We start from the raw sequence: 72089 nt of genomic DNA, 5'->3' as shown, positions 1-72089 counted from the left end.
TGATTTGGTAGTGATAGTAATAGTATAGTATTATTTGGTATTTTGTATTATTTTGTGTTCCTGACTGTGTTCTGAGGAGTTGGTGGGAGGTGGAGCCTGGAGACTGATTACCAAATTGACTGACAGCTGCCTGTGGCGTGTCAGACTGTTGATCACTGGAGACTGCTGTGGGGAATTGGTTATCTCCACAGATTGGTCGGCTCCGAGGAGCCTCATGACGCCTATGCAGTGGATTGGCTGGGGGCCACTCACCATCTACTATAAAGCTCACTCACAAACTTTACTATCTAAAGGACTGTCAGCATTCAAACACACATACGCTTTCCATGAAGACCAAGGAGCAGAATCTTATGCTCCATCTGTCTTTTCAACTTACATTAATAGCTAGCTTGTCAGTAGCTATTAATAACTCAGCATTTTATTTCAGTGTTTTCAGTGTCAATAGTTATCTGTAAACGCTTAGAGCTGAACCTTTTCTTTCACATGTATTGTTACTTCAAATGTAGGTTCAGGAGCTAGCTACGGCTTAGTTTTAACATGTACACGTCAGTATCATGTCATTATCATGGTCAGTATCATGTCAGTATCATGGTCAGTATCATGTTAGTATCATGGTCAGTATTATGTCAATATCATGGTCAGTATCATGTCAGTATCATGGTTAGTATCATGGTTAGTATCATGACATTGGTACATTATTGATTGATTGATTGATTGATTGATTGATTGATTGATTGATTGATTGATTGATTGATTGATTGATTGATTGATTGATTGATTGATTGATTGATTGAATACTTTATTAGCAGTTTGAAAAAAGCACAGGAAGTACATTTCAATACAAGGTCTGCTAAGAGGATTTTAAACCAAAGGAAGCCTATGGCTTGTTGGGGTCCTCAATTCATGAAAACATTTAATGACAGACCAATATACACTACTATGCAAAACATCATATGAACAGATTGAAAACAAAAACAAAATATGTACAGTAAATAGTTCGAGGGGGGGGGGGGCTATGCTTTGACTTTTACAGGGGCCAGTTACGAATTGCAGCCACCTGTAAGTGCTCTTTTAGAGAGGTTTTGAAGGTGAGTAGGGATTTACACTCCTACGACTGTTGGTAGAGCGTTCCACATTTTTGTGGCATAGCAGGAGAACGAATTTAACCCCTTGTTAGAGCCAAATCTGGGTTGGACGTGATTAGTGGAGCTTCCTCTGGTGTTGTGATTGTGGACTTCATTGATGTTTGTGAAGTATTTTGACAGGTACATGGGTGTCTTTGTGGTGTAGTGTATCTTGTAGACCAGGCCCATTGCAAGTTGCTGCTGTATTCTGTCCTCTACCCTGAGCCATCCGTCCCTAGCAAAGTGAGCAGGGGTTAAAGGAGTTGTAGATGTAAGGCCAAGACGTAGCCTTACCAGTTTGTTTTGGGATGTCTTGAGCCTTGTTTTTAAGGCCTTTGTGGTGTTATGGTACCATGAGGTGCATGCATAGCCGAAGTAACCTTGGATGAGTGCTCCTGTTAGAGTCCTCAAAGTATTCTTACTGACCAGAGAGGAGATCCCGTACAAAAATCTTGTTCTTTGGTTGACTTTTTTGATTAATCTATTGCCATTTTATCACAGTAAAGATTTACCTCTAAAATGGAACCTAGGTAGGTAATTTCCTCTTTTCTTGTGATAACATTGCCACTCAATTTTATTGTGAAGCCGTCAGCCTTGCTGAGGTTAATTTTAGACCCAAAGAGAATGGATTCAGTTTTTCCCAGGTGTAATGATAGTTTGTTATCAGCGAGCCAGGTGCAGATTCTACCAAGTTCAGAGCTAAGGGCTTTTTCAAACTGCAACTTATTACATAATGAGCTTATTATTACATTATGAGCTTTTATTACATTTAGGCTATTACATTATGAACCATTATTACATTATGAGACATTATTATATTGTGAGTTGCTATACAAAGTGGCTAATGCATGTTCGTCAACATTATCATTTTATTTCAATGTTTCAGGTTCAATAGTTATCTGTAAAAGCTCAGAACTGAACTTTTTCTACAGTGCATCCTGGGAAATGTAGTGATCACAGTTAAATGGAAACAGATCCAGTGGGCACCTAAACCTCGTGTGTAGATATAAACATGCATGGTACATCATTATCACTCCTAAAGTTACCCTTCAATTTCTTGTTTATCCCCGAAATGACTGGATATCCCATGGTTTTGTGGCAGTTTGTAGCATTTAGAAATATCGGGCCTTAAATGCAATAGGAAGGTGCCCAGAAATACCAGGTACCCACTGTTCCGGCCCAGTTACCAATTAAACTGCTTTTACATCCTGAACTTATCAGACTGCAGTCACATCAAACGAATCAAGGCTACAAACTTGCTTTGACTAAAAAGCGTTTGTTAATACAAAAGCAACTCACACAGTGCCTTAAAACAATGACAATGATTTTATTTCCTTTTAGTTGCTCCAAGCTAAAGTAACACATCAACAAAACAAAGAGAAAGAAAAGACCTTGAGGGCTAATCATACTGCAAAATATACACATCAAAAACATGAAATTAATGGTGACATACATACAATGGAGAATGGCAAAGCTCCATAGTAACATTCAGTAGTACGTTGCGTGTGCAAGCAGCATCAGAAATAGATGGATGGAACACAGATCTAACATTAGCAATGACATTGATCTAACACCACCACCTACACAGCACAGCAACATTTACAGTAAAGGGGCATTTCTCCCATGATGCATATACTCCAGTAAAGTATATTCTGTCTAAGAGAATATTATACTTAATTTAATTATACATAAAAACAAATCATAAAATAAATAATGAATAAAAAATGTATTTGAATTCAAATTAAATTCATGAGATTGTTGGTATCCCTATTTTGGGATATTATCAAAATCGTTCAAACATTAAAAACAAAATAAAAACAAAACAAGTTCAGAACGTGAGCTCACATTGTAAGGCTGTAGATAGATTATTTTATTTTTTTATTTTTTTTGGGGTGTGTGTTTAGTTTTTTAAGCCATTTCGCAAAAGGGGGGGGGGGGGAGGTGGCGCAGCCAGAGGATATGGCTATGTGGGGGGTCCTTGGCAAGAAAAATCACTACAGTAGACAATGCTATTTATTTCAGATTCATGATTTCTCAGAGATTACTTAACACTACATAGACTTCATAACTCAGCACAAATGAGATAATACAATAAATGAATAGAGTGGGGATAATAATATTAAATGCGTGTCATCAACATAACCTGGTCTCATTTGAGTAATTTTGCATAATCTATTACTGAATTGTAAGCATTTATCTATGTACACAGTACCTCAGATCTTGTTTGCCCCATATATATTTATTCTGTGTACTGTACTTAATTCGTTTTTTTATTGATGTTCTGATGTTTTGAGCCACTGTCTTTATAGGCACTTTATAACTTTGCTTTTGAAAAGTGCTACATGGGTGAAATGCCCCTTTACCACACACACACACACACACACGCGCGCGCACGCGCACACACGCACACATGCGCGCACGCACGCACGCACGCACGCACGCACGCACGCACGCACGCACGCACGCACGCACGCACGCACGCACGCACACACACACACACACACACACACGCGCGCGCGCACACTCAACATTCACAGGCATCAAAGTGTAGCCAGATTGCCAAGGTGCAATTGTTAAGTGAATTGCTGCCACAAAGTTAAATGCAGAAAAGTGCCTGGTTATCAGTGTGCATACATGTAGAGGAAGATAGTAGACAGATATGTAGTACTGGCCGAGCATTAATTACACATACTGTACAAACAGTGACACAACATTTGTAACCACAGTGCAATGTGTGCCTCGTACTAGTCATGGTAGTACAATGTGTGTTGAAAAATCACAGCATCAGTGGTCAATCAATGGCTATGGTAACGTTAAGTCTACACGCAAGATTTCACTATACACACACATACAGTACACATAAAGTACATTGACACAGATTCGATATTTATATAGGATAATACCAATGTAATAAATACAATTAATTTAGTGTTTCTACAGAATCTGCAGTGTCAATGTTATTATCTGTCCCCCGTTGTCTGTCAAACGATACAATACTGGTTAAACTCAACACGCTTGTGAGACTTGTTAGACATTTTATTTCCTGCTCTGTTTCAGTAATCGTTCTGTAGCAGTGACATAATGATGTCAAGGGAGTTTTCAAGTACAATTATGGATAATGAATGCATCTATCCCATAATATTTAGATTATGTTGATCCTGAGCCCTACAGTAACTGTATGTAACATGATTCAGTGTAGATGTGAGCTACGGCGTGTCAATGAAGCACACATACTTTTGTTGTGATGAACCTTGTGAAATACTGCACAACATACAGTAACACCCTAACGAACAATTTACTTTATATTAGTCTTATTCAAGTGTAGTATGTACCTACAGTACAGACTGACCAAAATAGGTTATTATGTACAGTATATATGCTGCTAATAGGTTATTTATAATCAATAAGCTCAATAAAAGTATTGTAAGTAAATAATAATACTGTGATAGTACTTCACAGAAATCATCCCAACAGATTAACTATTATTATTGCATTAATGACTACACAATGTCACAATGTCAGCACAAGGTGAACAAATTGTCATATGTTTGTGTTGTTACATTTGTAAGTATATGATTTACTTGAGAAAAGGTTTGCAGCATTTTTATGAACTCAGAGTATTATCGTGTCCTTACAATACTTTTCTATACTGTAGGTTGATACAGAGTTATGCATTGGAAGAAGAAGAAGCTAGCTACGGCTTGGCCTTAACCACTTAAGCCCTATGCTTTGTCATACGACAAATAGCCAATCTGCAAGCTCTCAACACGTTGCATTGCAACATGTTGTGAGCTTGTATATGTGCTATTTTCACAAAAACACTTGACAGGCCCAAAATAGGCATGCCATGTTAAAAGTGGTTAATGCACGTTGGTCCTCACTATCCTCATCCAAGTTATTAGGCAGCAAGGTAAAAGCTAAAATACTTGGTAAACTAGTACGTGTAACAAACTGTTTGTTTCGTTTTGACTAACAAAGCTACAGAGCAGCGACTCGCGGTGTTGAGACTAAAAACAACAGACTTCAAAGTGGTCCGTGTCCTTACAGAATTGAAGTTTCTCACAAATGTGTTAATGTGATTTCTATACCATAGACAAGACCTTCATACTTTTACAGTCTTTTACAAACCAACACAACACACACACACGCAACACTGCTCTTTGCCTTCGTCGGGCAGTGTAAGTTCAGTGTAAGTTCAGGGCAGTGGTTTAAGGTTAAGCAGCCATGTAGAGGACCCCTGTCAGAAACGCAAGGTTATACCCTCATCTCTGAGAAAGCCGCAGCGCTGCAGTCACACGCAGGATTCCATACATCAACCTTTTATGTTTTTTAGGTCAAACTATTGGAGTCCAAAGCCCAGCGTTCCAAGGTTGACCTCATTGCACCACAGGCCCAAACGCTGTAGCTCTTTAAACTCACACACAGGGTGCTTTAGGGACCTTGGGGATTAACATTGAGCATAATTATTATTCTGATCCTCTTATGTATCAATACTTGGAAGACTGGCACTTGGAATGTCAACAAAGATTAAGTATTGTAATGGAATAACCTTTGTCCCCACATGTAGCGTAGGCTTATGTTGAATCTCGTTAATAATTTTGGCAACTGTAACAGCAAAAAAAAAGTTACAATGATTAATACTAAACTTTTGAAGGGAAACGTTTGACTGATTCTCTTCAATTGGCACACACAAATCAAATAAGATCTGCTGTTTGTATATCCCCATAGCAATACAATTGACCTTTTTAATGAACACACTCATCATCAACAAAGTAGCATTTTCATCTGCTCTCCTTAATGCTGTCTATTGTTAATCCTGTCTTTGAAGAGGCCATTCTACTGTGTGTGCTGTTCTTTTTTTTAAACAAAACTCGTTGCTGTACCTTATGTGTGTAAATCTCGTGGTCTACATTTGTGCCGTTGATCCTTCCTGTCCTTATTTTCCTCTAAGACTTCTCTGGTGGGAGATCCACCATGGGGACCTTATCAGGCCCCTTGCTGTCCGACCCGGTCAGGCCCGAAGCCTCCGCGGACTGAGCGGCGTTCCGGGCGAAGCTCTGGGCGATGTCGTCAAAGGTCCGTCCCTTGGTCTCCGGCACGCGCAGGTAGGTGAAGATGAAGAAGATGATAAGGAAGATGATGAAGATGACGAAAACGTAAGGGCCGCACAGTTCCTGGCAGGTGGTGAGAGAGATTGTTGTTAGGGGTTGCAGGACAAATCAGAACTCTACAACAGGGAATATTTACTGGTCCCTGGGGGAAGGGAAATTACTTTTTTGCATTTACTCAGTAAATGTGCACTGGGGGAGCTGTTAGGGGTTAAGTGCCTTGCTCAGGGACACTTCGACGTGTCGACCAAGCGAGCCGAGGGTCAGACCAGCAAACTTCCGATTCCCAGACTACCCACTCTATGGCGCTATGACCCCTCCCCCCAACAGAGCTGTGCACAGGTTTTTTGTTTTGTTTGTTTCAAATAGCAAGTAGACTTTTCAGTGGCATTTCTTTGTATTCGTTCTACAATGTTTATGTACGGTAACAGTACAACTAAAGTCATTTCCACAAATACAGTGTGATGCCTGTTCAGTATGCGGAAGCTGTACGCTCAAAACTGTTGCTTTTCAGGAAACAGAAAAAAGTTGGATCATCATTAATGGATCCATTGTAGTTACTTAGTCAAAGGCTCTTATTAATATTTTTTATTGTTTCAATGATTATAAAACCCACAGACAGACATAGCCACCTTCAACCTGGCGTCCCTATTTTGAGCATGTGATTATAGGTGAAAGGTTTCAAAACTTTTCAAAATCTTAAAAAATATCATGATCTGCAAGCACTTTTCGCACAACACTGCGAGAAGTGTAAAATGGGGCATTCATTTCTGATAAGGGTTTCTGCCCAACAGCGACTATTTGTAGAGATGTACATTCCATCATGCTAATCACCCTGGACGTGGACGCGTGGCAGTTTCTAAGACACAAATCTAATCTTTATGTATGTATTAAATATCCGAAACACTTCTAGCGGTGGAATACTTTATGGAAAGATAAATTGTGAGTCTTGTGATGCTGGAATGTTAGCTCCTGTCTAATAATTGCATTCATACCTCCAGTTTGGGGAAGCCCAAGCCAACAACGAAGTTGGCGGTCCAGTTGGAGAAGCCAGAGATGGCCATGGCAGCTGGCCGCGGACCCTGAGAGAATAGCTCTGCAACAATGAACCATGGGATAGGACCCGGACCCATCTCAAAACTGGCCACGAAGCCAAACACCCCCACTATCGCCATGTAGCTGACAGATGGGTACTGCTCCTGCTCAGAGAGAGAGAGAGAGAGAGAGAGAATTTAAACTCGAGTTTGAAAAGTGATTTTATCAAGAGCTTTGAAAATGGGCAAGACAGACAGACAGACAGACAGACAGACAGACAGACAGACAGACAGACAGATGTCTAAAGCAGCGCTGTTCCTCACCACCAATGCCAGGGAGATAGTCATGATCAGGGCACTGACAGCCATTCCAGCCAATCCAATCAGGTGCAAGGTCCTTCGTCCCGCCCTTTCAACCAGGAAGAGCTGGTGAACGCACAAGGGAAGCAATTAACTCGGACATCCATAAGACATGAAACATGCACTGTAAGAATGAACTGTCGATGCACACCGAGCAATAACAGTAAGACACTTACAGAGACCACGGTGAAGACAGTATTAACCACTCCAGCTCCAATGGTAGCGTAGATAGGCTGGGAGACACCTGCGGTGTCAAATATACCTGTAGAATAATAAAAGACCTAAGAAAGAGGGGAGAATGGCACCAATGTATTATTATATTCACCATAATTGCATAACATCAGTAGGTTTATATAGTAATACATCATAGAAGGACATTTTGAATAAAGAAAGAGAATCTGAGTGTAAAGGCTGTGCATGTTTCCCCCAAATGGATACCTAGCTTTTAGACAGGATAGACAAGATCTTTTCATCTGTTCTCCTCTCCATACAGAAAGTACAGCTCTGCTGCTGTTACGGTACAGGGGAGTGATGGCTAAGTACTAAATAAATGATGCTGCAGTGCTGACCTTCACCCCCAGGGGCTGTCACAATTCAATTGTGATTGTCAGGCCAGACACAGCTAGCATTGATGCAGTTAGTCAGCCCGGCTAAGGCTAAGTGACCTTATTAACAGACAATATATACAATAAATAGCACAGGGATCATCCATTCCTTTGACCTTATTATGCTTAATTTATTCCACTCAATCTAACCCACAATGTTTTGGGTTGTAGATCACAAGAACCAACACAACATTATTGTAGCATTGTTTTGTCATCATTTGTTGCCTGGTTAGCGCAGCAGAATCGGGCCTAACATTATATTCCTGATTATTTGTGTAAGATGTTGTAATTATGACAATTAATAGTAGTTTTCTTGATGATTTCAGAAAGTTGTATTTTTGCAATTTATGTTCTGCTACAACTAAATTATATTTAATGTATTATTGCTTACATGACATGACATGGTATATAGATAGCTGCAGACTACAGGCACATTCGTGAGGGCCCAACCTGCTGCATGATAAGAGACGAGGATACTCACAGCATTGATGCCAGACAGCTGTTGGGAGAGCTGGAGGACGATGGCGATGATGATTGGCTGACGGTAGAGTGGCGAGCGGAACAGTTCGGGAATGGTCACCTTCTTCTCCAAGGCCATCTTCATGCCTTCTTCCTTCATCTCCTGGATGTCATCGGCCACATCCTCAGTGCCACGCAGTCGCACCAGGGCTACAAATGGTAGACAGGAAATATGAACTTTTTAAAACTTTCATTCATTTTACAATGGAATCGATAGAGTGGCAAATAACTCCATATTTGTATGTCAATACGATGTCACAACGATATCACGGCGTCAATATGATGTCTGGCATCCATGTGGAAGATGAGTCATTGCTAGACCCAGCCTAGCTTGTTATGTTATTTCTGAGTCATCATTACAGTGCAGATGGGCATGTGGGAGCATGAAACACAGAAACAAGACTTGGGGGGGGCAGGGGGGATGGGGGGTAGGTTGCTTATCTCTGAATCAGAAGGTTACTGGGTTTATCCTTACTCCTCCTAGCATTATGTCGAAAGTGTCCTTGAGCAACGTCTGCTTCCAATTGTGCAACGCATACTGTACATTTTAAAGCGCTTTGAAAAAAATGCACTATACTGTATGCTTTGGTAAAATGGGAGGATGGGGAAGTTGACAATCTCGCATCCTGGTGCAGCCTGAACCACTTTAAGAGACTGCAGAGACGGCAGTGGATTTCAGGGAGAGCTGACCCCTTTCACCCTGGACACGATCTTGCTGCACTTGGATTGACTTAAAGCCCCTTCCCCCTCCCCTGCCATGATTTTGTGGTCAGTACACTAACTAGCATAGAAACCAGGGTACTGCATTATTATGTACGGTCACTGTCCCTATGAAGAAGCACCAAATATCGCACAGTGTGTCACACGGACACCATTTTCTCCCAAAGCCTTTGAGTCTGTATAACACTTATCGGTGTCTTAGTGTTTGCCATGAGTTGTTTTTATTTGAGATATTTCTATTCTATTCTATTGTAGTCCAGTTTAAAGTAACCAAGCTGACCTGTCCGTGCTTCCTCCTCTTTATTGAGGTTGATGAGCAGGTAGCGGGGGCTCTCAGGGCAGAAGAAGAGCATGAAGCTCTGCAGGAAGGCAGGCAGGGCAGTCAGGGCCAACAGCAAGGGCCACAGCGTCTCTGAGCCCAGAATAAACTCCAGACCAAAGATCTACAAACGGACAAATACAACCCAGACGGAGAGAAATTAGCCAACAGACAGACAGACAGACAGACAGACAGACAGACAGACAGACAGACAGACAGACAGACAGACAGTGGTGGAAAAAGTACTCAAATGTTTTACTTAAGTAAAAGTATCAGTACAGCAATGTAAAAAAATGCTCTTTTACAGGTAAAAGTACGGAATTCAAACGTATTGGTATCAAAATGTACTTAAAGTACCAAAAGTAGATCATTATGCAGAATTGATTGTGCAGTTTTCAAACGTATAAAATGTATAAAAATCATTTGAAAACAAACTCACAATGCGTTGCATCGCGACGCATTGTGAGCTTGTAGATCGGTTATTTTCAAATTGCCAAAATGTATATAGGGCTGAAGTGAGTAATGCATGTTTTGTAATAATAATCAAAATATACAAAGTAACTAGTAACTAAAGTTTTCAAATAATTACAGTGGAAAAAAAGTACAATATTTGCCTCTGAGATGTAGTGGAGTAGAAGTACAAAAAGTACTTAAAATTGGAAATGCTCCAGTAAAGTAAAAATACCTCAAAATTGTATATAATACTTACTTAGTACTTAGTTACAGACAGACAGACAGACAGACAGACAGACAGACAGACAGACAGACAGACAGACAGACAGACAAAAAAAAAAGAAAGACAGAAACAAACAAACAAATAGAAACAACCATATGGGTGTGTACAGGACCTCATACCTGTGCCACCAGAATACCAATCACCACGCCCAGCTGGTGCAGGGTACCGAAGGCACCTCTCAGGTGGGTGGGAGCAATCTCCCCGATATACATGGGCGTCAGGCCCGTACACAGGCCACAGAACATGCCAATGACCAGCCGGCCAAAGATCACCATCTCAAAGGAATTGCTTATAATGGACAGCCCCATCAGAGATCCACCCACCAGGGCTAGTATGTTGGCCAGCAACATCGACTTACGCCTGGAGAGAGACAAAGAGAAGGAGGAAAGCTGTTAGCAGAAGGAAATACAAGATAACATGACAAGGATTTGATTGAATAAATGTATTATTATTATACTATAGGAGAGGAGAAAGAGAGAAAGAAAGAAAGAGAGAGAGAGAGAGAGAGAGAGAGAGAGAGATGAGAAGAACGCGAGCAGTTGATCGCCGTATGTCAACAGGAAAATATCAAACGATAATCTCACCACAGGACGTTTTAAGTTGATTAAAAGTCTGATAACTGCCCTTCCGTCGGTGTAATGGGTTAATGGACCATCTGTTGCTTTAAAACAGTGGTTCTCATCTCTGGCCCTGAGGTACTCAAACTACAGCTGTCCAATCTAGTACTAATTTAGACCTGAGACCCCAAGTGAATGCAATTAATTACCCAGTAGAAGAGAAGACCTGCAGTAGTGTGGTCTGCATCACTCTCCCAAATAAAGGAGCTTAAAATGTTGAACTTCGTACTCAAAATGTACTTATTTTTCAAAAATAGTCACTACAGGTTGGCACTGGTAAATAGTATACAGCTAAAAAGAATGATGAAAAATAATGGAAGGGGGCTTTATCCCCCAGGGCTCTATACCACTCTTTTTTCCCTCTACCAAATCTCCTCACCGAAAATAGCATATCAACAAGCTTACAACACGTTGCATTGCAACTTAAGCTTGTAGATATTTTAAGCTTGTAGATATTTTTCGCCAAATGTTCTACACAGAATAGGCACGCTAGGGTTCATGTGGTTACACCCTTTACTTTAGTACAGTACAATCCTTCACCTGCCAAACTTATTGACCACGGCTCCCACAGAGAAGGATCCCACCATGCCTCCCACACTGAAGATGGCCACGGAGAAGCTCCACACCAAGGTGTTGATCCCTGGGCTGAAAGGCTCTCCATAACGGTCCATAGACACATTCTGGAAGAACCTACGCAGTTTCTGGATAAAGATACAGAGGAGAGAGAGGTGGTGGTGTGAGTGCTGGCAGTAGACAGAGGACCTATCTAAAGAAAGCAAAAGACTATTGTTTGTTCAGTAATTGCAGTGACAGATTGTATTGAATTATCACAGAATACTGGAACATTAGGTATATTAGGTATAACAATGTTTCAGTTGTGACTAATGACACCCATATCACATGATATAGGTCTATTGACAGCAATAAGGATAGAAAAGCGCTTGTTGACCACAGTGGGGTTTGACAATAATCAACAGTCTATGTTTCTGTGTGTCACAGGAGATGATCAGCTGTCATCTGACAAATCTTTGGTTGTAGTGTTTGTGTGACATCCACAGGAGGGCAGTAGAGTTCTCCATAGGACAGTGATCGTGTCATGGGAGCATGTCCACATAGATACAGACTTCCAAACAAAACAAAGCAACAGAAAAGGATGTGGTTTTGTGTCCATTAGTGATGAATTAATTGCACCCACTCCCTTGCTGATTATCTACTCTTCTGTAAAACATGAGCCACCATGCATCCATTAGAGGAATGGAATTCCCCGAGAAGCTAGCACTTGGCAAAGAACACATTCAAAGTCAAATCGAATCAAGTCGAGTCGAGCCGAGTCAAGTCGAGTCGAGTTGAGGACGAGTCGAGTTGAATTAAGTTATATTTTATTGATCCCCGGGGGGATATTTGTCCTCTGCATTTAACCCATCCTAACTATTAGGAACAGTGGGCAGAAAATGAGCAGTGCATTGGAGAACAAGGAGTACAAGGAAACCAGTCACCCATAGGAAATCCACATGAACACGGAGAGGCCCCGGTTCGTTTCAAACCGAGGACCTTCTTACAGTGAGGCAATATTGGTCACTGAATGTTGATCATGTTTGGTTTAATGTGCTTATGTTGTTGCATACATTTTTTTGACATTTGAGGTGTGTAGAAGACACAATTATCCATTCTTGCTCGAGGGCACTTTGACAAGGTGTATGGCTGCCGTTGGGCTCAAACCTGAAACCATTGAGTTACCGGACACAACACACAGTGATACACATGTGAATCTGTACACACCTGTTCAGGTGCATTGATGACACCTGTGTTGTATCCAAACTGTAGTGAGCCAATGACCGCTGTGGACACACAGAAGAGCAGGTAACCAGTTATCTTCTTCTTTGGCTGTAGACAGGGAGTAGAGAGAGATGGAGAGATTAATTATGGGGCAAGGATGATGAAAGAAACAAGATCAAGAATCAAGAAAGGTTTATTTGTCACTGTACAGGTCCAAGCAGCTAAAGAGAATAGAGACGAATGACAGAGGAAGTGAGATATACACTTTGTTGATACATATGGATGGAGCTGGTGTACAATAACTCCCTCAGTGCGTGAACAGCAAGACGTGGCCTGGCCAGTTCCTGGCTCTACAAAGCTCTTGTTGTTACGGTGACATTGGTAATAACAATGGGCCTTTCTACATCCACTGACCCTCCGCCCCTCCCTTCTTGTTCGGAGAATAACGGCACTGATTTCACAGCAAAGGTGTTACAACATTAGAGGGGCAACATCGATTTCGCAACTCTGTGGTATTTGTCAGCTAAGAAGCTGCAGAAGGCCAAGTGAGAAGAGAATCAAGGCTGGAACCTATTAGAAATATTTTGTCCCCGCTGGTTTTGGAATTAAAGAGGGCTTAGCTCATAATAACAAGCTAATGCACCTGACATTAATTCCCCAACACGAAGGGCTTTCCCGTAAACCAGTGTCCAGCTAAGCCGAACTAACTAGTATTGTTATTTATTGAAAGTATACACTGTGCAGAAGCTGCAGGATGTAGCCTGCCCTGCATGGAAGAGAACCCCCTCCAAAAGTCTCAGACTCAGTCTGAATCTCTTTTGCTCTTACTGTAATGTCATCCTTACACTTTGCTATTGGGAACAAGGCCACAACACTCCAACTCAGACATAACCATTAACAAACACAATACCCTCATATCCTGTATAGGCAGGACCACGTCATTCTGACGCAGACATAACCATAAACAAACCTGATACGCCCATATATAGGCATGTCACTATGACTCAGACATAACCATAAACAAACCTGATATGCCCAAATACAAGCATGTCACTATGACTCAGACATAACCATAAACAAACCTGATATGCCCATATAGGCATATATGGAGATCTGGTTGTCCATAGCCATAGATCCAACCGCTATGCCCAAATAATATGATCATGTGCATATATGAGACCGATCGACTTCATACTCGGCGAGCGCATCGGCATGGACTCGAGGGAGTGCGGTGCCTGCCGCAGAGTCGTTCGGATATGCAGTTGTCCAGAACCGCCGATCCGGCCGATATGTCTATATATGGGCATATATGGATATCCAGTTGTCCAGATCCACCGATCCAACCAATATGCCCTTATATGGGCATGCCATATATAGGGTATGGGTACTCTGACAAAGCCCCGGACATTATGACTCGGACATATTGGTCGGATCAGCGATGCGACGTAGGTGTGGCCCACGTAGCAGCCCGAACCTCTAGTTGGATAAAAAGTAAACAGAAATACTATGGCGCTATAGCAAAGGTATTACGGACTGCATCCTGACTCCAATATCCAAGGTATAATGTCCTAATAGGCTTATTTATGGGAAATCCTTTTTAATCCATGTATCCTGGAGTGGAAAGAAATCCTTTATTTTTACTGTGCCATAAACAAGACAACATTAATTGGGAGAGTATTCAGGGCATTTCCCCTATGAGATTTTCATTCATTCAATTGAATGAAAAGAGCATCTGGGACTTTTTGGTCTTTTCGCAGCAGAATTAGAGCTAAAGTCCTCTGATCGTATCATTTTAATGTTATGCATCCAAATCATCCAAATCACATCAATAGAGATAAGTCAACTGTTTCTCAAACCATTATTGGCAAGCACACCAACTAAACTACACTATGCCCATAACAGTGGGATCAGAGCCAAATGACCTCTGTGAGTGGTTATGTCTGGAGCCTATTACACTCTGAAAGCCTAAGGCAGTTCAAAATATCTCATTTTGTCCTGGGATTATCTGTACTGTCTGTTCTCTCTGACAGAGATACAGGAGATTGAGCTCTGTGGTTTCACAGTATGATTCATGCCTTAACCCAGGGTTTCTAAAACGTTTTATTTGCAAGGATCCCCAGTTTGGTATGCATTAGGCCACGGATCCCATAACACAGGGAGTGTACAAATGGAACACTTTCAAATGTACAGAACACTCTATGAGTTATAGACCTGTAATGATCCATTTGGTTCATAATCATAATCATTTGCTGGGGACCCAGGCCCCCTGGACTCCCCCTCAAGGACTGCCTTAACCATTGCAGAGGCATCCCAGCCTAGGGACCTAAGCACAGAGGCAATTGTCGTCTTTTAAACAGATTGACAACCTTTTATGGCATCTAACTGGTAACACAAAAACTAACAAAAGCCAGTGTTAAACTAAACTGGAATGTCCATTGTCCACCCCTGTTGACTATTACATTATGAACTCTCCACAGCTCTGAAAGAGAGGCTATCTGCACCAGGGTGAATCTGCTTTGTGCTGAATCACATCGGTGAAGGGCAGAGCTGGTGGAGCTACAGTAACCATATTGTACTAAACATCAATCTCAGGAGTGTTTCACCGTGTCATGCGATGGCAGGGCAACCTTCCAGCCATTGTGAGAGCTAAAATAAGTATGCTGGTGTTGACTGGCATGCATAATGAAGATGGCAGAGAGCCTCTGTTGACTTGTCCAGAACACAGGAAATACTGCATGCACTCTAAAGTGAAAGGAAAGGGCAAATACAATGTCCTGGCAATGATGAAAACATGTTTGTAAGAGATAATAAAAAACAAAACAAAAGGAAATGAGGATATACAAATGTATGACCACAAATCTACAAAACCTAATCCGTACAAATCATATGCAAACAGAAAATATACAAATAATAGGTTATAGACTATATATGCTACAGTAGTCTTAATTGAATACATAGGACCACAATGGAAACAAGTCCCCAGGACTTTTTTGTGTTAGCCTTTTAGCTTTAATGTCTTACTCTACCACATGCTGTTTACATTTCTGACTGATAAAGTATTCAATCAATCAAAGCCTACACAATCTTAACTATGTTATGGTCACCACCCTTGTGTGCGTGCGTGTGTATGTATGTGTGTTGTGTGTGCATGCGTGTGTAATTGTGTGCATTTTCATCTACAGAGACCATTTTGAATAAGGTTAAGACCAGTAGAGAGCGATGCTCTCCAAATGTAGCAGGATCGTTGCTAAATAAGGGAGAGGCACTGCACTGTGTCGGCTGTGTGAGTAAGGCTGAGTAGATGACTCTGGTCGTGGCATTAGCTCTGTGGTCTGTTGTTAAGATTGCTTATATAGTTTTTGCCGATTGCTTACACACAGAAAGTGAACGCTTTAGACTAAAGCATCAAAACCCTAACTTTTGTAACTATGCCTTATACAAAGGCACCAAAAGTACAAGCATATTTTCGGCACTTTGTTTGAACTTCTGCAACACACTTCTTGCAAAACATTACACATCATTTGTTACGTTAGGCACAAAAATGAAATCTCTTGCAATCATTGAGAAAACCCGTCTATTAAAAATGCAGAAATACCTGAAGTTGGCAAAACACACAGACACACACGCGCACGCGCACGCGCACGCGCACACGCACACGCACACACACACACACACACACACACACACACACACACACACACACTCACGAAAACACTGCGAGGCAGTGATTTAACGACCTACACCAGGTCATCATACAACAAATAGCTGATCTACAATCTCACAGTGTGTTTCATTGCATTATATTGTGAGCTTGTAAATCGGCAATTTGCACAATGTTTCTTCTATGAGGGAGGCTGGGCAGATAGTCCAGCCCAAACTATAGGGTACACTAGCATCCAAAATAGATTCCTTTAGACTAGAGCGCTGGTACAGAATGCCTTCAAATGTATACACTAGACCAGGAGTCTTCAACAGGGGGTCCAGGACTCCTGTGGGTCCTCAGAGTTAGCCTACTACAGGGGGGCAGACTAATTTCCGGATGATAGGAATATTTTTGGTTTGTTTGTTTGTTTTCATCAAACATGTCTGGCAATTAACATGAATCGAACATATTAGTAAAGATAATTTGTAAATAAACAATCAAAGAACACTGATTACAGTGCTGCCAAACTAAAATATGAAGCCTTCAAAGCTGCACGTGTGTGGAACACTTCCAAGCTAGTCTCTCATATCTCAACAGTCAACAAATATTGTTGAGAGACGATCAGCTAAATATGGTGAGCTACTGTAGCCTCTTATCCAGTTGCATGGAAGTTTAATATTCAACACAGTTGTATACAATATAGTAGGGGTCCGTGATTTAGCTCAAGACCCAAAAGAAAATTCTATGGACCCAAACTAGTGAAAATAGCAGATCTGTAAGCTCACAATGCGTCACAATGTAACATGTTGTGCGCTTGTTGATCGGCTATTTCCATAATTTCTTTAAAGTGTTAAATTCATGGAATATCTTTGTAAAATACAATTTACTTGCAACCCATAAAAATGGGTCTGTGACCCAGAAATAGGTCCCGACCCACTGTTTGGGGACTGAGTTAAGGGGTCCTTGGCCCTTGACCCCTGCACAATGTATGGAATTGATGCACATCATCATTATACATACAATACAATGTAGACGTACAGTATCAGGGCTATGCTCTTCAGAGAACTTCTTCAGTGAACGTTGGTGTACAAGTTTTAATGTCACTGTGTATAGTATGACAGCAAGGGCCTATGTAAAAAAAAAAAAAACCTAACCAATGACATTGTGTTCATGCGTTTTCTATACAGAACAGCCAGACAACTTCCTCAGGGTGGAAGGCGATTTCTGTTCAACCATGAACAGGAAGTGGTTATTGTCAATATACTGCAAGTGTTGACCTACTGTACAACACCATCCGCCTACAAAAAATCTACTACAAGAGCAAATTATCCCAGATCATGCACGATTCCATAATATCAACCGTGTCAGTTTATTGACACGGTGACACAGAACTGATAAAGACCTTTGCTATGACTAAGCACAAATAGCACGTCGAATGTCTTTACACGATAAGGATCGCATCGACCACACTTGGCAGCAGTTTCCTCCTGCACCTTCTGTGGGGTGGCACTGGTTGGCATAGAAATCGCTCCCTTCAGACGTCCTATCAACTGAGGGCAGAGCTATGTGCTTCAGACCTTGTGACTTCATAGGGTTTTCAAGTGTGCACCCCAGCTCACTGATGTTACTATATTATTTTATGTTATTATAGGATCCAACAGTTAATAGAACTAATCGATTGTAAAAAATAATAATATCACTCCTTTCCTTTCATTCCAAAACTCTTGAATGAGTTGTATCTCTCTCCATGTCTCACAGAATAACCTGTTGGATGCCAACCAGTCAGGATTCAAGCTGGACCATTCTACTGCTTGCAGAGAATGCAGACACAGAGGCAGGCTGCCTCCCACTACTCAGTCCTTATCCTTCTTGCCCTGTCTGCAGCATTTCACACAGTCAACCATCAGTGTCTCCTAGACACCCTTTCTGACCATGGTATCACTGGAACGGTCGCCATTCGCCACTCAAGTGGTTCCCAATTGACTTGTTTGACCTACAGTACCATGTTTCATGTAAAGTTTGCTTTCATCTTCTTGACCGGGGTCCCCCAGGGTCTGTTCTTGGCCCCCTCCTCCCCCCCCCCCCATTAACCAGATCCATTGGCTCGGTCATCTCTGCTCACAAGCTCTCCTATCACTGTTAAGCTGATGACACTCAACTGTTTTATTCCTTCCCTCCCTCTGCCACACAGGTTGAAGAGGGCATGTACAAATATGATTATGAATGTATTTTGTCAAAAAAAATGTTGATCAATCAATCAATCAATCAATCAATCAATCAATCAATCAATCAATCAATCAGTGGATCAACCAATACATGCCTGGCTGACATCTCACAGTGGATGTCATCCCACCACCTCAAGCTCAAGATAGGACTGCAGGCTTCTCTTCTTCAACACCCTGATTTAACAACACCCTGATTTATCCTGTTCCAACTGCCAAGAATGTGAGAGTGGTCCCGGACAAGCAGCTGTTCTTCAAAGTGCACATCGCAAGACTCTTTTTCCTCTAGACTCCCAAGCTGTGGAATTACCTGTGGTTTGATATTCACCTATCCTAGTTACTTCGTACCTGTAGCTCTTATATAATTGTTTTTTGTTTGCACTCTACTCATTTTTTACTTCATGCCATTTACACTGATCTTGAACTTTGTAAGTTGCTCTGGATAAAAGTGTCTGTTAAATTACTAAATTTAACAGACAAATTATGTGTACTGAGTGTCAGTCTGCAATCAACTGAGGACATAATTAGCACAATATGAAATTCATGTCTGTGCTACAACACATTAATCACTACTGTATCATATTGAAGATTTGAATAAATGAACACATTAACTGTTCACATGCGAGTTTCAAATATCAGTTTCACTCTAGTTCATTTATTTCTGTTGTTATCTTATATTGATCTTAGTTCCTCTGAAAAGCCCATAGATTGTGGGTTTCTTTTTTTTATCTCACAGTTCAGTAATTTCCATGACTACATTCAGACTGTTCCCTCCTCTGTGGCACAATCACATCTGACTTAGAGGACATACAGTACAGTAAGTTATATCAAAATGCAGTCCCTGGGGCAGCTCTGTTCCTCATTTGAATTGTGACCGCCTTCAGTAATGCTTGTTTGGCATTTTTGGCAAGCAATGTCATTTAACCCCAGTGACCCCTTTTTCATTCCTGACCCAGTTTGTGGTCAAGATCGTCAGTCTAATTGCCGATAACAGTGCTGCTGTTGTTGTTGTTTGCCGTTGTTTGTTGGGGTACTGGCTAAGTACTGCACATACCTGGAACTTGTCCTTTGAATTTCACCCATCCTAATTAGGAGCAACTAACTATTGAACAGTGCCCAGGGTGACAAGGAGAAAAAAGACAAAGCGTCAACCCTGTTTCAACAGACAAACCACAGAGGTGGGTGACCGACCGGTGGACGACCAATTCTATACAGCTTCATAGGGCTTTGGATGGATTACAAGTGGCTACAGATGTATTCATAGGCCATATTGGATGACAAAGTCTCATGAACGATAAGTTCACCAAGTGGTCAATTACAAACATGGTTTCTACCTCACTTATTTATTGTATTGTAATTGTATGATGTTAACAGACATCTGACATAATCCTTTCCATAATGACTCTGTTTCAAACTACAGTAGGCAATACAGCCCAGGTATTTCGTCACCACTCCTCCTTCTTACTGACTCTCATCAAGGCAAGAACATAAAACAAACTCATGTACAGACATGCCATCTGCCATTCCTGACTCTCCCTCAGCCCACCGTGTCTTACTCATGTCCTGAAAAGCTCAGCTCTCACTCCCAAGTTCCTCTGCTTGCCAAAGAGGAAAAATACAGAATTGCCAACCTGTGACTCGTAAATACTACCATTCAGGATTCATTAGGAGGTGTTGGTTATAGGACAAAGACATGCTTAGCAAAAGAAAACAACAATAACCCTGAAACAAATTATAACAACATTCTGGCATTCTTTTCTGCAGGAAACACAGGCTATTGTTGTTGGCCATGGCTATTGTGTGAGGGACAGACAGCCACAAGAGACATTGCTCGGTTCTATCCAATAAAAATGACAGTAATGTGGTATGGAGTCTCCACATGCACAGGATGCAGTGCATGATGCTGATGACCAATGTCTAAACAAAATTATTAAGTGTCTGTGTGCGTGCGTGTGTGCGTGGGTGCGTGCGTGCGTGCGTGCATGCAACAAGTGTTATTCAAACAAGACAAATAATATTAGTCAGTCCGTATAGTGACATTGACAATGAAGCTCGAGTGTTTTCTTTAAAAACATAAAGGCTTAGTGTTAGTGTTACTTGGAAAATGGAGGAGATAAAAGCAAATAAAAGTAAATCATATAAATGACGGAACCAATAATTACCTTCTCATCCTCCATCCTCTCCATTTTGCCGTCTGCGTTAGAGGGCTGATATCCACCAGAACCAGTTTCTCAGGAAAGCACAAGACAAACCACTGTGCAAATAGACAGCAGAGGTTCCTGAAAAGAAATGATCAACCCTATGAATGTGTGTGACCCACCGGTATCATAAACTTAAAATGTATGTGTACTGTAGCCTAGTTATTACCGTAGCCTACTGTTAACAGGTTTCACTACCACAGGCTACAGCTCAGAAGAGACTGCTGTTCTGCATTCAACAGGAGTCAGACTCAGCCCACCCCCTCCCTCCTCCATCCAATTCTCTCACTACACTGTAGATGTTATGAAATCAAAATGAGATGATAATCCGCAGCTAAAACTACACCGTCTGGGGTAATAGTAGCCTATACAATTATCATTTCACAGCAGTAGTAGGCTATGCAACATGAGCCAGTCTGAAACAGAGATATCATGCAAAGATGAAAGGTTCATTATATTCAAGTGCAAGTGCTCCACAGGTAATGACATAACCTATATCAACAATTACAGAGAGTATGACTATGACAATGACAGTTGCGTGACATGACTAGATCGATATACTTTATTGTAATAATGAACACTATAGTAAACATGGAATTCATCAATTTGAACCCACTTTAACGAAATAAAAAAATATGTTGTTTATAAACTCTTCTTTTTTTTTAATGAACACTATAGTAAACATGGCATTCATCAAACTCGAACCCACAAACAAAATAGAAAATATATTTTGTTTATATAAACTTTTTATTTATATTTTTTTATTTTTTAATATAATTTGACTACCTTGCTTGTAAATCAAATCAAATGATCGTTTACCGTTATTCAGGTGACCCTTGACTGTCTGTGTGTATCCAGTTCACCAACTAGCCCAAATAATTTAGCTATATTTACAGTAATGCTCAGAACTCCCTCCCATCTGCCTGTTGATGCTTTATATACGACACGACACAGCAGACCAGCGGCACGTTGATGCGCTGTGTCAGTGTCAACACCCCCTACGCGTCATAGTATGTTGATGCGCTCCTGCGCGTAAAAGCGCATGTGAAATGTTTCCAAGAAGAAATAGTGAGTCAGTGGGGGGGCTCGTTCAAGTGTTGCCATATTTGTGAGAGAACTAAGCAAACCAGTCTAGGAAACAAGACCAAAATAATTGCGACTAGGCTACGGCTGTTTTCAAAAAACGACAAAAGTAATCTTGGAGGGAAAAAAAAAGTAAATTCGAAACATTTTTGAAATATTTTAACAACACAAATCTTGTGTTGCTATCATTTAAGAAACACAAAAAACATCCCTTTTTTTTTAGAAACAAGCCCAAATAAGCAACTATAGACAAATTATTTGTTTACCAACATTGAGACTATGGATGCACAGGTGATTGTTTCATGCAATCAATTCTCAACCTGTTGTTTTGGGGTGCACCCCAACCCCCTCTTGTGTGTTGGCTAGTGCTGCGCGCCCTAGCGAGACCTGACAGAATGGGTTTCATTTGCAACCAGTATGACGCTTGCAACCAGGGTCAACCGCAACCCACAACTACCAATATTTACAAGCACATTTTACATAAAAACAAGCCCAAAGTCGCTTATAATAAGCGGACATGGCAACACTGGCTCGTTTGTATAGCTGGCGGGACTCGTAATGTATTTGTTTTATATCAACGGCGCAACAGCCGTTCCACTCGACCTGAGAAGAGGGGGACGTGCCAGAGCACGCGTACTGTACCGTGTTGCCATGTCCGCTTATTACAAGCAACTTTGGGCTTTTTTTCCTCTTTTGTATATTTTTCTTCTTCTTTTTTAAATATTGGTCCATATACATATACAAGTTTTTTGTTGTCATGACATAATTATGATGTTTCTTCTTTTTTTTTTAAACAATAAAGTGTGTTTACAAAAAAGATTTGTGTTGCTAAACTGTTTTAAAAATATTCCAATTTTTTCAAAAAATGTTTTTTTTCCGTGGAAAATAGCAGATCTACAAGCTCGCAACATCGCATCACGACGCCTAGTGAGCATGTAAATCGGCTATTTTCAATTAGCCAATGTACCGGTACAATGTTTAAAGGCCAACTATGTAACTTTTAGCCTATTTTCTTTTATAGATGCATATAAATATTTTAGCCCTCTTCTATCAGCCACTATATTATTGTGCTGGTGTGTTCCTTGTAGAAAGACATAGCCTACCTCTGGCAGCATTTTGGTTTGTTCCATTGTTTATGTTGACATTCATCCCTTGCAGGGATGCCTCTGCCTGTGGGGGTGGGGGGGGGGGGGGACTCAGCTTGGCTGGAGCTTCTGATTGTTATTGATCCCTATGAACTTCAAAGGGGTTGTGCACTGAGTTGATTGATTGGGCCATAAAAGTGTCACACTCGTTCTGTGCTCCTTAGTGCTCCCTGTAATCAATTAATGCATCAAAGACAACAATCACTTCGATACCTGTCAGATAGGGGAGGGGGAGTGTACACACACAGATCAGAAAAGCTACCTAGTTGGCCATTAAAGTGCGACAGACAGCACATTTTTGTGCTTGTTTTCATAGACCTGGTTGCTTGTTTCTCTCTCAGAACCTGGCAACACTGGCACTGTATGGACGGGAGACGGAGAACAATCAGCCCCCGGTGAAAGAGGTCTCTGTGAGGACGCTGCAGTGCCGGCCCATCGTGCTTCCCACCGGGGGCGCGAGAACAAAAGGCAATGTGCACGGGCACGGAGTTCGTGTACACAAAGCCCGGTCATGCAGAAATCATGAGACCGGCTCAGTGGGAGGCAAACAAATGAGGGGAGCACTCACTACTAATGCTTCCATCAACTATTTCTAATCTTCATCATAGCCCACCTAAATCCCCGTCTGGAATTTGACAAGCTCTCTCCACAAAACATGCAAGGCCCTCCGGCCGTTTACAAATCCACTTCACACTCTGCACAGTCAGAGTGCATCGGGCTCTTCTCTGTCTGTTTGTCAGATAAAATAAAATAAAACATGTAATTACTTATTTTAATTTAATTCAATGTGTAGACCTATTTGTGCAACATATGGACTTTTTTAATTGTAAAAGTGAAGTCTCCAAAAACTCTTTAAAAATGCATTCATATTTAATAGGCTACTGTCTACCCATTTGTATATGTTTTGCAGGCTGAATATTATTTCCCCTGCTCATGAAATCTGTTGGTTTGGATTGATTTAATTACACTGAGAAAATGTAATAGGCTACAGGCCTATCCCTTAACCTATTTGTCCAGTTTATTTGTGTAAACATTTCTGAGGATATTACACATCTTAAATATTAAATACCAAACATACATTTAAGACTTTAGGTGAGGGCCCAGTGTCCAAGTGTTGTTGATGGTATACATTAATAAGCCAAAGTGTAGCCCTAAATGTGTAGGCCAACACAAAAACGTCAATTCCCTTATTGGCTCAGAGCAGTCTCTTTATGCAACTTCCTGTTCTGTAAGAGCAGGCAGTTATGATGATGACAACAGGAAGAAGAAACCAAGTGTTGGCTGTGAGATGCACTGAGCCCTAATTATCTCCACCAGAAGACACAAGTGCGTGTGTGTGTGTGTGTGTGTGTGTGTGTGTGTGTGTGTGTGTGTGTGTGTGTGTGTGTGTGTGTGTGTGTGTGTGTGTGTGTGTGTGTGTGTGTGTGTGTAGGCTACTTGTATTACTATACTTGTGAGGGCCAAATGTCCCCACAAGTATAGAGAATTTTTGTTCCTCAAAAAACTAAATGGTTAATAAGATTTTATTGGCCTGGGCCGTGGCGTGGTGGTCCAGGCACCCTAGGCTGCAATGCAAGCCTGACAGCATGTCGCGGGTTTGAATCTCGATTCCAACAACGTTTGCTGCGTGTCACTCCCCATCTCTCGCCCCATATTTCCTGTCAATCTACTGTCCTATCAATAAAGGCATAAAAGCCCCAAAACAAATCTAAGATTTATAATTAGAAGAGGATTCAGGTTGGGGTTGGGGTTAAGATTATGCAATTAGAGGTTAGGTTTAGGATTACAGTACGTCTGATTTATACTTAGTTGCGTGCTGGTGTCATGCATGCACTGAAAAAAAAAACAGATCTATCTACAAGCTCATAATGTATCACAATGTGTGTGCGTGCGTGCGTGTGTGTCATAGTTCAGTGTCATATTTCTTGTGCATGCTGACAGCAGGCCAAGGATCTCATATATATATATATTTAAATCTGTCAATAACAACCACACTATGTAATCTTTAAGAATTTATAATTGCTGCGTAATCCTCCCTCCAGGCTATGGGATAAGCATCCAGCCAAGAAGCTATTACAACGCTCCTGTCCCTTCGGCTTATGGGATGTACCAGAACAGTATACATTTATACATTGATAATAAATATGACAACGTAGCCCAAAACCCACAAATCATGACAGTTCACGCAGATCCAACTCAGGTGTGGTCTAGTGTCTGTGGGTGGGGTGACAGGTCTGGCTCTGCCAGCTCACAGGCGCACCTGCAGCACATTGTGTATGTGTACGTTAAGTGGAAGTACAGGTGCTGTAGATAAAGAATGTTGTGCTTTCTGTTGCAGTGAGGCTGGGTCCAGAGTCAGAGCCACATACAATACCACACTCACTGGCTTTTACACCAATGTGGTTTTACATTTGTTTGTGTCACTCTGTGACTGTTTATTTTCATATGTTTGGACTTCTGTCATTCTGTGAATCTAATGTTTTGTTGATTACTTTTGAAACAGTAATGGACTTTTTCGTTTCTTTATTTTTTAGGTATTAAAAAAGTTTTAAAAGTCCTTCAATTTTTACTTCACTGTCATCTGACCCACAGATGACAGTTGAGAACCACTGCTGTAGAGCCATCTCTCTTTTGCACCATTCTATCATTTCAAGGAACCCCCCCCCCCACACACACACACACACACGCACGCACACGCACACGCACACGCACACGCACACGCACAGACACACACACACACACACACACACACACACACACACACACACACACACACGCACACGCTCACGCTCACACTCACACTCATACACGCTCCATCCTCACTGTGTTTCTCACAGTTCCAGTGAGCCAATTAGAACGTAGAATAAAAGAGTGTCCAGTAAGACTGAAAATAAAAGAGGAAGTTAAAGTTACATTATATTAACACAAACACACTGTGACTGATTACTTTCCTGTTTCTGTTTTATGTGACTCAGTTATTAACTATCAACCATGACTTCTTCCCTTGTAGCATTAAAAGCTACTTGCTCACGGAAGCTGCCCTGTGTTATGTCCTTCCTTTGCCCTGGTTAGTCACAGTGCTATATACGCACATGCAATATTTACAAATCCTTTACAGAGTTTAGAGTGTCAACTATCAGCAAAGCTTGTATCAAAACTATACCATCTTGAAATCACAGACAGTTGCCGAACAAGCATGCTGGATTTGAAAAGATCACGTTGTGGGTGATGTGATGGGGACATCCCAGGAGGAAGACAGTAGAGATGATGTACAACTAGTCATCACATGCAGGCACAGTTGGGTTCCCAAGGGATGGCAATTGCCACCCGCTAGCATGCATTTACCCACAAATTCAGTTCTTTTATGCACATTTTCTCCACCTCTGTACGTGTTTTTTACAGATTGGCACTGAGTGCATCTCAATCCATTCCCACCCATTGACATGTGACACACATGTAGATGTGAGTGTCATGCATGTAGATGTGTGTCATATATGTGTCATTAGTCACTTTCAACCTGGCATGACACCTCTGCATGCCGCGCTACCCTTTCATTATAGGTAGAATGGAGATGTGCGCTATACTGTGCACACCTTTTCTAGTTTCTGAATGAAAACTTCATGAAAAATATACAGTACATACTGTAAATGTAAAATGATGTATGTTAAAGGACCTGACTCAGGTCCAAACATGCAGACCAGGGGGTCTACCTTCTTTCGGGCCAGGGTGCCATTTCCTTTGTCATACGTTTATCACCCTAACAATAAAGGCATTGGTCAAACATGTTTGCGTTCACTACTATTGCAACAGGATGCAAGTTGGTTTACGACTAAGCTTTACTGCTAACACACGCACGCACACACCTGGATGGGGCTTCATCTTGCCCCACAGCTGTGGAGAGTGGATGGTCTTTGGGTGTGGTTTGAAAAGGTTATATTCTGCTTGGAGAGGGGAGAGAGGGGATTCTGGGGAGAGGAGTGAGACCGGAAGGCTCTCTGTGGGTCTCCAGACAGATATGATGACAATGATGTGTTCCACCTTGTCAGTTCTGATATTTCCATTAAAGTCAACTCCCCTCACCAAATCATGACAGACTTAGAAGACACTATCTACAGTATTGATTCTCAAAGATTCTCAAAATATCAAAATAACAGTTTAAATAAATGAAAAAAGGTCTCAGATCACTCATTAACCCTAGCATCCCTAAAATAGTCTAAATTAGTTTATAGCAACAATCTCTGATCTACAAGCTCACAATGCATCACCATTTCACCTTGTCACTGCATCAGCCTTCTGCGGATGCAGTTTCCTGCATTTGAGGGCAGCTGCTCTCCTTCCTGTGTAATACCGAGAGTGAAATTCAGAGGACAGTAGACTGACAGGAAATGGGGAGAGAGAGATGGGGAGTGACACGTAGCAAAGGTTGGCGGTTTAGGGACTCAAACCCGCGATACGCTACCAGGCTGGTATTGCAACCTAGGGTGCCTGGACCACCACACTGCGACCTAGGCCTAGTTCATGCTTTCTTGAAAGTAGACAGCTGGCATGATGCCCTGTACAAACCCAGATGAGCTGTGTGCAATTCTACACACAACATATTGTATAACATCAATATTCAATAAAACATAAAATCTATAAACTTTGGAACCCAAACTTTTCTAATCAACCCCCTGCCCACAGGAGTGGCCCAATTCTTTCCCAACTTGCTACAAAAATTGCTCATGCAAAACTATATAATCTCCTACATTTCATTTTCCACCTTCACATGTGTCTCCTTCTCTAATAATCATAAAGTGCTATATATTTCATCTCGCCATTTACTTCGTTACACCGGCCAATCATCATCATCATCTGCGCCACACTGAGAACCTTTTGCACCGTTGCAGCTCGGCCCCGCGCAGCTGCAACGGTCTATAATAAAAGAGTGTCCAGAAAGACTGAAAATAAAAGAGGAAGTTAAAGTTACATTATATTAACACAAACACACCGCCTAGGAATAACCACATCCTCTGTCAAATACTGTAGAAACACCATGATGAGGCTTCTCACTGGCGAGCATAAGGCTGAATCACAGTGGACATCGTCATGATGTGAATTAGACATGATGCAAGAGGCCATCTGAGTATCAGAACGTTCCTCGTTTGCCCCCCGGTCTGCTCACTGGTGTTGAAGTGTCCCTGAAAAAGACACAGTCCCACTGCCCCCATGGGTAGGCAGTACAGTAACAAAAAATACCCAAATGGACTGGGGACTAAATAATAATAATAATCATTATTATTATTATTAGTGTGGTTGCCCTAACAGGGCAACCAGACTATAGTACTCTATACACTTTCTTCCACTTCAAGATAAACAATATTTCGAACCGCATCTCCTCCCACAGTTTTTATCCCCTAATGTTGTGCCATATATCAAAATGACCATCTAAATCGGGAATCGTGCGCTTGTATTTTGCTAAGAGATTGGTTAAATAGTTTCATTGATATTGATTTATTAGTGCATTAAATTCACCCATCCACTTTAATGGAAAAGTGAAAAAACTCAAATTCAAGTATTTTTTTCTCAGAAACCGTAAGAGCTAGAGTTACCAGATTTGGAGGGAAAATTCATAATATTGTCCGAAATTAATGAAAAAAATATCACACCATTCGGCCTCATGGTGGCGCTATAACAGCCCCCTTTACGTTTTGGCCTGTAACTCTTGAACCGTAGGTCCGAAAATCAAAATTTCTTTTCACCTGGATTCCTTGGGTCACTACGCATCTCCCCATATAGGCCACGCCCATTTGCGTCAGGATAGATTTTTTGATATTGATTTATTTGTGCATTAAATTTCCCCATCCACTTTAATGGGAATTGCAAAAACTCCCATTCAAGTATTTTTTTCTCGGAAACCGTAAGGGCTACAGTTACAAGACTTGGAGGGGAGGTTAATAGTTTTTTGCAAAATTATTAAAAAAAGAATCACACCAGTCGGCCACATGGTGGCGCTATAACAGCCCCCTTCACCTTTTGGCCTATAACTCTTGAACCGTAGGTCGTAAAATCAAAATTTCTTTTTCCCTGGATTCCTTGGGTCACGACGCATCTTCCCATATAGGCCACGCCCATTTGCGTCTGGATAGATTTTCCGCCATTTTGAATTTTCTAAAAAACACACTTTTAGCTTCTCCTCCCTCATATTTTCTCCAAATTTCACAAAAATATGGTACACATGATCTCTGGACCCATGCGATAAACATATCCAAACGGCATTGTAATAGTCCTTACCGTTCGTCCGTAATTGGCTTCCAAATTTAGTGGGAGGGGCCTGTTTTACAAAAAATGCCAAAATTCACGAACGAAAGGTCCAGTCAAACCCAAATTTGAATCACATGTCAAGGTTGGTTTACTCAACAAATCCCTAAAAGCATTTCACTTTCACCCATAGGGGGCGCCACAAATGCACAAAATGTCACCGTTTCATGCAAAAACATGATTTTTGGGGGATCAGTCCCTTCAACATGAAAAGCAAGTGATCTCAGGAGTGAGGTGACAATATGATTGGCCCGTTACATTTGTGGGAGGGACCTGTTTGACAAAAACGCAGATGTGAATAATGCACGGCAAAGGGTTTTATTTTAAAGGCTTTAAAGGGTTATATTATACCTCTATGGGTTTTCCTTACATATTATATTTTTTACACAGATCGGTGCAGTTATAGGTAAAAACATGAATTGGCCTGTTATAGCGCCACCACGAGGCAGAATTGAAGTGTCATTTCTTCATCGGCCTAGTGAGAATGTGCGTGCAAAATTACATGGAAATTGCATGCTGTGTCCATGAATTCAGGCATTTTGTTCAAAACAGACACTTTGGAAGCCATTCTTAGCCAATCACGATGGAATATGAAAAATCTGAAAGACCTGTTTCGTTTAATGACTAGAGATACTGTGTCCTAATCTGTGTGATGTTTGGATCAAATTTGTAGGAGTAATGTCATAAAAAATGGTTTTGCAAAAAGCTGCCTCCTGGTGGCGCTATAACAGGCCTATGTGATTTGGGGTTCTGAATTGGCATCCAGGGAGTGTGTGTGCACAGTTTCGCTACGATCAAGCTAACAGTGCATGCTGGACATTAGCTGTCCACATACAGAGGGGGCGAAGGACACACGGACGGACGGATGGACTGACAGACAGGGTGCAAAACATAGTCTCGGCCAAGCCTTTTGGCCTGGCCCAGTCAGCAACAAAGCATGTTGTTGCTGTCCAGTTGTGCCCAGTTGTCCTGGTGCCCACATGTCCCAAGTGCCCAGTTCCCAGTTGACAAGGTGCCCACATTTCCCTAGTAACCATGTGTCGCTAGTGCCCTCCTGTCCCTAGTGCCAAGATGGTTTTGGTGCCCACTTATCCCTAGTGCCTGATGCGTTGTAAGCTTGTAGATCTGCTATTTTCTAATGATACATTTTGTATACATTTTATGCATTTGAACACTTCAAATAATTACTGCTTTTACTTCTGGTACTTTAAGTATATTTTGATGCCAATACTTATTACTACTGAATTATTATTATTATTATTATTATTATTATTATTGCTGTTGTTGTTTCGTTATTTTACTTTTTGGTTATAAAAAACAAAATAACTACATAGAAATATTTCAGTAAAATTATTTTTTTAAGATTAATGTAAGGATCATTTTTAGAGGTTAGAAAATATTTTTCTTCTCATTAACTCCTTTTAGTCTTTATTTTCCTTTTCATTAGCCTAACTTCTTTTTTTTTTTAACTTTTACTTTACTTTTATTTTTATGACGCTGTTCTATCATGCAGACATTCAGTGTAGACGGCTGTTTATCTTATTATTATTATTAGTGTGGTTGCCCAACAGGGCAACCAGACTATAGTACTCTATACTCTTTATTTATTTATAGATAAACTTTTTTTCAGACGCATCTCCTCCCACAGTTTTTATCCCCTAATGTTGTGCCATATATCAAAATGACCGTCTTGAACGGGAATCGTGCGCTTGTATAGGGCTAAGAGATTGGTTGAATAGTTTAATTGATATTAATTTATTAGTGCCATTAAATGTCCCCATCCGCTTTAATGGAAAAGTGCAAAAACTCAAATTCAAGTATTTTTTTCTCAGAAACCGTAAGAGCTAGAGTTATCAGATTTGGAGGGATAATTCATAATATTGTCCGAAATTATTGAAAAAAATATCACACCATTCGGCCTCATGGTGGCGCTATAACAGCCCCCTTTACGTTTTGGCCCGTAACTCTTGAACCGTAGGTCCGAAAATCAAAATTTCTTTTCACCTGGATTCCTTGGGTCACTACGCATCTCCCCATATAGGCCACGCCCATTTGCGTCAGGATAGATTTTTTGATATTGATTTATTTCTGCATTAAATTTCCCCATCCACTTTAATGGGAATTGCAAAAACTCCCATTCAAGTATTTTTTTCTCGGAAACCGTAAGGGCTACAGTTACAAGATTTGGAGGGGAGGTTAATAGTTTTTTGAAAAATTATTAAGAAAATAATCACACCAGTCGGCCACATGGTGGCGCTATAACAGCCCCCTTTACCTTTTGGCCTATAACTCTTGAACCGTAGGTCGTAAAATCAAAATGTCTTTTTCCCTGGATTCCTTGGGTCACGACGCATCTTCCCATATAGGCCACGCCCATTTGCGTCAGGATAGATTTTCCGCCATTTTGAATTTTCTTCAAAACACACTTTTTGCTCCTTTTCCTTCAATTTTTTTCCAAATCTCACACAAATCGGTACACGTGATCTATGGACCCATGCGATAAACCTATCCAAGCGGAATTTTGATAGTCCGTACCGTCCGTCCGTAAATGGCTTCCAAAGTTAGCGGGAGGGGCCCGTTTGACCAAAAATGCCATAAATCACGAACGAAACGTCCGGTCAATCCCAAATTTCAATCACATGTCGAGGGTGGTATACTAAACCAATCCCCAAAAGCATTTCTACTTTGATCCATAGGGGGCGCCACGAATGCTCGAAATGTAACCGTTTGATGCAAAAACCTTATTTTGGGGGGATCGATCCTCTCAAAATGAAACGCAAGCCATCTCAGGAGTGACGACACAATGTAATTGGCGCAGCCTCCGACGTTATTCCTCCCAGCGTATTCCTCGAGTCCCGGCGGCCGCGACCCGCGACCGGCGTCGGCGCAACCACACTCTGCAATTTCCCCGGAATTGCGACGCGTCTAGTTATTATTATTATCATAATAAATTACTTTTGATGTTCACCTGGATGAAATGCCTTGAAATGTTTTACTTAAAGGGGAATTTTGGACCACGGTTTTCTTACATTTTCTATGATGTTATGATGAATGGTACAGTAGAAAAATGTCATAACTCCATCCCGGGTCCGCCACAGCTTAAAATGTGCGCCAATAGGCCTAAACGGAAGTCTCGTTACTAGACGAGATTGAAATCTCGAGATTGAAATCTCGTCTAGCGAGACTTCCGTTTTTTTTGTTATTTTTTTTTTAAAGGGGCTACACCATGAATTGAAAAAATATATATTATATATAAATATTGCCCCCTAATACGTTTTAAACAGGTTGGAAGCCTAAAAAACATCCAGATATTTTTTCTCACAATCTGACTGTCTGTCATTCCAAGCTTTTTCAGCTGCAATACCAAAACGTCCTATTGGGCAGGGGGGAGCTACTGAGCAATTCTGTCTGGCCATCATCAATGCAAAATCAGGGCAAGTGACATCACTTGCCCTGCCATTCTGAAATGGCCTGTTCAGACACGCCCATTCAGGAAATCCATGAAATGAACATGAATGACTGAATGTTTAAAAAAAATATTTTTTTGGGTACAAGAGACAAACCTAAAAAAAAATGAAATTCATGGTGTAGCCCCTTTAAGTCGCACTTTTGATGCACATGTCAGTGGATTATTGATGGTTATCACAATCTATAGAAATAATCATATTTATGTTATGATAATCAATATTGATAGTGTAACCCCTTTCTGTCTGTTTCAGCCATTCTTGTGTATTCCTATACATTTCCCATGACACATTTGTGGGCAAGCATCAACTTGGCATGACCATATACGGTCTATGGCCACCACAAAACCTGATTCATATTTTCAGACATGAAAATACATATTCATTTGGGGGCCCTTGACATGAAGAAGTTTGAGATCCCCTAGGTGAATACGATATGGGGATACATTTGTGATAAATGTCATTGGCTTACTCTCCACATAATTATGTATGTTTACATGGGGGATGAAGCCCTGAGTGACAGTGATAGTGGCATTGTAATTTCACCCAAATATATACTTTGATATTACTATGCTCTCCTCAGTAGCTAGTTAACACTGTCAGCTACGGAGCATTGACCAAATGTGTATACAACTCACTAAAGTCTCTTTCTTGCAATTAAATACTGTAGTTTATTGAAACAAGTTGCGTTCTTCTTGTCACTTTCAGGTTTTTGATTCAGGGGCAGTATGAAGCTAATATACATTTTGTAGATGCCTTCATACTAAATATTACCAATTAACACATTATAATGTATTTATTTGTAAGAAATATACAGCATTCTACAGTATGAAGTTAAGCTATTACAAATATAGTTCAGTTTTCAGTTTGAATGTGTGTTGGTTTAGTGTGATTACCATAACACTGTATACAACAGCACCACCCTGTGCTGAATTGTGGCCACTAACCTAATGGAAATAGTCACCCCTTTCTCATCTTTATCAAGGATGCCAATAATTCTGTAAGTGATGGTTCCCATCAGTCATTTTTATATTCAATATTTAGCTCACTCTTCTATGCAGAGGAACAAGTTGTGAGTCTTTTAACTGATATTTTTTATTTAGAGTGACCTACAATCACCATGATAAATTTCAACAGTAGATCATAGTGCATCAACAGAGAAAAGCTATGCAGACTAGCTATGATTGTAGATTGTGGGTATACACAATGGCAAATTGGCAATAGAGAACATTTTAAATGTATTGAGAAAAATTACATATTGTATTTTAGCTGATTATTTTACCAAGAGTGACAGAGTTGCATCCTTGAAGAAAATGCTCAATTCCAAACATTACAGCAGCCACCCTGTTACCTGTGTTTTGCAGGTAACAGGGTGGTGTACATAATAGTAAGCATTACTATTACTATACAGTACAGTAGAAGAGCTTAAATATTAGGATAAAGTCAAGGCTAGCTGCAGGATCCTAGTAGGGGGGGGCCATAGCTGAATGGTTAGTGAGCCCGCTTAGGGAGCCAGAGGCCCTGGTTGCCCCAGGTTCGATTCCAGGCCAGGTCAGCATATGTGTCGATGAAATGAAATTTGTCCCTGAGCAAGACTCTTAACCCCTAATTGCTCACAGGTTCTCATTGGAAACAAGACCGCAAGGACTTTCATGAACGACCTGTTAAAAGGAATTATCCTTATCCTAGAAGAGTTCCATAAGAGCTTTATTTATGAAGTTTGCTGAAGGAGTGAGTAGCAGTAATGTTTCTGTAAGTTGATCTGTAGTGTAAAATGCTCAATTTTAAACCGGTTCAGCAGCAAATATCTATAACTATAACCAGAGTGAGACCTGCAAACGTTAATTCACCATATAAAAAACAAGACGGGGCAAGACACCTATGCCGACATGTCACAACAGTCTGTTGGTTAGGCAGTTATAGCTGGCATTCCTTGGGTATAGTGGAGGTCTGGCCAACATTGGGTGAGGTAATGAAAATGTTACAGGTTATTGTTTCATTATTTTACCTTTATTAGAAAAGGGCCACAGAGACTGATGCCTATGTATAATGTCTTGCATTGCAGTACATTCACTGTCTACTGCTTCTGTTTATGCTATGAGTATAATGTAGAACTTACGCAAAAACAAATTTCACCCACTGATTTACACTTGAAAAGCTGTGATGTGACAAATAAATCAGATTCTACTGCAGTTGTAGTTTTGACTGGAATATGTTTGTAATAAAAAATGAATAAGCTGATTGAAAATGTACATGAAGCACATGCATGAGCCTCCTCTTACAACTGCTACCATTATTGTGAATGATCCCCTGAGCAACTAACTACTCAGTGGCCAGTGAGGCCAGGGCTACCCCCTGGTGTGAAATGTGTGTAACTGCATCAATGTGATTCAAACAACTGTAGCCATCTAGTCAAATATTTCAGCTAAAAAAGGCAAAAAAAAAAAACATGCCTGAGTGGATCTAATAAATCCTATTTATGAAGTAAATCTCACTGCTCGCACTACACACACAAGGAAAACAAAGGCAGTGCAAAGCAATCAAGTAAAAAACAGACCATCACAGACAATGGTCTTCAGGCCTTTAAACGCAGAGTTCATAGACATTTCCTGACCACCCCTCAGAGTTGAGTTGCAGTGAACCGTATTATTGGCCAAATGGATATACTATCTGACTTGACTATTGTACACAATTACAACCCCCCCCCCCCCCCCAAAAAACAACATCATTAAGCCCTGTTTTCTTTTAAGAATTGCTGATCTTCAAGCTCACAATGCCTGCTACACTACGCTACGCATTGTGAGCTTGTAGGCTATTTTTGTTATGTTTGGCCATTTTTTGAATAGTTGTATTTGTGGTTATTTTTGGCCTATAATGACATTCCCAAAATAGGGATGTTTCAAATGTCTAAGAACTTGATGCTTCTAGAGATAAATGCATAGCTTCATAGCAGAAACTAAATGAGGTAGATGAGGTAAAGTGGACAAGATATTATTCATCTCATGTCCACTTTTTATTACTGTGGTTATAATACCTAAATCCTAAATCCTTATTAAAACATCTCGTTCTGCATTAGTTTAAGCCTCGACATAACATTAACATGCATAACGTCAATACTGTATACGTCATTAACCAGCTTAATTGAAGTGTACTGCTTCTTGTCCAACTGTGCTAGTGCTCAAAAGTGGTAGGGGATTTGTTTTTTAAACACTGCCACTCGCTGGACAAAATGTATATCGTCACCCATCTAGTTGAAGCCGGGTCAATTAAGGGCACTCCTCTCATGTTGGTTATAGATACCAAGAATAGGACAGAGGCATAATAACTAACAAATCAGAATATGTGTAGCGTGTAGTGTCATGGGGCTCTGACATTAAGGGTTAATACAGACATTCTCACAACCATTTTGGTAAGTGTTGTTAAAAAAAACGCATCTGCAATGCTTGTACAGTAGGTTGGCTATTTTTGGTGCACGACAAAGTATGATAATGTGACAGCAGCACAAGTTCATGGTTCAAGGGCCATATCAGTCTGAAGCACTTTCGCTAGATGGTGCTTAGTTGTGACATCACTAATGAATCCTAGGTCTTTATTCTAGGTTGGAATGAAAACTTGCCTTTGTCTTCTTAACACTGGCTACCACCGACATGAATAGTGCCAATGTACAAGGTGAATGCGACCACACATTTGCACAGTTATTGAAACAGCAAAGTGTATGTTTTATATTTTAATAACTTATCTGGACCTTGGTACAGAGAAAAGTACAAGACGGAACAAAAAAAACATAGGTCTTACATGGTGCCAGATAAACAATGTGCGTTGTTTTATTTCTTGTATTTTAAGAGTTGTAACGTTAAGACTGAACGTTAACGGTTAACAGAATGGTTTCATGGTTTATAAATGTCCTTAGGCACTCCACAGTCATCACAATAGGCTGCACAAAACGGTCTGAAGTGGACCTTCTCGGTAGCCGACATCAGTTGGCCATTTTAGATCTTCCCAGGGAAATTTCCGTCCGCAATCTGATCGTCCCACTTTTGAACCTAGAGGATGCATTTGAAAGAGATTAGCTTTCTCAGAAAATAATATATACCTTGTGAACTCAAGCATACCTATTCTGGGACAAACACTTGGCAGAAATAGCTGATCTACAAGCTCGCAACACAATGGATGTCCAAGTATAAGTGAATTAGGGCTCATAATTAATGCATGTAAACTTCTACCAGCAATGTATCAAAGAGTTTTATTCATAGGTGGGGGTGTAGGTTAACCACTGAAACCCTACTATATAACTTGGGTCCCCCAGGGCTCTATAACTTTGCCCACTAGTTTTTTCCTTCTAAACCAAATGTCTTCACCTAAATTAGCCGATGGTTGCAACATTGTGCTTTAGGGACGGCTGGGGTTCATGTGGTTAACACACCTGAGAACCACATTCTATATAGAGCAGCTCCACAGAAATGTGCCTTGCACAAAACTTAAAGCACACAAATGGCATTTAAGGGAAGGGAGCACACATTTAAACCAATGAGCTACAATATCACCCCTTTAAAAACATATGGCCCATCCAACCTAGAGTTTGCTGATTAAATGGAGAACACACATGATACAGCCCAAAATACAAAGGCAAGCCAGAACAGACTGCTGGCACGGTAACAGCTATGTGTACCGTTGTGTCAAGTTGAGGTCTGACCAAGCCTGCAGTTTGTCTGCAGATGAATGATTTATAGAGCATCAATACAAACACTGCTCATACTTTAGGCCACTAAACACCTTTGGGGAGAGTGTTGTTTGAAATATCTTGCAAATATAATATTTTCTTTCAGACCTTGTCCTTCAGGATGGTGAAGTAGGCACATGATGTGTAGGAAAACAAACCATAGCCAAGTAAAACGCATAAGGGAATATCCCAACAAATGCCTTAGTCAAACATGAACACTGCTCACAATAAGATCTCAGACAAAGCACTGCGGAGTTATCGCCTGAGTGTGCCAGCTTAATGGAGTAGTTCACCCAAAAAACGACTTATTTTCTATCAATTGCACACCCTATGAAGCCTTGAATTCATGGATTTTTTTTAACGTTTTTGACGCATTCCTGGGCCAATAATTTGATTACCGGCGGAAAGATGTCAATGTATCCGGTAGGAGACTCTTTGTGTCTCGGAAATACACCCAGTCATCAAATTATTGGCTTAGGAATGCAACAAAAAATAAAAGAAAATTGAATGAATTCAAGGCTTCATGGGGTGTGTAATTGATGAAAGTAGTAGTCATTTTTTGGGTGAACTACTACTTTAATGTCCTCCAACTAGAGGCCTATAGTTGTTTTAACTAACCATTTCATGTCAATTGATGCCCAACTGGCCCATCACTGGGTGAATGTCCATCCAGGCTATGGAATGTAGCCGTTCTGTTCTGGCTGTTCTGTTAAACTGTTCTAAAACCATAGTCTTGTTTGGAAATATAACGGCATAATGGGACCTCCACACCAACCACTGTAACGATGTGGTTTTAAAAAACGTTCTAACTCAAGTAGATGACTACAGAATCCATACCACAATATAACGACTTGCGCTTGATTGTGGACGGCCCTTTATTGTGTATAATATTATAGATCACCCATCCCTAATGTCAATAGTGGACAGGCTGATAAGCTGCAGTTGCAGAGGATCTATGGTGAACAGCAGGTTGGTGAATACATACCCAGCTCATGGGACAGAGGCTCTTGTAGACTCTCTGGTACCACTCACATGGAGCCGTTTCCTGGCCTTTAGCCTCCAATGCCTTATTGCACCGGTGGAAGTCTGGAGCGGAGAGAGAAAACATCTTAAGGATACTGGCCATTTCATAAGACATCACATCCAATAGCAACAAACATATTAGATCAGATGAACAGAATGTTAAGCCCAGCCAACACTGATCAAAGTCCAATATGAGGTAATAAGTATTGGGAGGGATTTATCGGACCACATGAACAAAGTGGCCCATGACGCTGACGTGACATATTGCTGTTTTAACTATACATAATAACCATCTAAGGCTGTCAGGGGTACCAGTGATGAGCCTTGCAGTTGCAGATTGGGCAAAGGTAATGTTAAATAATAGTCAATGAATGTTAAGAGTTGTTGTGTAGCTTTTGAAATCCTATAGTTTACAGTAAGTTGTTATGCTTCGTAAATGCATTTCTCTCACTGTTTCAGAGAAATCATGTACACCACCTTAAAAAAAGCATATGAGAGCTAACATCAACAAAAAGAGAAAGGGCTCAGACTCCCTCCTCCAGCAGCCAGGCCACATTAGTGACCACCACCTGGACTGTGTCTCAGAGGTGCATTGACAAAGCCGTCATGAAGTATGTGGTCCAAGGGCCGCTCTGTGTTATTGAACAAGAACCGTTTATTGTGTGTTGTGTGAAGAACACGGCTGACCCTGCACTCCAAGATTGTCGATGCCTCCAAGGCGGTGACTCAGGCCATGCCCAAGAGGGGAATTGACTAAATCACCACCACCAACTGCTGGTCTGTCAGAAGACAGAACTTCATTGTCCTAACTACCCACTGAATTGACCGTGAAAGTAAAATTAGCCCCAGGCTGTGAACAACTGGTTGTCTCAAGCGAGCATAAACAATGTACATACTAGATAGATGCGGCATTGGCCACTGGGATCGTACGGCATTGGCCACTGGATCGTACATCAACGTTGCTACCATCGACACATTTGACAGGGGCAACTTGCCATAACTCCACTGCTAGAAACATGCCTGAGCTGTATACAATGGTGTTTGGTATGAAAACCCACATTTTTATTTAACCAAGTATCCAAACCAGTGGATGGACGAACCAGATGGATGAACCAGTGGATGTCACCAGCATTGATGATTTCATCATCAGCTCACATGTGCATGGACATCTGCATGTGACCATGCATACTTTATGCAGACAAGTACACTGACTGCACTATTAAAGTTTTTTTTTCTGGTTGAGGAGAGGTTGAGAGAGAGATCCGTCACAACCCGCTGCACTATGACAATAACAGAGGCGTTCATATGCAGTTATGTTAAGCGATACAACAAGCAGAGCTGATTTTAAAAAAGACAACGCTTTGCTGAAGGAATGTATTAGCTTCTGGGTTTTCAGAGTAATCTAACAGGAACGCAAAGACATAACGCAACAGAGTTAACTGCTTAGACGGTAGACCTCTTCTCTTGGCCTCTTGCCATGATGAAGTCCTTCATGCCGGCAAGAAGGTCATTAGGTTCTGTCTTGTATTGAATTTGAACACGTGCACGTCTACAGACACAAAATGTTAGTATAATCACAAAACCCTGTACATGTCGACGAACCCTCGCAGCCACACGGACATGCATAGCATAATCAGGCCCTATGCCTCAATTCTACCTGCTGCAACTAGTCAAATGTCAGAATGAATGTGGTCTTTTTAGTTGCGTGTATCATTTTGACAAGGAGTGACATCTCTCAGTGACAGTAAGTGTATGTCTCAGTGACAGTAAGTGTATGTGGAAATAACTAATAATGAAAGAACTACCAGCAATATCCTCATGCAGGTAGTTCTGTATACTTTTATAATGTTTAAGTATAACAACATTAATGCCCTCCTCACCCAGGTAGTTCTGGAAGCAGTTGCGGGTCTGGTTGACGTTGGGGAATCGGGCATCAAAGGGCGCCGTCCTGTAGTTCTTGATCTTCTGTTCAATGTTATCGGCCATCTTTACCTTTTATAGGTCCAACTAAACCTTAAAAATCAACCCTGCAACGAAAAGCAGGTCGTTAAGTATTCACGTTTCCAACAAGACACCTTTATTCAATTCGATTAGATTAGGTTAGATTAGATCAGCCTCAGCAAAACACAGCAAGGGTAAAGACAGCAGACGCACCTGTCATCTGACCTGAAATGACACCTACTATGGCACGGTTGTGTTTGCTAATGTTAGCTACCCATGCTACATCAAAGTCACATTAATGGAATGGAATGACATTCATCTCATTACTATGTCCTAAACGGATACTAGATAGATATCCAGTCACGCAGATAAACTAGGTAAACAGGCTATAAGTAACAGATAGGCTGACAGACATGTTAGCTGACATGTTAGCTGACTGCTGGCTTGTTAACTTCCTAACTTGGTTTAGGTTGCATTGGTGAGTTTGCTAACGCGGCTAAGCTAGCATGTGGTACATTTGACCATAAAACTAAACAACTAAACCAACTCCTAGCCATTCCATCTTTTCCGGCGTACTTGAATCAACAACATAAAGCCACAAATCACCAGGTTTTCAAGCAAGAAGTGTAATTTTGAAGTAGTTGTCGACGACCAACCTTGAGCGCTGAGCTGTTTACTAGATGTGTCCTTATAACAGGAAAGATGCCCTTCTGCGTGTTGCCAGATTGTGTGAGAGAAATAAGCAACTGGTCTAGGAAAACAAGCCCAAAGAAGCAACTTAGGTCACATGATGAGCACTTGAAACCGTCGCATAGATCTGCTATTTTCAAAATATCTTGCACTAAAATGTGGAATATTTTTTTGGAAACATTCTAACAACACAAATGCTCCCTGGCACAAGACATTTTCATGAAAATATTTGAGAACCACTAGTTTAATTATTATTTAAAACATTTGGAAGCAAGCAAGCAGGTTTTTTTTTTGCTTGTTTCTAAAGTGTACTTACTTATATTTACAGCAACTTTACAGAAAAAGAAGCCCAAAGTCGCTTATAATAAGCCGACATGGCAACGCTGGTACTTCTCCCTGCACTTTACGGCAGACTGGACGCAGCGAGGGCGTACTGCTGCCCCCCACAGTTTGTTTTGGGAATTACACACGATCGTGGGAAGACATGGGATTGTGTGTGTGTGTGTGTGTGTGTGTGTGTGTGTGTGTGTGTGTGTGTGTGTGTGTGTGTGTGTGTGTGTGTGTGTGTGTGTGTGTGTGTGTGTGTGTGTGCGTGTGCGTGTGCGTGTGCGTGTTCACAAGATCACAATGCGTCGCGATGCAACGCATTGTGAGCTTGTAGATCGGCTATTTTCAAAATATTTGTATACATTTGAAAACTTATGAAATGGGACATTCTGCATATTTTTTTTTTTTTACTTTTGTGACTTTTCTGACTTCATTTAAATTTTCAAGCCTTAATTTGACAGTGACAGTGGAGAGAGACTGGAAGTGGCATGAGAGAGATTGGGAAGGGCAGCAAGGGGCCTCGGGTCGGATTCGAACCCAGGCCGGTTGTGCAAGGACTGAGCCTGGTATGTGCTCCACCAGGTGAGCCCTTCATTTGTGTATTTCTGTTCAAACTGTGTTTTGTTATTGCAGAAATCAAGCAAAGTGTGGCCTGTTATCATAAAATAAATATGCATTATTTATTTATTTAATGAATAATTAATTTAAGCAAATGAAGCCTAACAAAGTCAAACTATATACCTCTGATTACAGTATAGCCTACCCTACAATAAACCAAAATTGTACTCATGGAATTAAATGTCTCATGTCACATGTGATTCAATTTACAACTTATTACGCATTTAGCAGGTCCCTTTTCCAGACCAACTTACAAGTGTAAGATCAGAGTAAATAGTGTGAACACTAATCAACAAACAACAGGACAATAGTCACATAAGTAAAGTGCAAATAGAAAAATTGACTGCTACAAAGTAACTAGGACACCCGGTTAACAACAAACCTATGGTATTTGCCTAAACACCATGCCATCTAAATAACGTATGATTTGTAGCATTTGTGGACAAGCAAACAACATACGCTTATTTAAATAGCATACATAGCATTCTATTATCAGTACAGTGTGCAATGCATAATATTAATTATGTGAACTAGTAACCAACATACATCTAACATCTGCATACTGTAGCATAATTAGCATCTATCAAAAAATAAATAAACAGTCAATAAGTGGTACAAGGTGAGAGAAGTGGGGTGAGGTAGAGTCTGAGATTCGTTTTCAGACTGTGGTGGTCTGCAGTCCTGACTGATGGAGGGGGCGAGGGGGGTGGGGGGTCATTGCACAGCTTCATTCTCATACATTCTCATACATTTTCTTGCTCAACAGATCCCATACCCAGAAAGGACTACTGTACTTGTCTGGAAATGGATATGGAATGGTTTTTCATCCGCAGTCCAAAAGCAAACAGAACAACGAAACTCCATGACGCAAAGGAGTGTTCACAGTGTCGTGCGACAACCTCTGTCTGTCGAGGTCCTTGAGTTGACTCAGGCCTATTACAGGTACAATGTGTGTTTTGGAACCAATATGCGCCACTTGGAAATCAGACATCCAGATTTATGTGTCTTGTTCACTACCTCATCATCATGTACAGTAAGGCTACGTATGTGTGGTCAACACTCCACACAGTTATGTTCAGTTGTGCTGTCACTGTGAACCTGTGTGGAGCATAATGGGTTGACTTAATATGTTGTGCTTTCGTGAAGTTTCTCAAGCCTTATGTCTTCTGATATCCAACCATTTAATTGTCCGATAGATGCAGACATCGTAATTTGTCGACAATAGAGGACATATCTGGCGGCCACGAGATTCCCAACTTGATTCAGACAGGTTATGACTGAGGCCAGGTTAGACAGGACTTGTCTCCCCAGACCAGACAGATTGATTGAGTGTGTCACAGAGGAGTGGGAGACAGTTGGGTCCACCGCATGAGGGTAACGTCTATATCACTGTTTCCCAAACACTGGGTCGGGACCCATTTGTGGTTCGCGGACAAATTTTTATGGGTCACGAGTAAATATCCCTTTTTTGTGTCCTACATTTTGTTTTTAATTATTATTATTATTTCAAAACATTTCCCCCCCAAAAATTATAAAATACATTTTTCTTGAATTAGTAACAAAAAAAATGTCCTTAATACAAATAGATAAATACATTCCATAAATAAGAAAACAAATGTTTAAGAAGTAGTGAAAATAGCCGATCTACAAGCTCACAACGTGTCGCACAGCGACGTGTTGTGAGCTTGTAGATCTGCTATTTTCACTAGCTTGTGTCCAGGAGAGTTTGGGAACCAGTGGTCTTTTCACTGGAAGCAGCTTGCACAGTCATGTGGGAAAGATGCTTGTGTTGAAAACCAATATATCCAAAACCCCTTTTCTCTTCCTTTTTGCTCCGTCTCTCCTTTCTCTTCCTGTCACCATCTTCCTGTAGTAGATGAGGTCAAAGGTCGCAGGTGTCTCTGTCCCTCTAACTTCCTGTCTCGCCGTTTCCTCCTTCCTCTTTTCAGCAAAACTAAAAGCTACAACAGAGCCCTTTTCTAGACATAAACAATATCGACATCTCTTCTTCAGAAATGTCAACTCAATATTCATTATCTGAATGTCATCATTCAGTGTCATATGTGTTCAAATGTTGCTTTTCCAATTGAGTAGGTATCACTATTTCCAGACACGGAAACGTCTCATTTGGACTCCAAACTCTTTGTTTGTATTGTGATGTCGCTGATAGACGACCAGACAAAGTTCTCTCCCATCTATTTCTCATTGAGACACAGTTTGTTTGATGTTTGTAGTTGCAGAATAAATATTCATTATACTATATTGTAATTATGGTTGCTTAATATCTAACCTTTATATTTAACTGTCACTTATCGTACTTATATAATACAGTACGCACGCTATTTGGTAGCTTGTAAGAGCCTAGATGTCTCTACTAGGCCTGATACTGTAGCTATTGTTTTGGTACAGCCTATCTTGTTATGGTTCAGCTTGTCCTGGTGGCAGGCAGTATAACTATGGTTTGAGACCTGTGCTCTTTGGCAGAACTACCGTACCTTCGACCTGCTATTGTATTTCTCCCCATGATATCATGTACATTAAAGCAGAACCATCACCACCTAGAATCATCACCACCTATAATATTGTCTCGACTCCTATATACTCATCAATTAACTGATTGATCCAGAATTCTAAAACATAGTCTTAGCTGCACATTTACACAATATTTAGGGCTCTGCTCAGTCTGCTGTACCTTTTTAATATAAGGCATTGTCCAGATTCACTGGTCGCTAGGCCTCATTGACTCCCTGCCTCGATTTTATCCGAGATTATTTTTGTTTCCCATGCTGCAGGGTCCAACTGCTCCCAGTTAGCTAGTTTGGAGGGGAGTTAGGACTCCACTGAATTAATGTTGTGTTTGTTGTTTAAGTACAGTATATACAATATGCCAAGCAAGGCCTCAAAGACCTGTATGTGTGTGTAAATTCCCCTTCTGCCGCTCTCTCCCCATTTTCTCCCTCTTTCTCTCTCTCACTCAGGATATAGGTGTTGTCCAAAGCAAAGGAAGGAAATTCTGTCACTTAGAACAATAGGCCTGTTTCTCTATCTATAGACCCAGAGAGGCAGAGAAACCAAGGGGAGAGAGACGGAGCACTTTTTGTCCGGATTGTGGGGGGAAAGAAATCTATTCTGTCTTTAAAAGTGAGAAGTAATGGACAGTGAGTACTAGTGAAGGGTACATTGATAAGTGACAGGCGGAGACCTTTGAAAGATGGAGTTTTTGTCGTGGGGAGAGAGAAAATGGCTCTGTTTTTAATTAGCTTTCAGTTGCGTATTTGCGTTTAGCCTGGGACAACATCTTTTGTAAAGGATATCTGTTATACATTAGAAAACAGATAAGAAGAGGCTGTGGGTAAGTGTTTACAAAACCTAAAATGTCTGTATACAGTATATTGTATTAATGTATATCAGTTTGTTGCAGAATTTTGATTTCTATAGTTTTCACCATGTTCTACCCAATGACAACGTAATCTATACTTCCTGTAGAGAGGAATAACATTGAAAACAATGGTTGAGATATGGATGTGCAATTCAAGGGTTTCATATTTGATTCAAAGGCTTATCAGTTCATAACATTAGTTTAGACTATGTTATCTTATTTGCACAATGATAGAACACGGTAGTATATCTGGTAAAAACAGCAACTAAATACAGTACAACTAAACTGTGAGGTTAAAGAAAGTGTGGAAAGAAAACACATTATTATAAATTATTTCACACACAAAAAAGAAAAACATAGATAAACAAACTAACAAACTAGTGAATATTTAATGAATAAACCAGTATCACACTTTTATGCCTCAGGTGTGAACACTTACTAATGACTATAACTTAACCTACCTCCAAATCCCACCTGTAGTAGGAAGGAAACCCCAAGTGTGATGGTTGTGATGTCATGTGTGTGGTGATTCAGTGAGACATCGTATTGAAGGACAGACAGGCTGTTTTCTGTAGAGCACTGCTTCTCAAAGTGGGGTCCGGGGACCGACGGGGGTCCTTGGGGGTCCCCAGCTAAATGAGTTAATATAGCATCAAAATCAATTGAACCCATATAGTTATAATATATCGGTTGAACCACTTTAAACCTACAGTATATACTATAAATCGGCTATTTTAAAATAGCCAATCTACACTAGATAGAAAATGAATCATTTTGAATCATTTTTACAACACAAATCTTGTATAGGGGTTCCTGGCACAAAATGTTTTCAGATGTGAGGCCAAATACATATTCATTTGGGGTCCTTGGCATGAAGAAGTTTAAGAACCACTGCTTTATAGCCATCAAATCGAAGGACAGACAGGCTTGTGTCCGTTAGAGCAGGCATTTCCCTTTCATCACGACAGCTGGACCTGAGACTCACAAAACATGCTTCCTGTTTGGAGACTACAGAAATGACTATGGTCTATATTTAGAAGAGAGATGCACCGTTAGAGAGATTTGAGCTCTGTTTTTTCCCCCGTCTTTTGGATTGACACCATGTTGACAGTTTACTGTAGTTATCCTGTTGGTGTTTCTGCATGATGAGGTCATGCTATTGTTACATTGTTTCCGTCTTGGCGTTGCTGATACGCATTCCTCATCATAATGCATAATGCAGGGCACAGATTATCTCAACAACCATAGATTAGGGAGTCCAAAAAAACATATTTATGTATTAACTGTCTGTTTCTCTCTCTGTGTCTCCTCTCTGGTCTTTCTGTCATATTTCTGTCTCTCTCCCCATTCCTCCTCTCAGATGGAGGGGTCTGGCAGTCCCGCCCGCTTCAGAAAGCTTCATTTCCCAGTGGGTCTCTGGATCAACTCTCCCCGGAAACACTTTGCCAAGCTCGGGGGCCGCTGGCCCAGCTCTATCTCAGTCAAGTCAGTCTGGAGCTCTGTTAACTTAAAGCCTAGCCTCCCATTTCTGAGCAAGTGAACATTCAGAGAAAATAGGCGAGCTACAAGCTCACAACGCGTCACAACGCGTTGTGTGCTTAGATCGCCTATTTTCGCTGAACATATTATAGTATTTGGTGTGGAGGGAAACAGGAAAGGGCATAGAATTTACCCCTGAGGGACTTCAGTAAACTAAGTATATAGGGTTTAATTGGTCTCATGTTTTGCCTTAATATCATTTGTTTCACACACACAAGGTCATTCTTTGGTTATGCATCGGAATGTTTTAAGTACGTAAGGACTATTGTCTTATGGAAAATTAGTGTAGGCCTATACATCTGCTAAAATGATCTTGCATTAGCTGCTACACTACTTCTACTGCAATGGCTACCTTTTGTGTTTCAGTGACAAAGAATACAGCCATAGGCTTTGGATCTCATAATAACAAACAATCTAAAGCAGAGGCATACTTTCTCCCCCATCCCCCCTCAGCTAATCAAACCCTGGGTAGACTAGTACCCACCAGTGCCCACTGAACCCTGCAACCTTTCCCACTGTTGTTATTCTCGTCCATGTTGTGCATGTCCAGTCAGTCATAACTCACAGCTGACCAGTCCCTTCCTCTCCATCTGTCTTCCCCTCTGCCCTCTGGTCCTTCTCAGATCCACCACCAGCTCTGACGCAGCCTCGCTCCACGAGGGCCCCTCGGCCCCTTCCTCTTCCCTCTCCGCCTCCACCCCCTCCCTGGCTTCCCCGGCCCCATCCCCGTCCCCCTCCCCGGCCTTCCTCCGGCCGCGGCCCGCCGGGCCCCAGTCGCGCGCCAAGCGCCTGTCCCACCTCTTTCTGAGGGGGCGCTCTAACAGCGACCGTGACCGGGCGGTGGGGGAGAGTCAGAGAGAGCTGTGGGCCCACTCCGCCGCGCCCTCGTCCCACCACTACCTGCCCCCGGCCACGTCCTCGGCCCCCGGCCTCATCAAGATCTACGGAGATGCTCTCTCCAGCGGGGCCAATTACCGCTCCCTGCTAGCCAACATTCACTCCACCGCCAGGCAGCTCATCGCCCAGGTCATCACGCGCTACACAGAGCGAGAGAGGGACGAGACGGAGGATACAGGTAAGAGTGATCTACAAGCTCACAACGGGTCGTATAGCTTGTAGATCGGCTATTTTAGCTATTTTTGTATGCCGCCATTGTACAAGGAAGTATGATATTGGGATAAGACAGTGGTTAATCAGACTAATCGATTTGGTTGATTATTAAAAAATCTATCAGAATGTTTTTGTGTCGATTTGTTGATATATAAGAAGAAATAAATGAAATAAACTTGCTTCTTGATTATTCGATTAACCTACAAGATCAAGATTAAGTTGTTTTCTTTGGTTGTTAATATCGGTTTCGATATGGTTTCGGTTAATTATCCAGCCCTAGTAGAGGGCGGCCATTTTTCTCATTTTGAACCCTCGCTATGATACCATCATTACAGTTTGTGTACCGGTTTGTTCGAAACATTAAAGAAAACATTGGGACCCAACTGGAAATGACTTAATAAAAACACAAACAGACTCAGAGAGTGTTGAGGAAAACTAATCCCCCCCACTCCTTTGCCTTCGCTTCCCTTCCTCTCATCACCTCCCAGTTCTCCAGAAACACAACCCTGAGGACTTCCTGTTGTGTGATGTCATCGGAAAGCCCATGCAGCTGGCAGGTGGAGCCCTCCAATGGGAGACGGAGTGTCGGAGAGGCGTGGCCCCGTGGGAATGTCCCCTCCTGCTGGTGGACATGTGGCGGCCCAAAGATGGATTCGAACGCCGCTTCGAAATCCAGCGGAAGGAAGAGTACGAGAGAGACGAGAGTGAGAGAGAGAAGGAGCGTGAGAGGGAGGGAGAGAATTACCAAGGTAGATGTTGTTCTGTCTAAGATATGAGTTGGATGTGTGCAGAAACATTATCTTGTTCAACTTGAATAAACTCAGGTGAGATGTTGTCTCAGGTATAAAACATTTTAAAACCCCAGGGGTCCTTGAGGGGGTTCAAGGGGGTCCCCAGCTACATGAGCATGAACAGTTAAAACCCTTAAGCTCAATTTTTTCCCCCGGCTGTTCAAAATCTTTGAAAATCTTTGAAGAATCTTGAAGAATATGCTCTACTCTACACCATACACTACTAAGCAATCTACTGTACACTACGTCACAAGAAAACACACAAAAACACACAAAACTAGACTCAGCTAAATTGTGCTGTGGTTGTCTGGGTGCCAGGAGTGCGCTGGAGGCGGGGCAGGATGTCTTCGGGGGGCGAGCCAGAGGACTTTGAGCGTGGTCACCGTCCCAGGAACTCAGAGCTCAGGAGGAGCATCAGCGACATGAACCTCAGCCTGCGCCGTCGCCAAGGAAACCACGTTGGTAACAACCCTCGTCGCTCCGGCAACCTCCCTAACAACGGTGGAGGGATGCATGACCGGAAGAACATTGTGAGCATGATGCCACAGCCTGGAGAGGTGAGGAACACAATGTAAAATGGAGGGAGCGCTCTGTGGGGTTTTTACGTTTGAGGGTCTGGGAGGTTTTTAACCACTTGATACGTGCGATGGCGTCGTGTGGCCAAAATAGCAAATTTCTCAAGCTCACAATGCCTTGCAATTCAAGCCGTTGTGAGCTTGTAGATCTGCTATTTTCACAATTGTTTTGTAAAATGGTCTTAGACAGTTTTAAATCACGTGTTCTAACCAACATGCCTTAACCCACTACTGCAGACTACAGCATCTAAGAGTGAAGGTAAGGTGAGCTGGATGAAGGAACCACCCAAAGAAGAAGAGAAGGACGACTACTCCAGCTGCGACCTGGAAGTGATGTCACAAAGCTTGATCCTTCCGCCCACGGATCGTCCTTACTTCCTTTTGCTCCAGGGTTACGACCAGAGCAAGGCAAGACGTGCACCATCAGATGATAATACACATAAACACACACGCACACCCACACGCACACACACACACACACACACACACACACACACACACACACACACACACGCACGCACGCACAGCCAACACCACAATAAACACATCAAAACTAGGCCTTCAGTACAGTGAGCACTCACGTGCTTCCAGACTCGCTCATGGATGTGCGCACGGATGCCCCTGTACGCGCTCGGGGACACGCGCGTGCGCACAATGCGTGCACGCCCCTACGCATGACATCATACCTGCATGTCCCTAATCGCCACATACCATCACTGTTTCCATCCCTCTCCCACAGCCTCTCCCATTCAACGCCAAGCACAAAACAAGCTCCACAGCAACACAATACCTCAACAATACCTCCACAGACAGCACAAAACCCCTCTGTGCACATCACTCCATCTCGCACAATGACCTCACACAGGTCCCCATTGTCGCAAACTGTGACACACTTCATACCTTATCTGCCTGCCTTCTGCGCAACTTAACATCTGGGAGATCAGAGATTACCGTGAGCACAGAACCTAGAAGATAACAGCAGACCTCCCGTCCTCTCTCTCTCTCTCTCTCTCTCTCTCTCTCTCTGTCCCCCTTGCTCTTTATCTTTCTCCTTCCCTATCTGTGTTTATGTTCAGGATTTTGTTTTGTACATCATGGTGGGGCAAACACACGTGTTTGGGAGGAAGCCCACGATGAGGGAGCGCGAGAAGGACAGAGAGAGGGAGAGGAAGGGGAAGAGGCCGCTGAAGGTGGACACCTTCCTGTCCGCACCTGACCTCCTGGCCAGACACCTGCTGGTCAGGAGAGACTCTGCCGTTCCTGAGACACCCTCTGGACAAGGTATATGGAACAAGGTCCAAATGAGGTTCAAACGGTACAAAAGGCCTCTCGTTCATCCTTGCTATATGTCATACATTTGTCTTCAGACCCACAAGCTGACCAATAGCACAGAGTTCTACTAGTGCCTGACCTCCTCTACCTATTGTATCTTCAATTCATTCTTTTTTCAAATATCTTCTCCCCCCTTTCTCACAATTTTGTTGTTCTGTCATTTCCAAGACCCTTGTACGCATGTAGTCCCTTGTCACTGCTGAACCCTACTGGTTGGTTCATTAGCGGGAGGGTATGCAAGCATGTGTCACCTCTGACCATCCGCCAGTTCAATTATTTACACCTGACAGTGAGGAGTTTCTCTGGGAAGATGTAACACATGCATGGGGAGGAACACGCTGTTCCCCTATCAGTTCAGCCCCCACTGAACAACCTGTAGGAGTCACTAGTGCATTAGAGATCTCCCTCTCCGGTCCACTTCCTTCCTGTGAACACAGCCAATTGTGTTTGTTGAAATGCCTTCCAAACAAGTAGTTCGCAAAGTGGGTTCCGAGGACCCCAAGAGGTCCTTGAGGGGGTTCCAGGGGGTCCCCAGCAAAATTACGAACAATTTAACCACTTTCTATTTTATACATGTGCCATGATGCAACGTGTTGTGAGATTGTAGAGCTGCTATTTTCAAAACATTTAGAAAATGTAGAACATTAACAACACAGATGTTCTCCCTGGCACAAAATCTTTTCAGATGGTCCGTGGCCAAATGCAATTTGGGGGTCCTTGTCCTTGACATGAAATGTTTGAGAACCACTGCTCCAAACTATCTTATAACAAAAATAGAAGTGCGGGGTGAAGCGGACTGCCAACTCTCCTTTAACAAAAGAAAATCAAGTCGTTCATGTTCGCGCTGCAATCAACAGGGTGTGGCACAGAACCCCAGAATTCAAAACAGTTGTACCGTGCACACGCATTCTGTGTAGAAGAAGATAAGGAGTTTGGGTTGCAGCAAGGCATGGCAGATAAACAACGTCCACAAACAGAGGACACAGATCAAACAAACAACGTAAAACGGAGAAAATGACCGAGGCGGAACAGTACAGTAGCAGCATGGGCGGTGAGCTGTCTGCATGTCTTTTGAATTGAGTGCAGCACTTAGGAGATGTGATAACATCGGTCTGTTAGATTTAGACTGTGGCTGCCTGGATCAAAGGCATGAAGGCAAGGCAAGGCAAGTTTATTTTTTATAGCACATTTCAACAGCAAGGCAATTCAAAGTGCTTTACACAAAATAGTGCTTTTAATTCATATTAAATATCAATAAATTGTATTATTTAATAATACAATTCAAAAGAGTTGAGTTAAGAAAATAGAAAATAAGAACAAGCTCAAATAAAACAGATACAAATATGAAAATAAAGTTACAGAGCAGCACAAGAAATTAATCAAAAGCCTCAATAAATGGGAGCGGCAACAAAAAAGTCTTCAGCTTTGATTTAAAATCACCGATAGCTTTCTGGGAGATTGTTCCAGATATTTGGTGATCTAAACTGAACGCTGCTTTTCCACATTCAGTTTTGACTAAAGGGGACAGAAAGCAGACCTGTCCCAGATGTGACACTGAAGAGTTCAGCTCCTATACTTTGCCTGTCCATAGACAGCAAGAGACATACATAAAGGCAAAAATACAGACACATGTTGTGGTCATCGTAACGCTAAAGAGACTGTATCCTTCTCTGTCCTTATAGCTCTCATGCGGCCCTTCAGAGGAGGGGCCGTCACGCACAATGGCGTGGCCCTCTACCGGGAGGCCGCTCTGAAGCCGGGGGACGTGATCGGGCTGGGGGGCCACTTCCTCTTCCTGTACCGCGACCCCCGAGTGACCCCCGCTCCTCCGCTGGCGCTCGCTCTGCCCTGGCAGGCGGACGCCTCCTCGACGCCCTGCTGCCCGTCAGGACTGGTGGACCGCCAGGAGGCACTGAGGCAGTACCTGGGATCCACCGAGGCCCTGCTGAAGTTCCACCCCCGACACGCCGACGCTCTGCTGCAGGTGAGACGTGATGACTGATTGACTGTAGGGTTGGGATCCGGAATCGGGAGGAACCGGATCAAACATTGAGGAACCAGAATCGGTTCCATCACATTTGGAACTGTTTCCGTAACCGGTTTTGATCACATTGTTATGTGGACTTCACGTCTGCTATGCAATTACAATACCGATGGTTCTCAAACCTTTTTTTATTTCAAGGACCACCATAACTCTTGAGAGTGTGCAAATGGAACCAAATGGACCCGGAAGGGTCCATTTGGTTCCATTTGTACACTCTCAGAGTTACAGACCTGTAAGGGTCCATTTGGAACTCCCAATAGGAATGGTTAAATGGAACCGTTAAGGGATCGGACCGTTATGAGGGAATCCCAAAAATCCCAACCCTAGTGATGACAACCTTCCAGTTCCATTCAGAACAGCAGAATCACTTTCTATCTTCCATTTCCAACTGTATTTCTTTTTGCATTTAACTTTTATTTAACAGGTGAAGTTCCACTGAGATCGAAATCTCTTTTGCAAAGGGAGCCCTGGCCAAGAAAGCAATCAGGCAGGGATTACGACATAGAATTACAATAAAGAACACAAAGCAAAAACTCAAAATACATAAAACACATGAATGCAAAGTAAAACAGTTGCGGACATTGGTTTAATGTCTGAGGTCAACTTTTAAAACCATCCAAAGGGATTACTGTAAGTGCTCCACTTTCATGACATTCTGGAGCCGTTTCCAGGGCCGCAGAGCTTAAAAACTACAAGCCGTCCTCCCAAATTCCGTGGACGGTTGAGGGACGGTAAAAAGTGGCAGGTTCAGGGAACGGAGGTTGTGAGAATTTGTTTTCAAATTAAAAACGTCAGCTCTTCAAGATGCTGCATGTGTCTCACATCTCCGTCCTCCCCTGACTCGGCTGCAGTCCATCACATAGTTCTCTTCTACTCTCTCTGATAGGCCCCTGGTTTTTACTGAGATGTTTCTAAAATCCTTCCACCCTCTCTTCTTATCTCATGTCCATGTGTCTCCCTGCTCTGACACTTCACTCTAACATGAACATCTGAGGTTCACAGGATTGTATTATCACCGTAGTGCTGACCCTTACGCAACTTGAACTTACCACTGGCTGCTCCATCTTATAAAGAGGTCTACTATCCTTGTTAACAACATGAACCATAGCGTCCCTACTCTGGGGCGGGCTGTTGTCCAGAACCATCAGAAAAGACTCTGTTTGTGGCCCAAATGAGGAATTGATTGCCATGGCAACCCCAGCCTAAGCTTGATTTGGCAAATTCACCACACCTGTCGAATTCCCCACACCTGCCATTTGATTACTTAGTTAGTCAGTCTACTTTTCACAGTCACTCTCCAGGCATTCTTCACTTATTCTCCACACATTTTCCACACGTTTTCCACAGACGTCTACCACTGCACAAGGACTTTCCAGAACCGCCAATGCCCCCGATATGCCCATATATGGGCATGGCCATATACTGACAACATCAGGAATATATACATACTAGAAGTTCGGGCCGCTACGCGGCCCGAACGTCTAGCGTGACGCGTCGTTCACTTTGCAGTGCCACCTTACAGGCACCTCACAGTGTGAGAGAGAGTTTTGTGCTCTCCTAAATCCACGGCAGGCTTTGAAAGTACCCACTTCAGAAAGAGGTGACGTGCATCACCTCTCCAATGACCAAAACCCACTATGGAAGCCGTCGAACTGGTGCGATCTGACGGCATCCTAGAATTTATAGGTAGGATGTGATGTCATGTGATGTCATGCTGTCGTGAGATTACGTCACACTGGCGTTGTCATCGTGATGTCAGATTACGTCACACCGTCACACTGGCGTCGCATACGGACAACCGACATGGCGCAGGATTCAAATTGTATATATAGATGAGGGATTAAAGGGGACACAGGAGACAGACAGATACTGAGATCTCCATTCAGTATATGTGCACAAAAGGGGGTGCTCCTTCCATTCCGACATCTCACCACTCCGACTAGTGGCTTCCGCGTGCGGTTAAGGTTAGGGTTAGGGTTAGGTATAGGGTTCGTCAACGTCGGAAATGCGACATGTCGGAAAGGAGAAATGCACCCGCACAAAAGGGACACTGACAGACAGACAGACAACGGGTATAACAAAAGGGTGGGGCATGCATTCCCTATTTGCATCGTTCTCAACTTGCATCGTTCGTTCCATTAGGCCGGGGCCCAACGGGGGCACCTGTCTACTGCTGCATAAATAAGGCTACAGTCCTTCTCGCACCTGACCCCAGTTCGAATCTGAGACACTTTACTGCATCTCATGCCTCCTCTCTCTGCTGCTCTTTCCTGTCTCTCTGTTCATTGTTCTACTGTATCTGAATAAAGCATAAAATGCAAAAGAAATACATTATAAAAAAATAAAAAAGCCTAACATGTCAAATGTAAAAAGTCAAGGATGGCACCAATTTAATGTTTGCCCCTACAATTTTCCCTTATAGGAGATCATCTCCAAAAACTCATCCCCAGACTCCGGTGCTGGGCCCTTGGCCCCTGCCTACCTCCTGTCAATCATGATAGACCACGCCTCCAAGCATCTTGACCCTGCTCTCACACCACAGATACTGCTCAAGGCAGCCAATCTCATCAAAGGAATAGTGTGGGTGAGTTATGATGAGAAATATTTGTATTATGATGAAGGGAAGAGCCATGGGACTACCCACCACGATAACCAGGTCGGAATCCAGGACTTTCTGAAATGGAATTCATTTGAAATCTTTGAAGTACACTGATGACTCTCACGAAATGATGGCGTGAGAGCAGATAATGAGTTATTATTAGCTCAGCCAGGTCAACTCACGAATTGAAAGGAAATAGTTTTATGGCGTCGCTCTGCAGGAGTCTAGACAGACGTACGTCTATAAGAGGGTCTGTGTGTGTGTCTGTCTGTCTGTCTGTCTGTCTGCCTGCCTGTGTGTCCAGAGCGAATATCGCAAACTGCTGGACCTATCAGCACCACATTTCTTGTGCACGCAGCCAGCAGACCACTAAAGTACCTCCACAAATTATTATTACACGTATTTTAAACTTTTAAGTCAATGGGGCTCTGATCAGGCTGAAACCTTGCCCAAATGTTTTGTCATTCGTCATAGATATGTCATAGAGTGTGAGATTCACATTGGAGCCACACCGTTCCCATTTTCGATTATATAAAATGAGCAATACATTTATTTGGTTTGGTGAGGGACCATAATACATCTCCCCAACCAAATTGGGACCTTCCGACCCCCCTATAGTACGTAAAAGCCAAAACAACAGGTGGTAGCTGGGGTGGTGGAGGGTGAGCAGCAATTCCTAGAAGGGGAGCAGAAACACAACACAGCAAGTAAATGAGCAATGCAAACTTCCCCATTTAAATGGGGAGCTCTATTAGTAAAGTGTGCATGCGATTGGTTGAGAATAGAACCGTGGCACTGAGACTGACCAGCAACTGCAAAGAAATCCTGCCTGAACCTGCTCTGACCATTTCATACGCAACACTCACTTACAGTAGCAGTGATCTGATCACCTTTAACCTTTTTCAAAGTCGTTTCCTTTTATATTGATTGATGAAAACACCCGGCTGTATGAGGACCTATCAACAGCTAGACCGACAGCCTGTGACCCATTTTTGGTACTGTCCCATAGTTAATAACAAACAAAAAGGAGTGGGCATGCTGGTTGATAACGGCCACACACACACACACACACACACACACACACACACACACACACACACACACACACACACACACACACACACACACACACACACACACACACACACACACACACACATAGAGAGAGAGAGACAGACAGATGCCCTTCACTGTGGCCTGGCAGACTGTGGACAGGAACAGAGGATGAGCTGATGTCACTTCCCTCCTGCTGGAAAATGTGTTGTAATTGTTCTGGCGGCCGGGCCAGACTCTGTCTGTCTGTTCCCTCCTGACACTAAGCCCAGACCACTCTCACTCTCTCTCTCTCTCTCTCTCTCTCTCTCTCTCTCTCTCTCTCCCCCCCCCTCTGTTCTGCCTCCAACTCTCTCTTTACAGGATAACATTAAGGAATTTGGGGATAAGCATCCCACGCAGAAGTAAGAACATTTCTTGCACAACGTCACGTTTCCTCTGTTTAGAGATGCCTTCCAGAGACTGACAGCATGCTGACTGATTCATGTTTTGTTTGTAGTTGGTGCTGTTATGGCGTGGGTCACATTTTTGTGGCTTTGCTAGAAAACATTAAAATGTCGTGGTGATGAAAAGCACAGTTATAATTGTTAATATACCGTATAATGACACACTATAGTCATCCCAAGAGAATGAATGCTATGACATTATAGCCTTCTGCGTGTCAATATTGTGAGCAGTTCCACGGATCCAGAGGTGGAGATCACCACACCCAGTGTACAGAAGCTGTCATCTGACCTTCGCCCCCTCATGTTCTGGATGTCCAACGCCACAGAACTCCTCAACTTCTTCCAGGTCAAAGTGGAGGCCATGGAGAGGGAGTGGGAGTTTGAAGGTGAGGGTGACTTCAAAACAATCCCAAAAAAACAGCAGTTTAGTAATGCCAAACACAAAAGGTCCCGTCATTATTGCCTCCTACAAAGACCATAACCTTTAGAATAACCACAAGACATGCCAACGTCAAGCCCTACAATAGCAGGAAATATCACAGGGCTTGTAACACACTTGGTACTACATTTGAAGCTGGCACATACTGTTTCTTTTGAAGGAAAGGGGGGCAATCTACTTCCCTTTGTATGTTTTCCTTTACTGACTGACAATAGGAACGATAGGGAAAGACTGGGTCAGAAGAGTGGGCTCTGCTAGAGTGTGATCCTAGGCCAAGACGGGGGCACGTCGGGTGGGCAAACATAGGGGACCGGGGGTCTTTACCATTACACGATCATAATGTTTATTATACCATAGTTCTGACCTCGCCTTGTGATTGGCTCAGGCATTAATGAGTATTGAAATCTCCCGATAACAGCACTCAGACCACATCTCTATAAAAGTATCATTCCTTTTTAACCACGTGAACCCTAGCTCCCTATTCTGGGCAAGTCGGTGGAAATAGGCGAACATTTGCTGAAAATAGCCTATGTACGTACAAGCTCACAACTTGTCGCAATGTGGTGTAGAGGCAACCACTACTGGTTGACAGCTTTGAGTAAGCCTGTATATCAATGACTGTGTCCTCAAAGCTCCTGGAGACCCTGTTTTGTCAGCCGACATGGACACATGTTCGGAGGCCTTGGCGCAGCTTGATGACGTCATCATGCATACCTTCCAGCAGTGTGTGTATCACCTCACCAAGGTAAGAGAACTCTCCATTCCTCCATTCATCATGTACAGTATGCAATCACACATTTTCAGATCATTGAATTTCTCCATGCAGCAGTCGAAGAAGTACTTAAGAAGTCCTTATGTAAAAGAACCAATAGCACAATGTTGAAATATTTTATTACAAGTAAAAGTCCTGCATTCAAAATGTTACTTGAGTAAAAATATTGGTATCAAGATATACTTAAAGCACTCATTATGCAGAATGTCCCATTTTGACCCCCCAATGTTTCAAAAACATTGTAAAAAATAGCTGATCTACAAGCTCATTATGGGATGTGAGCTTGTAATTGGCTATTTCTGAATAACCATAAATAGGGCTTACGTGGTATGTTTTGTAAAAAAATATGTAAATATGCAAAGTAGCCTAACTAGTAACTAAAGTTTTCAAATAATTGTAGTGGATTCAAAATAATGATATTTGCCTCTGAGATGTAGTGGAGTAGGGTAGAAGCATAAAGTATCGAAAAAGGGAATGTTAAAATGACCTAAAAGAAAATCAGAACTTGAGTAAATCGTCTCTGTCGGATGGAAACCTCATACCAGTATGTCCAAAACTGTTACTTTTCAGGATTCAAATAAAAAAATAGCAAAAGTAGCAGATCTGCAAGTTCGAAACGCGGCGCGAATGCTTTTGTGTGACGCTGTAGTATGATCAAGTTAGCACATGGAGATAAGAGGTTTCTGCCCGACAGCAACAGAATATATACGTAGTTACTTTCCCACCACTGGCTCACATTTCCTCTGTGTCCCCACAGACCCTGTACTCACTGCTCCCCGCGCTCCTGGACACCAACCCGTTTTCCGGTGGCGAGGACAAGGACAAGGAAAAGGACGGAGCGCGGTCGCCTGAGGCCGAGGCGGGCGGGGACGGTGCAGGAGGGGAAGGGGACGATGTGTCCAATTTGCCCCCCACCGTGGCAGGGCTGGTGGATGTGTACCGCTGCTCGCTGACCATGTCCCGGGAGGCGTGCCTGTCCCCGCCGCTCACCTCCCAGACCTTTGGCTACCTCTTCTTCTTCACCAACACCTCCTTGCTCAACACACTGCTTGAGAGAGGTGGGCGAGGGCCGTGTTTAGGGCCGAGCGATATGGACAAAGTCAATATCCTAATATTTTTTGGAAGTACCTTGATATTAATGTTGTGTGTGTGACTATTGGTGCTTTCACAATTATTATTTTTTGAGTGGTGCCAACCACTCCTATATCTGACTTTGTCTGTGTGTCCGTGTGTATGTCCGTATGTCCGTGTGTATGTCCAATAAACAAACATTGATGACAGCATCAATACGGGGCTCATCAAAGGCACCACTCTCTTCACACAGGGTGTGATTTTTAAATAATAATCATCAGTCATGCCTATATAGACCCCTTAACAGACGACGTCATACTGATAAGAACCAGTATGCGTGCCCAGGTCGGCCCCAAATGAAACCCATTCTGTCATGTCTCGCTAGGACGCGCCTCACTAGCCAACACACAAGAGGAGGTTGAATGTACTGAAACCAGCGCACCCCGAAACAATATGTTGGGAATTGATTGCATGAAACAATCACCTGTGCGTCTAGTCTCAATGTTGGTAAACAAATAATTGGTCTATAAACTAAGTGGGTAAAGGCAAATAATAGCGTCTAACCCTAACAGCTAGAACAGACAGGTACGTTTAATAAGAAAATTACGTCAATTACTTATGTAATGCAATTATTTACTGTAATGCAGTCTTTATCCAATCTGAACCCACAATCTGAACCCGCACGATATCTCAGTCTCATTTCCCGATATATTGATATTGCTATATTGCCCTGCAGCACTAGGCATGTTTTTACTGGGAATAGTGGTTAGACTGGCTGTCCAAAAGCAGAATAGCTGTAGGTTCTATACTGCTGTAGAGTGTTGTTGTGCAACACACTGGCTGAAGGATCATTCATTGTTGGTTTCTCTCGAGGGAGAGTGTCTGTACAATACTTTACTGTGCTAAGTATGGGTTCAGTGCCTTGCTAAAGGGCATTCTGACAGGAAATAACATCTTGTTGCTGTCGGGCAGAAACCTTGTGTCTCCATATTTCAACTTTTTTCATAAATGAATGCACTACTTTGTTGTACTATAATGTCTTTAGGTGTTTACCTGCATAACAGATTGATTTAATGTCTTATTTCCCATGAATCAGAATGATTACAGGTTTGCCGCTTTCTTTTATCTTTTGAAGATGGGCTGTTCTCCTGGTCCAGAGCGGTCCAGATCCGCACCAACCTGGACCTGGTATTGGACTGGCTACAGGGAGCGGGACTTGGAGACATCGCCTCTGAGTTCCTGAAGAAACTGTCCATCACTGTCAACTTCCTGTGTGTGCCTAAGACCCGCCTCATCCAGGTAATGTACTATTGGTACATGACCAGTGTGTTTACAACTCCATCCTGTTCTACATTGTGGTGATTAGGTCTGTGCTCACTGTAAGTGAACGCTGATGCATGCGTTCATAATAGCGGCGGCAAAGCTACAAAACCACCAATACAAGGCTGACCAGCAACATTGCTGCAGAGTCACCGTCCATGTGTTGCTCAAGCCACACTGCATAAATGAAAAGGGTAGGGTTAAATAGCACAGGGAAATGGTAAACAGAGAATTGTTTTTTCTTCCATTTACAGAACAGAGACAAATTGTGAAACAAAAACATTTGATTCTTTGATTTGCCACGTCATTAGCATGCTGAAGAAAGTTCAGGCCACCACAACTTAGATTTGCTGCGCCTCTCACCGGTCACACAGCGGAAGGTGTCGGGCCTCACTTGGTAGCTTCAAGGCTCTAGCTTCCTTTAAGAATGACTTGTAGCCTGTCGCTTTGTCTCCGCTAGTATGAGCACAGCATAGGCCTAACTGTCCGAACCACCAGCCTCCCCTCTTTCAGGATATTGATGGTCATCATTCTTCTGTCTGTCATTTGTCAGTCATCCTGGACCAGCCTATTGGAGGACCACTGCTTGTTAAGTCCCTCCCAGCTGCATCACCTGCTCACCCATTACAAGCTGGGACCAGCCAGAGCTCCACCTGCCTCCTGGGCCCCTCCCCCTGGCACTGAGCTGAGTGGAGGTAAACAAAACGGCACAACTACACAGCCTACCATTTCAATCCTTCTTCCCTCTACACTAAATCTCTTTGTCGGAAATATCTACAAGCTCACAATAACACATTGCGTTTCGAGCTTGTTGAACTTGTTGAGCTTGTAGTTGTACATCGCGTACATTGTACATTAGTACATTGTACATTTCGCCAAATGTACATATATTTTCACAGCATTTCGCCTTTTATGACATACCCACTGTAGGGATGCTATAGGGTTCAAGTGGTGAAACTGTCAATATCAATTCATTGCATATTAGATGTCTATCTTGATCAAAGACATGGCTGGCGATGCATTACTAGTACTGTAGCTAACCATGTCAATTCTTGCAGCCAGGGAGCTGCTTGGCAATCTTTATTGTTTGTTCCATGGTTTTATCATTAAAAGGCATTTCCAGTCAGTAGTATACATGTTGTGCCTGCTACTGCGTCATTGTGGTGTCTATAATCCCAGTAAAGAATGCCCTTCCAGCTATCATGTCTGTGTATTTCTTCTCATGGTGTTCCCTCTCTGACATTTGCAGACATCTTTGAAAGTTTCCTGGACCATCCTCCACTTATTCTTCCCAATGAGACGCCTCGGCTCGACCTGTCCCAGCCAATCCCCAGCCCTGAGCTCCAAAAGGAAGTGACACGCTTGCGGAGCTTCTTGTGGGGACTTGACCAGGACGAGCTCCCAGCCAATCAGAGGACTCGGCTTTGAACAAGCCAGAATTTGTCTCATGGCAGATGGGTGTCACATACGTAGAAACGTGATATCAAGAGATGCTTCAAAGCTTAACACTTAGGAAAATGTAGACTGGACAAAAACAGTTTTTTCCTTTTCCTTTTTCTCCTTTTATTTTTTATTTTTTCCTTTACATATTTTTATGTATTGCATTGCCTGGAAGCAGTGTATTTTTTTCTCCTCTAAATCATCTGAGACATGAAAATGATATTAAGTAGAACTAATACCGACATTTACATATCAGTACATTTATTAACAGTCAGATTATGTTCATGTAAGGGAATATATTGCCACTGATTTGACTCAAAATAAAAGTCATACCATGAAAGGAATTTGGATGTGAGTATATAAAAGCCTTGTGTTTATTGGGCTATACTTTTTTAATGTACTGGTTCGTGGTTCCCAAGGCCAGGTCCGGGGCGGGGACCACCAGGGGTCCAAATGGATCCTTACGGGTCTGTAACACAGAGAGAATATAAATGGAACCAAATGGACCCGGGTCCTTGAAATTGAAAAAGTGGAGAACCACTGTATTAATAGAATAGAAAGGAGTGTTTTTTAGGATACTAGTTATTTTATATGAAAATGTGGCAATGTAGCCAAAGGGCATAAAAAATTCCTCATTCTGAGATTATGAGCAGCCTGGTTCCGGGATAACTGGCCCCTGGAGGCTTGCTTGGCCCTCAGAACCAAGGGGAACATTCCACAAGGTGGCGACGTAGGACTCACTCCACTCTGACGTGAACTGATGAGTCTGCACTTATAGGCTCACTTGACTAAGAGGGGGAAATGTTACTAGATACACTGTAATCCGTGCCAGAGACACACAGATTCCATTTTCCTGTAATAATGCTCGCATTTTGCACCGTATGACTCAAATGGGTGAATGATATTACATGACTATATCAGACACAAGAGGCCACCTTTGCCAAGGTGAGCTGTCCCTCCACAATAAGGTCAAGAGACGGGTGACTAAAGCTGCAGTAGCCTACTTAGGGTTTTTAATTTCCTCCTTTCTGTGACAAGTGGCCCCATCAGTAGCTTTAGTGTTTCCCAGTTTCATTAATGTGGGATATCCGCGCTGGCCTCATAAAAGTAATTGTCCAGTAGTAGGCCATCTCATTAAGCAGAAATTAGTGCGTGGTTTTCGTGGAAAAGCTGCTAGACGGCTGATGTCATGCGGGGTGAGTAACATCTGTTTGGACTTGAAAGTCTTGCTGTCGGTCTTTCGGTTCATATGCTCCTTGTAGATCGTCTACCAGATGTCTTAAACAAACAAGACAACCACTTTCTCACATCGGGATTGTTTTGAGTATTTGGGGATACAACTCGCCTGCCTAAGAGCCTCCTTCACCTCAATGAGTCATGGATGTGCCTCTTATTTCCCATGGATCTTTGACGTCAAATTTCTCCAGTATCACAAGTTATTGTCTGCTCCTTCTTAATGCTGTGTGGCTTCAAGCCAATTCTCTGACAATCTTCCGGTCAGCTTCTCAGCAGAATTCCTCCAGGCTCCGGTAAAAAGCACAAAAACATAAGTCCCGTGAGAGACACTCATTACATCACCAAGTGTTGTCTCGCTTTCCTAACTATGCTGACAACCCAAAAAAACATGCCATTGACATGGGACGGTTATAGTACATGAATCATACGAAGAGCCCCCCTGTGGTCGAGGTTCATCAATTAAGTAATTGTAATCACTCTCATTTGAAATTCAATGCGGTGTATGAGTGAGAGTGAGACTGTGTTTGTGTGCTAATTTCAACTTTCCAGTAATCTAATACAGATGTAGCCCCCCATGCCTCATAATTAAAGGCAGATGGGCCTGGAGACTGGTAGTATAGGCACAAGCTGACTGGGTGATATTGTGTCTAAAGTAGCACACTCTGAGTGTTATTAAGTAACATGTAAGGATTTAGTAAGCCTATGACACATGTGTCATATATATGACACATACACTGTAGTGTGCAGTCAGTCCCTGACACAGACGAAAATGTCATAGGCTGCACTTTCACCCCATAAGCCCCAGTCACTCACTCACTCACACACACACACGCACACACGCACGCGCGCACGCACGCACGCACGCACGCACGCACGCACGCACGCACGCACGCACGCACGCACGCACGCACGCACGCACACACACACACACACACACACACACACACACACACACACACACACACACACAATTTCTGTCACACGCACTCGCACTCTTTCCAGGTGCGGAGCTCCACACCTGTTGGTGCGTTTCTCTGTAATTAGCCAAAGACAATTATCATTGGTGGATAGGTTGGTGTGTGTGTGTGTGTGTGTGTGTGTGTGTGTGTGTGTGTGTGTGTGTGTGTGTGTGTGTGTGTGTGTGTGTGTGTGTGTGTGTGTGTGTGTGTGTGTGTGTGTGTGTGTGGGGTCAAGACAATGGGACCAGTTATTCTCTCTCTCATCCTCCTCCTTCCTTCCCTCTCCTTGCTGTCGAGTAATGAAAGATTCTCCCCTTCTTCAAAGCATCGGAGTTTCCTACAAAACGGCTGAGTCAGAGGAGAAAAGAAAAGAGCGAAGGATGAAAAGAAGTGAGAGAGAGGGGTAGAACAGTAGGGAGGCGAGGCGAGGTAATGCGATGCTGCTGGTGTGAGGCCCAGTGGACCACACTGATTGTGTTCACTGTTGTTACGCATGTGAGGGGTCCCTTTCAGGAAGCAGAGAGGGAGAACTTGCGGCTCCCACACTTTGTTTAGTTGTTATTTTTGGGGGCTGTTCTTTATTCGATAGGTACAGTACTGGTCGTCACATCCAGCAAACGGTCCAGCTGGCTGAGAATTGAACCAAGGACTCCCTGTCAGGCATTTGAGCCCATGTGGGATGTATGTATGCACCCTCACGGCTATCCTTCGCCCCCAGCTCCCACACTTTAAACACTTTCTCATGTGATTAAAGCCAACATGTTCTCAAAGATTTAAAAGACAGTAACAGCAAAACAGCCAATGTACAACCTTGTCGACTGCTGCAATCTACAAGCTTTGTCGTACGACAAAGTATACAATGGTGGTTAAACAAGCACAGCAACTATACCCTGGCAGACCGGCACTGGCCGCAGTATCTGGTTGTAATCTGGTAACACTTTACCTGAACCCTCTGCGTCATCTTAATGCCCGGAGTATAAGGGGGGCATTGGGAGGAGTAAGTCAAGAAGAAAGGGCAGAAGGCGATGACTGTACCCGCTAAGTGATGGAGCCTCTGTGACATGGTCTGTCACGGAGGGAACCGGACCGGGAAAGTCTGAACGTCTAAGTTCAAAGTAGTCATCATTACCAAACACTCTTTCTTTAAGTGAAGGTCAGTAGCCAAACATGGATCACTGCCTCCCCCGGTTCCCACATGGAAGGAGTTACAATAGATGTAGTAGACTAGTTGTGGGGTCGCCGTTGTCGAACGGCACAGGCTATGATTATTTATGCATTTGCCTCGTTTTTGGGTCGCAGACTCTGGTTTTGGAGGCCCAGTCACCAGAGACGCTCCAGACTGTAACAAAGAGTGAGTGGAATATGTTGCATATAGCTTCGGGCCCCGTTTAAGAGAGACGGCCGGGGATAGACGGACACACAGAGAGGCAGACGGACAGACAGACCGGGGGTGTAGGAATCTGTGTGAGGTTTGAGTCAAGCGGAGAGACGGTCAGGGTTGCTGGGAGGGGAATCAGTCAAATGGGTAAATCCGTAAAATGCAGACAGACGAGGGACTGTGGGTGAGGAGTGGACGGGCGGATGGAATCGCTGGTGGAATCTCAGCGAGGTGAACAAGGGGCCAAGAGAAAAGCCTGAAGCCCTCCTCTAGTCCTCTGGGGAGAGATCTGTTTTCTCCACGTTACGTCACCCGCGCATGAAATGCACACATAAACACACAAACTCCGCCGGCCGCACACACGCTTGTGGCCTGAACACACGCAGACGCGCAGGTGCGCGTGCACGCACGCACGCACACACATACACACACACACACACACACACACACACACACACACACACACACACACACACACACACACACACACACACGCACCGCATATGGATATAAAGAGCCCCTGTGAGGTCAGATCCACCAGGCTGAGGCTGCCCACTGTTAGTAGGGCTAGCCAGCTAAGCCCCACAGTCTCACTGGCAAGCTCCAACCATCACCACCATCCAACCACCCTGCCCTGCCCTGCCCTGCCTAACCCTGGCCCTGCCTCCCCTTGCAGCTATCTATCCTATCCTGCTGTCAGCCTCCAAACCAGCAGTGTGCTTTGGGAGCGTGTGAATATGTTTTTGTGTCGGAGGGGCCATTACCACCAATTTGGGCCTAGCGCACAGTAAAGTCCTCTGTGTTAAATTTACTCTTGAGTGTAAAAACGGAGCCAAACGGACCAGAGTTAAATTAACGCTGAGGATTTTTACGGTGTGCTGTTTTCCTCTTTTCCAAAAGGCCCACATCCACCTTTCCCCTCCTTTGCCTCCTGTCCTTTTTTCCCTCCCATCTTCCTGCCTCCTCCCTTTCTCCCTCTCTTCCTCTCTCCCTCTCTCCTCCTCTCTCCCTCTCTCCCGCTCTCTCTCTCTCCCCCTCTCCCTCTCTCTGAGTCTGTCTCTCTCGTGCCAGGGGGCCTGTGGGCCTGTGGGCAGGGGCCTTCTTCCATCAGGCCCGGGGCTTCTGTCGGAGGCTTGTTCCATTTTGCGTCATGGTGTTGACCGAACGGACCCCACACTTAACTCCCATAGAGCCCGCGGGGCTGGGCGTCGGGGCGGCCCGGCGCGGCCTAAACTCCGGCCCCCGTGTTCAGCGCGGGTAATCTGATGGCCGTGTTTATTTTATGTAGCTCCCCTTTGATGGGCGCGGGGGGGAGAAGTCTTTGGGCTTTTTGTTTCAGCACTTTTGCTGCCAGGTCAGAGGTGCTCGCCGCGGTTACGCTCAGGAAGAATAATATTTGCCCTCATATTCGGCTCCAAACAGGTTTTTTTCTCCTTTTTTTCCATATTAGTGTCAGAGGATACTACTCCAGGCTTTTCTGACTTCCACTGATTCGGCACATTGGAGGCGAGGGGTGGAGGAGAGGGGGATCTTTTGGCCAGGTCCGACCACAACTCGCGATAGCATCTCCCCCAAAGTGAGGAGAGAGGGTGTTCTACATCCACACGTTGTCCCAGCGCTGGTGCGGGGGAGGGGGGGCATGCGCGGGGCTATCCCTGCGGCCCCAAGTGAACCCCCTCCCACCACAGATCATGAGTGAGGGTCCTGTGGTCGTATGTACAGTATAGGGGCCTGGTAGTGAAGGAAAAAACAGAGGTATAAACAAACCCCCCCCTGGGCCTCCGGCTCAGCTGCGTCAGTGTTCCACGCTTCCCAGGGGTTCTCGTTTAACGGAGTTTAAAAAACAAAGTTCAAGAGTGGCACGGCAGTACCTCCTCCTCCTCCTCATCCTCTTCCTCTCCCTTGATTCCCTACACTTTACTTACTCAGCCTCACCTCAGTTCTCTCTCTCTCCCTCTCTCTCCCTCTCTCTCTCTCTCTCTGTAACTCTAAAGAAACTCACACACCCACCTATCTGTCTTGTGTCAGCTGTTTGGGTCGGGTCAAAAAGCCAGGGAACCACACTAAGTCATTATGCGAGGTTTTGACACAGAAAAAAAAAAGAGTAGTAGGGAGAGACAGAACCGCTCCACACGCCCTGCGTCAAATTCTGCTGCAGACACTCCATGTGAAAAAACCACAGCGGGGAGTAGAAATGGGTCGGGTACAAATTATGCATTGTACAATATTACCTTTCACAAGCGTGTTTTCCACACTTCTTATCTGTCCTACGCTTTACAAGGTTGGTCTGACCTAGTGGAATTTTCTTTGAGTGGCAACTCAAAGAACTTGTTTTGTCATGCAAGAATGCATCTGGCTTTGAGGGGTGATGTACACGCCGTTTGAGAGGAGCAACCCAAACTGCGGCCAGAAGGGTGTTTATCCGCCCCGCGTTATGATAATAATTGGCCCAGGCGCACAGTGTGATCATGAAATTGGAGGAATGAATCACTCTCATGCAAGATAAGATGTATGAGAGAGTTTTATATGGGTCATATTTCATCTCTTTGTAGCCTCTTTGTAATTTATGCCCTAAATACCCCAAAGTCTGGTTTCAGGCCAGAATGAAAAGTAAGCTGTTCTTTCGCCAAATGTAGGGAGTCACACATACAGAACACACACGTGCACACATGCGCACATCTGCTGCACACACACACACGCACGTGTGCGCACACACATGCGCGCACACACACACACGCGCACACGCACACGCACACGCACACACACACACACACACACACACACACACACACACACACACACACACACACACACACACACACACACACACACATACACACACACACACACATACACACACACACACACACACACACACACACACACACACACACACAGAGAGAGAGTACATCTACTGTACACACACCTGAGTGGTAGCTGATCACCATCTCTCATCCTGTGCCCCTCCCACCCCGTCCATTCTACACAGTAAAAGCCATATATAGAGATGTGACTGTGATTCCAGTGCCCGGCCCACCTCCACCTTCCACACCACCACCGCCCCCATGACACTGAGGTATGTGCTTGCTCACGCATGAAGGATCCTGAGTGCTGATGTAATCCAGGAGAAACAGGGGGAACTACCCTGGTGGCATGTAATCCTATCCCTCCTGAGGCAATTTAGCAGCTTAAAACAATTACCTTTTACCTACAGCCAGACAGAGGGCCTCGCAGGCCGGACCTGCCAGGCACTGAGCCCAAGTCAGATTTAGAGACCTTTGGAGGAAGTAAGCTGATTTGAGGTCTAAGCATGTCTTGTATTTCACAACACAGAAATAATGGATTCAATAAAGTATTAACTACCGATTTAGTATTGTATTTAAGCCCCAGGCCTATGTACTTTGTCGAACGATGAATGGCATAAATAGCAGGTCTACAAGCTGACAACACGTCGCATCGCAATGTTTGGAAATGTTTGGGCATCTCTGGGCATTTTTTGATATTTTCGCCTATAATGATTTGGTACAGTATTGCATTATTTCATAAATAGTGTATTGATTAAGTATTGTGAACCCTAAACTTGTAATTCAACAGGAAAGTATCACAGTAAGTAATATACTGAGTAATCCTTGAATTCATTAGAGTATTAGGTATATAGAAGAGTTTACACTCAGTAAACTTAGTATTGTATTATACTGTACTGATTCATGTGTGTTCATTTGAGTAAAAGCACAGTAAGGTGCACTGTGGACTGGGTGTAATTGTCTATTCAGTATTGTATTCAGTTGACTGTGTATTGTATTCAACAATGAACGTCAGTTAAGTGGCATTGAAATGTGTTGTAATTGACCCCAGGCCTGAAATCCAATCCTCTACAGATGGTAAAGAAAAGAAGACAGCGTAGGATCAGGACTCACTGAGTCATAAAGAGCTCCTGTCGATCACTGCTGCCGACTCACCAGCTAGAAAGCAGCCGGCAAGGTGGGCCTCTCTTCCCTCTTCCTCCTCACCCAATCAGGGTGCTGATTAAGAGGGCTTGTCTTTCCTGTGAGATGCCTCTATCAGGATCCGCTCTTCCTGTACCGTCACGGTCCTCTCCCTGTCTCCTGTCTCCGTGTTGACGTGGTGGTGGCCCCTGCGTGGAGTCCTTACCGTCAGTGTCTATCTCTGTTCGCTCATTCTGTTCCATCTCATCACTTGGTCCCTCACTCAACTGATCCTGGCCTTTGATTTCTCCATATCGCACGGCCATTAGCGACTTTTTCCCCTTGCTGACGTAGTTTCATCATTTATGGATGTTGTCACGTTATCTTGTCACGATGTGTCACCTCTCTCCCGCCTCTGCTTGCTGATAGAGTGACAAAAGGTTGGGCCAAATTGTACTTTTACCATTATTTTGCTTTTTTTTTTGCTTTTTTCTTTTTCTTTTTTTTTTCAAAATTATTATTATTAGATTGTATATTTTGATTTTTTTGTCAGTTTTATTCCTTATTCAACTGAAAATGCCTTTTATGTAAAGCACGTTGAATTGCCTTTGCCATCATTGTTTTTATGAAGCGCATTTGATCGTCAAGCAAAATGTCATACTGTACGCAAATCAGGCGCTTTCATTCCCACTTCAGGTGCCGGTGAAGTGTTAAGTCAAGGAAGATTTTCGGAAAATCGAAACAGGCTCCTGTTCCACATTACACCGATATGGAACATCGCCATTGGATTTACGGCTTTCAGTGCAAGTGGGAAAAGGGACTCTCCTCGTCATCACTTCTGTTTTTGTCACGCCCCTCTCATCTTCCTAGCAAAGCCCAGTGTCATTGTCGCTGTGTTTGTTGTTCCACGGCCCAGCTCTGGACCTATGTCCAGGCATCTCGCTCCATTCATTTCCTCTTCCCTCCCACCGTTAGTCGTCATCCCTTTCTTCTGTACCCAGCCACCCCCCCTTCCCCCCCTCCAGCAATTGTTGTTCTTGGGTACTAAGTCCATTCCTTTGTGGGGAATTTCCCTCTTATCTGGCTCTTTCCCTCTCTCCCTCTCTCTCTCTCTCTCTCTCTCTCTCACTCTCTCTGTCTGTCTGTCTGTATGTCTCTCTCTCTCTCTCTCTCTTTCTCTCTCTCCCTCTCTCTCTCTCTCCTTCTCTCACCAGGGCCATTCTGCACATTCCAGGAATTCTTCCTGGCACTGCCGGGGGTCCCGCCAGATGCGTGGGCGTCTGTTAACACAAGGCAGACACTGAGAGGCCGGCCGCCACCCGACACCGTTCTTACACCAATGCTGACCTTCTGACGGAGATGGACACAGTGATGAATGAATGAATGAATGAATGGATGGGTGGATGGAGAAAGGAAGCACGGAGGATGAGGAGGAGGAGGAGGTGGGGGGAATGAGGGACAGGAGAGACATAAAAAGACACGCAGGGGCGGGCGTGTGGCGTAGCGCAATGTATGTAAACTCCGGGCCAAAAATAGAATAGTTGCTGGATAACTGTCATTGCTGAGTCCCTTAGTCATAGGGTGTTATTGATAAAAGGAGACAAGCGAGGCGTTTGAATGTCTCCCCCCGGAGCCGTTTAGGGCTAATGCACAGCAGGGGATCAGAGTGCACGTAACCGCAGTGGCAAATAGAATGCAGAGATTAGCATAACTTTCATATCAGGCCTGTTAGTCACAAAGCTCCGGTAAAGCGTATCTTTGCTGCAGCAAAAAAAACAAGGCGTGAGTTTCACTTGTGAAATACAACAAGGTCACGATAGCAAAAATACAAGAGAAAAAACAGTCACTAAAGCCTGAGTTTTACCGTCTTGTATACTGAGGTGGATGCAATTTTTTTTATTGGTCAATCAGTTTTTAATGCAGCTAAAAAAATGCAGGAAATGAACTGTGTTCGATGGAAACAAGGTGTGAGAGCTATAGACATAAATAGGTAGATGCCACATTGGCTTACGTCAATATCGCCGCCAAATGAAGAGGGGCAGCTTGCCAAAACTCCACTGCAAGATATATGCCCAGGGCCGGCGTCACGGGGAGGGGGGGGGTACTTTTTAATTAATAGCGTTTCGACGTCAAGCCTTCCTCGGCTTGTTAAGAAAGTGGTCAGTGGTGTTGTGTGTACCAGGAGGGACTGATAGACAGACAGACAGGACAAGGACTTCAGCTGTTGTCGTAAAAAAAGAAAAAAGAAATTAAGAAATCACACACACATGCTTTGTGTGTGCGTGTGGTCGCTCCCCGTACTTACGCACCCACCCCCCACCCCCACCGTTGTCGGCTAGCGCCGGCTCTGAATATGCCTGAGTTGTATAACATCTTCTGAGACATAAACCT

The 72089-nt window shown here is 43.0% G+C and overlaps 3 protein-coding genes across 5 annotated transcripts; 1 reads left to right on the top strand and 2 right to left on the bottom strand.

Moving 5' to 3' along the window:
- Nucleotides 1–2431: 2431 nt before the first annotated feature.
- Nucleotides 2432–21926, bottom strand: slc2a3b (solute carrier family 2 member 3b). 2 transcript variants are annotated; one of them, XM_084053540.1, is made up of 11 exons: nt 21801–21926; nt 20946–21062; nt 12922–13026; nt 11683–11843; nt 10645–10885; nt 9751–9913; nt 8713–8900; nt 7803–7907; nt 7591–7692; nt 7228–7431; nt 2432–6298 (listed from the first exon to the last, which is right to left on the bottom strand). In XM_084053540.1, exons 2-11 carry the CDS (start codon nt 20967–20969, stop codon nt 6071–6073), a joined length of 1521 nt encoding a protein of 506 aa, XP_083909666.1. In that variant the 5' UTR covers nt 20970–21062; nt 21801–21926; the 3' UTR covers nt 2432–6070. The 2 variants fall into 2 exon arrangements, with proteins under 2 accessions (XP_083909666.1, XP_083909667.1); XM_084053541.1 differs by lacking the exon at nt 21801–21926 and adding an exon at nt 21151–21254.
- A 14758-nt stretch (nt 21927–36684) lies between these two features.
- Nucleotides 36685–41378, bottom strand: cox6b2 (cytochrome c oxidase subunit 6B2). 2 transcript variants are annotated; one of them, XM_084053557.1, is made up of 4 exons: nt 41311–41378; nt 40594–40740; nt 38676–38776; nt 36685–37013 (listed from the first exon to the last, which is right to left on the bottom strand). In XM_084053557.1, the coding sequence occupies exons 2-4, from the start codon at nt 40697–40699 to the stop codon at nt 36960–36962; spliced, it is 261 nt and encodes an 86-aa protein (XP_083909683.1). In that variant the 5' UTR covers nt 40700–40740; nt 41311–41378; the 3' UTR covers nt 36685–36959. The 2 variants fall into 2 exon arrangements, with proteins under 2 accessions (XP_083909683.1, XP_083909684.1); XM_084053558.1 differs by having other exon boundaries at nt 41261–41321.
- Nucleotides 41379–45370: 3992 nt separating this feature from the next.
- On the top strand, nt 45371–62530 carry rasip1 (Ras interacting protein 1). Its single transcript, XM_084053536.1, has 16 exons — nt 45371–45641; nt 47029–47153; nt 47831–48282; nt 48806–49066; nt 49427–49665; nt 49921–50091; nt 50760–50964; nt 52698–52999; nt 55482–55643; nt 57075–57115; nt 57389–57543; nt 58229–58341; nt 59126–59426; nt 60575–60738; nt 61313–61454; nt 62009–62530. The coding sequence occupies exons 2-16, from the start codon at nt 47029–47031 to the stop codon at nt 62185–62187; spliced, it is 3012 nt and encodes a 1003-aa protein (XP_083909662.1). The 5' UTR covers nt 45371–45641; the 3' UTR covers nt 62188–62530.
- Nucleotides 62531–72089: the final 9559 nt, after the last annotated feature.

Source organism: Gymnoscopelus microlampas, assembly GCF_963454915.1.
Source record: "Gymnoscopelus microlampas genome assembly, chromosome: 3".
In the NCBI taxonomy this organism is placed as follows: domain Eukaryota; kingdom Metazoa; phylum Chordata; class Actinopteri; order Myctophiformes; family Myctophidae; genus Gymnoscopelus; species Gymnoscopelus microlampas.
Note: the sequence above shows the minus strand (reverse complement) of the source record. Positions and strands in the feature narration are given on the sequence as shown.

What these genes read in the sequence shown, in the direction of transcription:
- slc2a3b (XM_084053540.1), bottom strand. Translation starts at nt 20,969, where the DNA reads ATGGAGAGGATGGAGGATGAGAAG. An exon ending in TTGGTATTCTGGTGGCACAG is followed by an intron (nt 9,914 to 10,644) that starts GTATGAGGTCCT and finishes GTCCGTTTGTAG; the next exon opens with ATCTTTGGTCTGGAGTTTAT. An exon ending in CTATCTCCCTGGCATTGGTG is followed by an intron (nt 7,432 to 7,590) that starts GTGAGGAACAGC and finishes CTCTCTGAGCAG; the next exon opens with GAGCAGTACCCATCTGTCAG.
- rasip1 (XM_084053536.1), top strand. Translation starts at nt 47,029, where the DNA reads ATGGAGGGGTCTGGCAGTCCCGCCCGCTTCAGAAAGCTTCATTTCCCA. An exon ending in GGACGAGACGGAGGATACAG is followed by an intron (nt 48,283 to 48,805) that starts GTAAGAGTGATC and finishes ATCACCTCCCAG; the next exon opens with TTCTCCAGAAACACAACCCT. An exon ending in GGAGGGAGAGAATTACCAAG is followed by an intron (nt 49,067 to 49,426) that starts GTAGATGTTGTT and finishes TCTGGGTGCCAG; the next exon opens with GAGTGCGCTGGAGGCGGGGC.
- cox6b2 (XM_084053557.1), bottom strand. Translation starts at nt 40,699, where the DNA reads ATGGCCGATAACATTGAACAGAAGATCAAGAACTACAGGACGGCGCCC. An exon ending in CTGCTTCCAGAACTACCTGG is followed by an intron (nt 38,777 to 40,593) that starts GTGAGGAGGGCA and finishes TCTCCGCTCCAG; the next exon opens with ACTTCCACCGGTGCAATAAG. An exon ending in GCCTCTGTCCCATGAGCTGG is followed by an intron (nt 37,014 to 38,675) that starts GTATGTATTCAC and finishes TGCATCCTCTAG; the next exon opens with GTTCAAAAGTGGGACGATCA.